The sequence below is a fragment of the Neomonachus schauinslandi genome, chromosome 10, assembly GCF_002201575.2.
Source record: "Neomonachus schauinslandi chromosome 10, ASM220157v2, whole genome shotgun sequence".
Taxonomy (NCBI): domain Eukaryota; kingdom Metazoa; phylum Chordata; class Mammalia; order Carnivora; family Phocidae; genus Neomonachus; species Neomonachus schauinslandi.
The window spans coordinates 21,118,617-21,188,856 of record NC_058412.1 but is presented as its reverse complement, the minus strand read 5'-3'; the positions used below and the strand labels follow the sequence as shown (position 1 = coordinate 21,188,856).

The window sequence follows — 70,240 nt, the reverse complement described above, 5'->3', positions numbered from 1 at the left end:
ATTTAAATGGGGAGCCAGAGGTCTCAATGACCGGAAAATCCTAAAAAATATCATCAAAATCATTCAGTCATTCTTTCAATATTATTGAATGCTTACTCTGAGCAAAATTTCGTGATGGAAGCTACATGGACCAAAAACAGGTCCAAATACTATTTGAAACAAGGCGAGGAGAACCATTTTGTAATGGAATAGCCCATGGCTAAATTCTTTTGTTTACTGTAAACTCTACACCCACCAGGTAAGGTTCTTAGCTTGGAGTAGTATTCAAAAGCGTAGACTCTGTGATAGTTGGTTTTTTATGTCCACTTGGCTAGGCTATAGTACCTGGCTATTCAATCAAACACTCATCTATAGATGTTGCCGGGAAGGTATTTTGTAGATGTGGTTAACATCTGTCATCAGTTGACTTTAAGTAAAGGAGATTTTCCTCACTAATATGGGTGGGCCTGATACAATCAGTTGAAAGACCTTGAGAGAAAAACTGAGGTTTCCCTGAAGAAGAAGAAATTCTGCCTTAAGATCTCAACATCAGGGGCACCTACGTAGCTCAGTCAGTGAAGTGTCCGACTCTTGATTTCAGCTCAGGTCATGATCTTAGGATCGTGAGATAGAGCCCCACGTCAGGCTCCACGTTGAGTGTGGAACCTACTTAAGAGTCTCTCTCTTCCTCCTTCCCTCCCCTACCCCTCTCTCCCTCTCTCTAAAAAAAAAGAGCTTAACATCAGCTCCTGGCTGAGAGTTTCCAGCCTGTTGGCCTACCGTATACATATCAGATTTGCCAGACTCCCAATCACATAGGCCAATCCTTATTGGTTCTGTTCTCTGGAGACCCCCGACTTACACAGACTCTAAGCAGACTCCTTGGGTTTGAAATTTGGTTCTGCCGCTTCACTAGCTGGGTCATTTCTGTAGCTCTGTTATTTCAACTGTAAACTGGGGATAATATTACTTAACTCATAGGAACTAGAACAACCCCTAGCACAGAGTAAATGCTTTGAAAGGGTTTGTTAAATAAGTCATTCTGTGGTGTCGAGTTTATTTCTTAGCGGAAAGACCTGAGATATTTTTATTCCCAACAAACTGTCAACAACCAAACATGAGTGCTCTTTCCCACACCAGAAAACCAGAACAAGCTTGGAGCAGCAGCCCCTCACCGGTTACAGGTGTCTGGTGGTTCTTTTAGATGGTGAAGGAGCAGGTGAGATGCCAGGTTAGCTCCACACATGGTGATGATTTGGCAAGGCTGGTATCAGAGCACTTCTGGAACATTCTTCACTGCAAGTTCTCAGCTGCTGACAACAGCTGTGCTTAAAGAGGCTCAGACTCAGAACAGAGCTATTCCTACTATTTGCAAGGGTGGGAGTTCATAAAGGGGTCCTAATCATTCTTTCTGTTGCAATTAAAGATTAAATGGAGAAAAAAATTAACAAAAAAAGGGGCGCCTGGCTGGCTCAGTCACTAGAGCATGCAACTCTTGATCTTAGGGTTGCGAGTTGAGCCCCATGTTGGGCACAGAGATTACTTAGAAAAAAAAAAAGTCAGAAAAAAGATTAAATGGGGAATCCAAATGTTGTTTTTGTGGGCATATTCTGGGGGGAGATTGTAACATGGTGATAACTAACATTTGCTGAGCGCTTAGTAGGGGCCAGGCACTACTCTCAATGCTATATAAACAGTAACTCATATAATCCTCATTGTATAAATGGAGAAACTGAGTCCCCAAGAGAAAAGTAATTTGCCCAAGGATAGACAGACAGAAAGTGGCAGAGTGGGGATTTGACCCCTGGTTTTCTGGCTCAGGCCCAGGCTCTCCCTCTTGTGCACATTGCCTCTGAGTCTGGACTGTGAGGAAAGGGTCCAGGAACAAGCACTAGGCTGATTGATGGGAGGGCATGAGGGGGGCACCTGGGTGGTCCAGTTGGTTAAGCGTCTGACTTCTGTTCAGGTCATGATCTCAGGGTCCTGGGATCGAGCCTGGCTTCGGGGATCCATGCTCAGTGGGGAGTCTGCTTGTCCCTCCCCCGCTCCTCCCCGCTCCTATGAATGTACACGCTCTTTCTCTCAAATAAATAAATACAATCTTTTTTAAAAATGGGAGGGCATGAGGGCTCAGGGGATTCTACAGTTAAATTTATTTCTTTTAAGTTGAATGAGTTTCAAAGACTGAAATAAAAGAAATCATAAACAATATTCCTTCATGAATTTCTCTTGTTAAAGTATATAATGTGCCCGCTTTATACACAAATATCAAATTTCATTAAAGATTCCTACCACAGTATTTGAACCTTTCTTTAATCTTTATATAAAAAATTTAAGGCAGGGGCGCCTGGGTGGCTCAGTCGGTTGAGTGTCCAACTCTTGGTTTTGGCTCAGGTCATGAATTCAGGGTTGTGAGATCTGCCCGGCCTGGGGCTCCGCGCTCAGCACAGAATCTGCTTGAGATTCTCTCCCTCTGCCCCTCCCCCCACTCAAGCTCAAGCTCTCTCTCTGAAATAAATTAATTAAAAAAAAACTTAAAGCAAAGAGACCCCGAAACTATTTTTCATTTATTCACTAGCAGTGCAATAAAATCAAACACCTTACTTGTTATTCTCATTTGATTTCACAGTACGCCAACTTCTTCCTATAGTTTTTCACACTGACAAAGATTTTCTGTATTATTGTTCTCCTATACGATCCTGTGAACTAAGTCTTAGAAGACTTTTCTGAAAGTTCTTAAAGTTCAGAAAACAAAAAAGAACAGGATCAGATTCTATCAGAATTTGGTTAATTTTTACACCAAAAAGATAGAATCTTAGATTTTTTTAAAATGTAATCTCTACACCCAAAACTCATCACCCCAAGATCAAGAGTCACATGCTCTACTGACTGAGCCAGCCAGACACCCTGGGGTCTTAGATATTGTTTTCTAATCATACCGACTTCTCTGGCTCTGTATAATTATCTAAATCCTAATTTACCCCAGAGAGGTGTCCAGTTGTGATAGCCTTTGGCCTATAGTTCCCTGGAGCTAATGTAGGATTATGCTGACTCCTGGGTCAGAGGAGCTGTTATGAAGGAGGGAAAATTCCCAGATATCCATGGTAGAAGAACAGAGAGAGGTGGACGTACCACAGATGAAGCCTACACCAAGTCCCCAAACTTAACTGTGGCCAATCATGTACACTTGCTTTGCTGCATGTCTTGCTGTTCCCATTGGTGGAAATACCTGTGCATTCAGCATATTGAAACTATCCTGGCTTATATCTCTATCTTGGAGAGGCTATGCTGAAAACAGCCAGGTCTTCATGTCCTATGAGCATCTTTTTTTTTTTTTTAAGATTTTATTTATTTATTTTAAAGAGAGAGAGAGCATGCACGCACAAGCAGGGAGATGGAGCAGAGGGGTCGGAAGAGGTTAGGGAAAAGAATCTCAAGCAGACTCATGCTGAGCATGGAGCCCAATGCTGGGCTCGATCCCATGATGGACTGGAGATCACGACCTGAGCAAAACCCGAAGTCGGATGCTCAACCAACTGAGCCATCCAGGTGCCCCTATGAACATCTTATATATACCTAGCTGAGGTCCCCAAGGTCAGGGAGATGGGAGTTAACAATGGCACTCCAGAATTCTGGGGTCACCTGCCCCTCCCTTCTGGGCGCTGTCTCCCAGACATTTTCATAAGAGGTAGGAGGGGGATGCTGCTTTCTCTCCATCTTCCCTGTAGAAATGGGCTGGTCATACTGGCATTCCTCATCTATGGACTCCCCAGGAGGAAAATATTGGGTTGGATGTTCACACAGTGCTTGACAGGATTACAACCTTAAACAAATCCATAAAATTCTTTCAAAAAGAATAAACCAACAAAACATTCCCTCCTGAAACTTTCCCCCTTGGGTAATGACAGAAAAACATTTCCTACTGGAGCTTTTTCATAAGAAAAAACCTTCATGTCAGATTTTAGGTTTTCTAATATTGAGATTCCTGGTTTGCATCTACTGTAGAGATAGATAGGTCTAGTCTATTAACTTAGCTTAAAACATCCAATGAACATTCCAGCTAATCCTCTCAGACAAGTTTTGTAAATTCTGAGAGGCACCGCCTCAAAACACCATCCTTGAAAACCAGCAAGATATAGTCTACTTGCTTTCCTATGACCACTCGGTATAGCCCAGATAGAAGGCCTTCAGGTTGGCAACTATCGAACGTTCTGGGCAAGAGCCAACAGTGACATCACAGCCTTATGCATCAACCTGGTTAAGAAAGAAAATCCTGGGTTTCAAGACTAGACAGAGCCAAAGGCTCATCGGTTAACTTAATGGCAAATATAAGTCACAGTGATTAGGCCTGTGATGCTCTGTCTTTTATCCACGCTTCCTTTGCTCTTGGAATAAAAATGCTTCTGCCTTGCCTTCCCTCCCCACTTTTTTGTTAAATGAACGGCAATTTAAAAGTATAAACCTTATGCTAAAGAGTCACCTTTAATATAAACTAAACAATGATCAAAGAAAACCTCTAAACCAGAATTTTAGGATTGGGCAGTCCTTTCACATGTCAAGATGCTGCAGCCCAACATGAAAGATGCTTACACAGCCAGCAAGACTAGGAGTGCATGGAAAGCTCTGCTGAATCCCTGTTTTGTGCTTCCATTTCTGTTCATCTGCTTTCCCATGGGCAAGCAGCCACCTCCTATCACAGAGCCATCCCCGTCTTAGGTCAGCAGACAATATGGGCAAAATCTGCAAAGGATGGACACACTGGCTTGGGTGTGGTCACTGGCAATGGGAAGCTTTGGACCCCGGCTGCAGGCTCAAAAAGTCAGGAGCCGCACCCTTGGCGGGTAATCTCCAAAACCACTTCTCTGGATTTTAGCACACAATCCACACCAACCCTGACTGCTCCCTCTATGAACACACAGCAGACCTTAGACGTGGCCAGTCTCGGCAGACAAAGCCGACTGCTCAGGGGGCTCACTCTGCACCGAAGCAACCTCCAGGTCGCCGCCAGGCCACCACGCCACGTCTGGGCTACTGGTCAACCAGCAAGGGGGCAGGCGGCCGGCGCCAAGGCCAGCAGGCACCAAAGCCGGTGGTGGGGCTTTCTGCCCGACCCCCAGTCTGGGGGGTCCTGAGACTCACACCAGGGAATTAACAGCGGGGCTTGATGCCCCAACACAAACCCCAAAAGACGAGAGCATGCCCTGAGATTTCTACGGGAGCATTTTCTGCACCAGAAAACTGCACACTTGAGTTCTGGGGGGGGGGGGGGGGGGGAGAGGCCCTAGTTCGGGGTCGGGTGGATACCAGTGCCGGCTATTGTTCTCCCGGTCTCTCCGGCGGGAGACGTTCCCCATCCCGCCTCCCAGCCAGCATCTGCCACTGGACCAAGCCTTTCAGCTCCGAGAAGAAAGGGGTGTGGCCTGCGGCGCTGCGGATTATCGCAAAACCTGAAGCGAGTCCCTACGGGCTGTGTCAGGCTGGGAGACAAAGCTCCTGGTGGGGACGGCTCAGCCCAGTCTCCGATCCGCCATCCCGGGTCTGTCGTCTGTCCAAGGGCCACGCCCAGCTGACCACCTGGACCGCCAGGCTCCACGTCGCGAGCCGAGGGTCTTCAGGCCCGAGACCTGCCTCCCAGACGCCCGCCCCTCCCTGCACCGGAGACCATCCTCCCCTGGGAGCCCTCCCTCCCCAGAGAGTCCCTCCCCCGGCCCGCGCGGGTCTCCTCCTCCCAGGCGTCTACCCTCCTCAAACCCCGGCGGTCTCCACCCTCCAGCATCTCTCCTCCCATCCTCATTCTTCATCAGCCCCAGACTCGCCCCGCCTCGCGCCACCTGCACCGCACTCCTTCCCTCCCTCCTCAGGCCCGCCCCCCGCCCCCTCTCTTTCCTCCCCGAACCCTGGTCTCCACTTCCCCCTCCACCCAGACCCCCAGTCCACCTGTCCCCACCCAGATTCCCCATCTCCCCATCTTTGCTCAGACGGAGGCCTCGTGTCCGCCTCTCCCCATCCCAGCTTCTCTCTGGCTCGGGCTCTCGCCCCTCCCCAGGCCTGGGGCGTCGGTGTCTGTCGCCCGCCAAGATCGATGCTGCGGGAAGAGCTCCCGCACTGGGCTCCAGCGAAGGGATCCAGCTCGGCGTTCGCTCTGAGCCGGGCAGCCACAGGCGGCCTTTGTGGTTCAGGCAGGTGCCTCGGAGGCGGCAGGCGAGTCGTCCTTAGGCGACCGCTGCGTTAGCCAGACGGGTGGAACGGGCCGTCGGGTCCGGTCCAGGCTGGGCAAGCCCCAGCCCGGAGGCGAGATGGACGCAGGGTGTGTGTACGGGTGGTAGTGGGGGGCCAGAGGCAGCGACGACCTAGGGACTCGGGCAGGACGGGCCCGTAGCCAGAGAAGCCCCCGCCCAGCCTTCCAGCCATTCACTGCACCTCGACGAGCCAGGTTGGGCGCCTACTGTGTGCCAAGAGTGAACCCCCTTCGACGAAGCCGTCTCCTCACCCCAGTTCTTTGCAATCCCACGAGCACACACGAAACGCCTACTATGAGCAAGGCACTGCACGGCGCTCTGTGGGCGTACAAAGAGCACCCGATTCGGGCCCCAGTTTAGCCCCGATGGCCGCCCCGATCCCAAACCACACCTCCCGCCGCGTCCCCTGCAGCCGGGCCCCTGGGCGCACCCCTATCCCTGCCCTTTTGTGCGCCTCCCAGAGAAACAGAGGCCGTGAGAAGGATGTCTCAGCCCGGAGAGAATAAGCCCACCGCCCGCCCCGCCATCACGCACTCCTCCGGGATGCTGCGGCTGCGAGGGTCCGTCGGTCGGTCCGTCTCTCCTCGGTCTCGCCGCGGCGCGGGAGCTGCGGGTGCTCGGGGCGGCGGCGGCTGCACGCGCGCTCGCTCGATCGCCGCCTTGGCGCGCGGGGCTCTGGAGTCGGAAGCCGGGAGCTGGGGAGGGGACGTGGGTGGGGGCTGGAGGCGGCCTCGGCCAATCACCGACCCGACGCCTCCTCCCCAGTGCTCCCCACCTCGCGCTAGCAGGTTAGGGGGAGGCGGGGACGGGCGGCGCCCCGCATCTTCACCGCCGCGCGCGGCCGCCGCCTTGGGACTACAACTCCCGACAGGCCCTGCTGCAGGGCCGGGGTCCGAGAGGGGAAGGAGAGTGAGGCCCGAGAACCCGCCGACCCCCTAGCGCCCCTCTCCGCGTTCCTTTGGGTTTCCATGGTGACTGACGACACTTCACAAAGCCCCAGCGCTGGGACGCGCTGATGCACGAGTCCCCTGGGAGGGCTACGGGGCGGGTCCCGAGGACACACCACCTCCCCTCCCCCTGCAGGACCCCACCCGAGGAGCTGAAACAATGCCCCGGCCGCCTCACCCGGCTGCTGCCGGGCCTGCCCTTTGCCGCCTGGTTCCTTCCGAGACCCCCAGTACGACGCCTTCGAAGTGGACGCTCGGCGGGACCGCAGGATGGAGAGGGCGGGGTGGTCGTTGTAGCAAAATGTTCTGACGTACAGTACATAGTGGACGGCCGCTCAGGGCCAACTAAGTTCGCATCTGTTCCCTCCTGGAGCTCGAACTCGGAGTTCATTCTCTGGGCTGCTCTGAGCTAGAGCTTCTCCATCCCGAGCTCTCAGATCCAGCTGCCTGTCCTATTTCTGACACCACCTTTCAGGACATGGCGAAGTCTCTGGAAACGTTTTATAACTCAACTTACACTCACCTGTTTTTCTTCACGTTTTAAACACAAAATTTAACTGAATCAACAAATCTAAAAAAAGAGAGGGAGGATCATCCGGCCTTTGTACCACGTACCTAAACCCTTCTCAAGTCTTTAATCTTTTATTTTATGTAGTGGTAATAATAGCTCAGATACGGTTTAGTAGTTTGCCTCTTTTCACTAAATGTCACTTCAAAGGCGTTCCTATTGATTAAAATGCACCAGTGGATCCTCACCTCCAACCCCATCCCAAGGGTCCCTCCAGGAAACCCTAATGGGTTACTGCAGAAACCCCTCTCTTCCCAGCTTGAGAGAAGGGGTGAAGGTGAGGGAGTTCCCAGCCTCCTTGGGAGAGGGCCAGAGAGGTAGTTCACACCTCTCTACAAGTTATTTTCAACCAAAATGGTGCTTCACTACTCCCCAGGGTGCCCCCCTCCTCCTCTCAGCAAAACCTACAGGGGTTGGCAGGCCCGCAGAGTCTGCCAAAGTGAGGTGTCCATGGACCACTTTCATGGCCATCCTTTGCAGTGGGCTCAGGGTCTGGAGCAGGTCAGGCCGGCAGTTGGGGAATGCACTGCTGGATTCCCCACGTACAGTCTCTGCTTCTCCAGGGAGGTAGGTTTACTATTCTGCCCCCTGCCCCACACATCCTGAGCTTATGCAAGGAGCCCCCAAATGAGCCTGGGGCCTGTACCAAAGTATCCCTGATCCAGGGAGCCCAGGATGTAGCTGTGAAAACTTGGGAGGGGGAGGGGCTTGTCCCTCCCACTGCTTCAGCTTGCGGCATTGCCCTAGGGATTCACAGGCTGGCCGGGCTCTGCAGGGACCCAGGGATTTAGGCAAAATGGATTGAGCCTCAGGGAGGTGGAGTGAAGTCCCCTACAGGCTGGCAATAGCTGGATCCCTGGCTACCACCTTCCTTGGAAGCTGCACTTTTTGTCTAAGGGGGAGGGAGTCCTCTAGTGGAGGAAACGTTTTCTGCAGCATTTAGTGGATCTCAAATTTGGACTCTGCTTTCCTGGGCCTGCGTCCCGTGGTAAGAGAAAGAGCAGCTTTGAGGTCATCTGTCTGCCTGGGACATTGATGAAAACCGCACCCAAACCTGATACTGCAAATGTCCCCAGTACATGATTTTAGCTTTATTCATTTACGTTCAATCTAGGTTATCTCTCCTGGGAAGTAGAAAGGGCATAGGGCATGGAGTCATACATCCCTACGTTGGAATCATTGCTCTACTTTCTGGATAATTGATGTTGGGAATGCCACCTGAGCCTTAGCTCCCTACAGAACACGAGGATCATAGTGCATTTTTAAAAAACTTTGCCTTGATGATTACATAAGGAAATACCTATAAAGGGCATAGCACACACTCAACAAATGGAGCTGTGATGGTTCATTTATTCAACAAATGGTTATGGAACAGCATGAGGGGATATAAGAATATGACATTGCTGGGACACCTAGGTGGCTCAGTCAGTTAAGTGTCCAAATCTTGATTTCTGCTCAGGTCATGATCTCAGAGTCGTGAGAAGGAGCCCAACCTCCGGCTCTGCGCTGGGCATGGAACCTGCCTAAGATTCTCTCTCTCCCTCTGCTTCCCTCCACCCCAACCCCCGTCACGTGTGTGCATGCGCTGTCTCTAAAAAAAAAAAAAAATGATGTTCTCATTATAACAGCTATAAAAAACAGTTTGTTGTGATTTTTATAAAGTTCATATGACCAGCTTAGATGAAGTAGAAAAGGAATTCAGATGAGAGAGAAGTCAGTTCTAAAACAGATTATCAGGGAACAGAGGAGCTTGATTTGGATTTCACCTAGATATTGATTTGCTGGATGATTCTTTTTTTTTTTTAAGATTTTTATTTATTTATTTGACAGAGAGAGACAGCGAGAGAGGGAACACAAGCAGGGGGAGTGGGAGAGGGAGAAGCAGGCTTCCCGCAGAGCAGGGAGCCCGATGCGGGGCTCGATCCCAGAACCCTGGGATCATGACCTGAGCTGAAGGCAGATGCTCAACTGACTGAGCCACCCAGGCGCCCTGCTGGATTCTAGGATGAAGCAGTAAAAGTTGGTGGGTAGGGAAGCTGGGAAGTGTTTGGAAGGCAGCAAAGGAACCCATCATGACTTGAAAGTCAAGTCCATGAATGGGGGTGGTGGGAAGAGAAAGAGGATAGTAGATAGGCTGGTGTTGGGGCCAGACTTCTTAAAGCTGAAGGCTACTGGCATTTTTTTTTTTTTTTTTTTTTAAAGATTTTATCTATTTATTTGAGAGAGAGAATGAGATAGAGAGCATGAGAGGGAGGAGGGTCAGAGGGAGAAGCAGACTCCCCGCTGAGCAGGGAGCCCGATGTGGGACTCGATCCTGGGACTCCAGGATCATCATCTGAGCCGAAGGCAGTCGCTTAACGAATAAGCCACCCAGGCGCCCCCAATTTTTTTTTTTTTTAAAGATTTTATTTATTTATTTGAGAGAGAGAGAATGAGGGCGAGAGAGCATGAGAGGGCGGAGGGTCAGAGGGAGAAGCAGACTCCCCGCTGAGCAGGGAGCCCGATGCAGACTCGATCCCGGGACTCCAGAATCATGACCCGAGCCGAAGGCAGTCGCTCAACCAACTGAGCCACCCAGGCACCCAAGGCTACTGGCTTTTATCAGTAAATGTGTTTGGGGTTCCAAATTGCCTTAACAACAAGCTTCTAAATAATGGGCAAGTGAAGGGGTATCATAAGGGGGGAAAGGGTGTAGGACTAGTAGGTGTTTCGGGAACACATTGGATCCTTACAACACCACACGGCAGATAGCCTTGCTCATTTCTAATAGATGAGGAGGTCCAGACTTAGAGAGGTCAAGTGTCTTGCCCAGAAAGTCACCCCGCTACAGTGGTATTACCAGGGCTCCAGACCACATCTACCTGATGCAGAGCAGAGCCCTTCCTGCCCCAGCATGGCCTACCCTACAAGTCTTCCAGAAGGCTGACTTTCCAGTGCAGGGGCTGTTGTGCCCATGAATGACTCTCAAGGAGTCATGTTCCTTCCTCTGTAGTTTCAGCCTGTTACTCCTCAAGGTGTCCTCAGAGAAAGGGTGTTCTCCAACATTCCCGAGGTGGTTTGTATTAGATTTCTTCCTCGGCCTTCTGTTTTCGCCCTCCCCATAAGTCAATGACAACCCTAGCGTGGAGAACATATTGTGAAGTCTACTTAGCCGTTAAAACAATTGTGAGCCAGCAGTCAAACTTCTCTATTCAGGTCAGTGCCACGGGGCAGGAACCAAAAAGGAGTCAGGGAGATGGACAAATGGACATTGAGAGAAAGACAAGAGAGGAGGCCTGTAGAAGATCTAAAGGCATAGAGCTAGGGGCGCCTGGCTGGCTTAGTTGGTAGAGCGTGAGATTCTCGATCTCAGGGTTGTGTGTTTGAGCCCCATGTTGGGCACAGAGATCACTTAAAAATGAAATCTTAAAAAAATAAAGGCATAGAGCTAAACAGATACACAAACAAGGGCAGTGGGGAATAAGACTAAGAGATTGTCAGATTCCAGAGCTGTGGCCACCCAGCCCAACACTGAGACACAGGGGAGGGGACCCTGGGAGGCTGGGGTGGCTGTGCTTGAGCGGAAAACATCAAAGTAAATTCCAGTGGCTTATCACTGCTCTTGAAATGCTGATGAGTGCTCCAAAAATTTAAATCATTCCTTTTGGCCTAGGAAACTTTTTTTTTCTGCTTTTATTTTTAAATTTCAAAGTTTAATTTTAAAATACAAGCATAACTTGTCTTGGAACTAGAATAGCACAAGCCAACATAAAGCAAGAATCCCTGGAAACTCCAGCTACCCTAGCCCCATAGCAGAAATCTACAATGTGAAATTTACATTTATTTCACACCCACATACAGAGAGTCTTCAAGCCCAAAGGAACCTATGAACTGCATGGTCTCACAATGTTTTGTTTTAAGCCATATTCTCCCTTAACAAATCAACTTCATCTGGGCATTAGCAAGAATAATAGTGGCAACAAGGAACAACTTAAATATATAGAACCACCTTCAGAGAACAAAACAGTTACTCTAAGAACCAGATCTTTAATCATCTTTTTGTTCCCCACCTGTCACACTCCACAGCACAATGCTTTATTAAATCCCTGATGAGTGTCTAAGAGCTGAGAATATTGGAAAGAATCCCCTCACCCTGCTACCAAGTTGGATTTTCATTTATAAAATGAGTCCAAAGAAATACAACACGAAAAAAGACCCATCACTGCCTTTACCTGATTTTTTCTGATGTTATTTTATGAAGCCAGCCCTACTGTTCAGCTAATTTTTTTCCTTTAGTTGCATTAGTCGGAACTTATCTCAAGAATTAAAACAAGTATTTATTAAGCATTTCCTGCATACTTTATGTAAATGATTCATTTAATCCCTGTAGCAGACCTGTGAGAAAGGTATCATGATACCTGCTTTATGAAAGAGGGGAACAGGATCTCAAAGGTAACTAACTTGCCGAAGGTCAATCAACTCCAAGGGGCAGAGCCACATCAAAACCCAGGTCTGACTCCGGGATCCATATTTGTTCATTTAGACCACACTGCCTGTTATTGAACATTATTCTATTTACATTTGCCCTTTTCTCAACTCTATAGTGGGTTTTGGGGATTCATAGTGTAATTTTCAGACTGGCGGGGTGATTCCCATCCAGCTTGGTGATTCTGTAGACTTCGATGAATTTGCCTCCTTACCTTCCCAATGAAAAGCCCCACGTGGGTGTGCTATGAGGGACCCAGAGAGCCATGTGTCCTGCTGTTCAAAGTTACAGAGTCTTAGAGCACTTGAATTGTCCCACATGCTTGCATATTCTGTTTTGTTTTTTCTTTTTTTTCTCTTTGCATTTAGTTTGAGAAATTGCTATTGGCATATTTTCAAGCACACTGATTTTTCCTCAGCTGTGTTAGGTCTGCTGATGAGCCCATCAAAGATATTCTTCACTTCTGTTACACTTTTTCTTCCTACTACTTCTTTTTGATTCTTAGAGTTTCCATCTCTCTGCTTGCAGTACCCATCTGTTCTTGCATGTTGTCTACTTTTTCCATTAGAGTCTTAACATAACAATCATTGTTATTTTAAATTCCCTATCTCATCATTCCACGTCTATGTCATAGCTGAGTGTGGTTCTGATAACTTGCTTTGTTTCCTCAGATGATATTCTTTCATGCTTTTTAAAAAAAGTTTTATTTATTTAAGTAATCTCTACACCCAATGTGGGGCTCCAGCTCACAACCCCGAGATCAAGAGTCACATGCTCCAACTGAGCCAGCCAGGCACCCCTCTTTCATGCTTTTTTAACAAGCCTTGTAAATTTTTGTTGAAAGCCAGACATGATGATTTGGGTAAGAGAAACTGAGGTAAGTAGGTTTTTAGTATAAGGCTTTGTGTTAATCTGGGCAGGAGCTGGGCTATATTTAATAATTGCTATGGCTGTGAGTACCATAGGCTTGTTTCCTCTAATTTCCTTGTTTTTATTTCCTCTGTTATCTTTGGGTTTCCCCAAGAACTTCTTCCTAAATAGACTCTGTGATTTGCAGCTTTTCCAGTTATAATCCACTTATTATCCTGGAGTGTTGATATAGTGGAAAGGTGTTGGAAAGGGAAGTGTTCCATAATCTTATGATTAAATCTCATTTTTTTAGCAGCCCCATGTCCCTGGGCTATGACCTTTAGAAGCATTTCTCAGCCTTTTTTCTCCCTTCTCTTACATCAGACACGGAGGCTAGACAGGGTCAGGTTTGGCTAATTGTTCTTCCTTCAGGGGCGCCTGGGTGGCTCAGTGGTTAAGCATCTGCCTTCGGCTCAGGTCATGATCCCAGGGTCCTGGGATCGAGCCCCGCAACGGGCTCCCTGCTCCGCGGGAAGCCTGCTTCTCTCACTCCCACTCCCCCTGCTTGTGTTCCTTCTCTCGCTGTGTCTCTCTCTCTGTCAAATAAATAAATAAAATCTTAAAAAAAAAATTGTTCTTCCTTCAGGCTCTGAAGAGAAGGCTCTAAGACAAGGCTCTGATAAGGTTCCCCCTTGAGGGCCCTTATTATGGAGAACCCTCTGGACTTATTTCAAAGTGGTTACCATGCCAGGACCATAAAGGGGATCTTCTCTAGTCTTTACCATGAGAAGCTGGTGGGGTTCCTGGAGATAAAACCCATGAAAGGGTGAGGGCCCTTCTAAGACTGGGCTCTGCTATAGGCTGAATGTTCATCCCAAATTCATATTTTGAAATCCTAATGCCCAATGTGATGGTGTTAGGAGGTGTGGTCTTTGGGAGGTGATTAGGCCATAAGGTCAGAGCCTTCATGAATGAGATAAGTACCTTATAAAAGAGGCCTAGAAGAGCTGGAAGCAGGCCCTCACCAGACCATGACCATACTGGCACACTGATCTTGGATTTCCCGTCTCCAGAACAGTGAGAAATAGGAACTTTGCAGATTTAGTCAAATTAAGATGAGGCCATTAGGGTGGGCTTTAATCCAATAAGGCTGGTGTCCTCGTAAGAAAGAAGAAATTTAGACCCAGAGACACAGAGAGAATGCCATGTGACAATGGAGGCTGAGTGATGTCTACAAACCAATGACCACCAAGGCTTGCCAGGAACCATAAGAAGCTGGAAGAGGCAAGGAAGGATTCTTTGCTGGCAACCTTAGAGAGAGCATAGCCCTGCAGACACCTTGATCTGGACCTTTAGCTTCCAAAACTGGGAGGATATCCATTTCCATTGTTTTATAATACCCATTTAGTGTTGTGGTACTCAACCCTAGGAAATTAATACAGTACTCTTTCTGTGGAAAGCCAGGCTTGGAACTTTCTGGGCTTACCTGATTCTCTTGTGTCTGTGCCTTTCATTATCTTTAATCATTTTGTAACTCTCTAGAATAAAATGTAATGTGGAGAATTGATGGTAATTGTAAATGATTCCTGTTTACAGACTTATAAATACATTTTCTCCAGTAAAGATGCAATTAATTTCATCCAGTGAAAGAGACCAGTCTTGCCTCTATGATTAGCAAATTCATCTCGGCATCCTGAGTGTTCGTATACGCATTTGTTATTTGGATTCTCCTTGTTAATAATTTTTATATCTTACTAGTTCTCTTGGTAATAAATGCGTTAAATAAAACTTTTTTTTAAAAGACTTTGTTCATTTATTTGACAGAGAGAGACACAGCGAGAGAGGGAACACAAGCAGGGGGAGTGGGAGAGGGAGAAGCAGGCTTCCTGCGGATCAGGGAGCCCGATGTAGGGCTCGGTCCCAGGACCGCTGGGATCATGACCCGAGCCGAAGGCAGACACTTAACCACTGAGCCACCCAGACACCCCAAGTTAAATAAAACTTTTAACATGTCTTCATTTTATTTACTATGTGTCATGATTTTACCTTCTTTTTTAAAATCATATTTTATTTTCAATACTTTGGTTACTTATTTTTATTTATTTATTTTTAAGATCTTATTTTTAAGATTTCTTCCCCCAACATGGGGCTTGAACTTAAAACCCCGAGATCAAGAGTCATATGCTCCACCGACTGAACCAGCCAGGCACCCCTGACTTTATCTTTCTGAAAAAGATACCACTCAGGTACAGAGTGTGAAGGGATAATATTTTGAAATGTCTACTGAGGGATATTTCTCTATTTTTCCTTGGTTCTTTCTCCATTCAGTCAGCTAGGGTATTCATCATTCACTGCCTCCAGAGAGGCAGAAAGCAGAGAAAAAAAGGAGTTAATTCCTGTCTTTAGTGTCTCCAAAGCCTAGCCCTCAGGGAGAGCAGAAGGAACTCAGGCGTAATCCATAGACTTGGAAGAATATAGGAGTCTGAGCAAGTCTTGTTCACGCTCTGGAGGTCAGATTAATATTTCCAGACTTGGGCCGAGTAGAGCGACAGGGAGGGTGAGAAAGGCCGAGCACAGCTGTTTGTGGACACCAAAGAGAGAGTGTCCAGTCCCCCCACCCTGAGCCAAACTGTGGTGGGGGGGACAACAGACTGTCCAAACGGCATAGGAAATCTAGAGCAGAGAGTGTTTGCTGTTACTCAGGTAAGCCCCCTGGAATTTAGATACACCCCACAGGAGGGGAACCACAAATTCTCTGAGATTAATTCACCCCTGCTTCTCCTACCCCCAGTGAATGGGCACTTGTGATAAGAATCAAGTTCAGCTAGGGAAATCAAGTTCATAGATTTAGATTCAGCCCCCTTACAGTAGCATCCCACTTCTATTCAGGTATCATTTATTTTATCTATTTCCTAATCCGGTGCACATTTGTCAATCTTTCTGGCCTCTCAGCATCCAAATTCCTTTCCAGCACAAGGCGAAGCAGAGCCAGCCTCCCTCTACAGAAACCAAGAGTCCCAACTGGTTCCCAGGCTCCCTTGATGGTGGAGCACAGGCACGGGATCCAGAGTCTGCCCATCGCGTGCATCCGCCCCTCATATCCAGGCCAGAGGCTTACTGGTTGGCCACAGTCAGCAGTAGTAAATTCAGGTGAGAGGGAGGGAGGCTGGGCAGGGCTGGGCCCCTGAAAGCACCAGGGTGGAGAAATGTCCAGCGTCTCCCATGGGAGGCAGTACCTGCCGCCCCCCTCCCACCCCCAAACTCTTCCCATAACCTGTGTCTCACCTGGACAGGCCAGCCCAGGTTCAGCCAGCACCACAGCCCTGGGGAGAAAGGGGCTGTTCTCTGCTCCTAAAATTGAGGCTTTTCTGCTTCTCCTGTTGCCTGGTATTGCCTCCCATGCAAGTAGTACTCAATCTCCCCTTGACATTAAAGCTGTTTTCTGTCACATGCTCTCCCCTTGCTGACGACTCCTGAGGAGCCATGTCTGCCCTTCCTGCAGCAGAGGAGTCTCCAAGGCTGAGGCATGGGGTGTAAGGGCTGGTGGATGGGGCTGGGGTGTATTTGGGTCTCCAGTAAAGACAGTGGCCACCACTTCCTGAGTGAGGTCCCAGGAAGTATGCTAAGGGCTTTATACATATTACCCCATTTAATCCTTTCAATAACTTGATTAAATTTTCAGATGAGAGAATTGAAACTCAGGAGAAGTCAGCTCAGGAAGGGGTTTAAGTTCTATACACTGTCAGAGTGTTTGGGTTTGGGAGAAGATTAAGGGTCTGAGCAGATGTGAGGCCAACATTTTGCTTTTTGGCTTGTGCTGGGAAGTTCGGGAGCTCCCAAGATACCATAGATTCCGGTTTTCCCTGGCCTTTTCCTGGATTGACCTCATTATGTATACTGGCATGATTTTCATTTTTTTTAAAGATTTATTTATTTATTTTAGAGAGAGAGAGAGAGAGAGAGAGAGAGAGAGAGAGAGTGCAAGGTGGGGGAGGGGCAGAAGGAGAGGGAGAGAAGCAGACTTCCCGCTGAGCAGGGAGCCCGATGTGGGGCTCGATCCCAAGATCCTGGGATTGTGACCTGAGCTGAAGGCAGACGCTTCACCAACTGAGCCACCCAGGTGACCCTTGGATGATTTTTAAAAACCAGGGCATGCACAGGAGACTTGAGCTCAGGGCAGAGTGTCTCCCAGGCGTAGGCAAGGCCAAGGGAAAGGTGATGGTAGATCAGCTCTAAGGAGATGAAGTAAGGAAGGAAGCAGTGGTTTGGGGAGCTACAAGGAGAAAGATATGTGACTGGCCAGGCCGTGGAAAGGCCCGCCTTGTATGAAAGCCCAAGATGACCGAGAATTCCCGCATCGCTGGCAGAAGTGGAGAAGCCGCGAGGTGGAGACAGCTTTGAGGGGAAGAGGAGGAATCCCGGTTTAGAGAATTTATATTGTGAGATCTCAGGAGGTTGAGTGGCCAAGAAGCTGTGTCCTCATGGTTTTGGAAATAGGAGGTGCTAGGCGCCAGAGGGAGGATTCGGAGGCCATCTGCAGAGAGGCTTCAGCTTGATGAGGAGAACAAAATGTAGCTTAAATTAAATCTCCTTAGAACTACCCTACGACCCCGCAATTGCACTACTAGGTATTTATCCAAGGGATACAAACATAGTGATTCGAGAGGGCACATGCACCCCAATGTTTATAGCAGCAATGTCCACAATAGCCAAACTATGGAAAGAGCCCAATGTCCATCGACAGATGAATGGATAAAGAAGGTGTCATACACACACACCCCCCCCCCCCACACACACACAGGAATACTACTCAGCCATCAAAAAGAATGAAATCTTGCCATTTCCAATGATGCAGATGGAACCAGAGGGTATTATGCTAAGCGAAATAAGTCAGTCAGAGAAAGACAAATACCATATGATTTGTGGAATTTAAGAAACAAAACAGAAGAACATAGGCAAAAGGAAGGAAAAATAAGAGGAAGACAAAGAGGGAGGCAAACCATAAGGGACACTGAACTCTATGAAACAGACTGAGGGTTGCTGGAGGGGAGGTGGGTGGGGGGATGCGTTAACTGGGTGATGGACATTGGGGAGGGCACTTGATGTAATCAGCACTGGGTGTTGTATGCAATTGATGTATCACTAAATTCTACCCCTGAAACTAATAATACAGTATATGTTAACTAAATTGAATTTAAATAAAAAAATTAAAAAAAAATCTCCTTACAACTTGCAGCCCACTGATAAATACCTGAGACATGCTGAGTGTGGCATTCCTCATCGCTGCCTTAAGGTTGGTGTTCTATTAGAGACTGAAAGCAACCTTATCTGGCCAAGAGCCACACTTCCACGGTCCTGCAGACCCTGCTTTCAGCATACAGAAATTCCTTAGAAATTAAGTTATCTCTGCCTTCCCTCCCTCCACAAACTCAAAAGTATATAATCAGTCACTCCGAACAATCACAAGTGCAGCTCCTTCTGCCTACGGGTCCTGTCTCTGTGCTTTAATAAAATCACCTTTTTTGCACCAAAGGCGTCTCAAGAATTCTTTCTTGGCCATCGGCTCCGGACCTCACCAACATTCCAAAACTACATCTTTGGGCGCCCTAACGTGGAGCTTTGAGTCTTTTCATCTGGACCCTGAGCTTCGGTGCAAACTTGGTGAGTACTTTCTCTCCTCTTCCTTTACTCTCATTCCAGGGGCTCTTCACGGAGTGCAGTCTTATTGGAACACTTTCATGATGATTGCTCAGGCTGTAATCCTCTAGCCTGTGGCTACTCTATGGGGAGGAGAAAGCCTGCCTTTTGGCTGGAAGTTAGTACCCTGGCCGGAATGGTAATAAGACCCAGAAACTTGATGCCCTCACTTTATTCCTGTCCTTATACAAAGTTGTCTGTCTTGGGCGTGGGACGGCCACCTAAGCCATCAGGATGGCCACCTAAGCCACCAGGATGGCTGCCAATCTTAAGACTCCGTGTGAGGTTTCCTTCTCATTGGTCTAATGTGATCCCCTCCACATCCCTGGTCTAGCTTCTACATGGGACCTCCACTGGGAGCCAGCCAAAACCAGTACCCGATTGAATTAAAACCCAACTAGGGATGTTTCCTAGGGAAGTTGGCTGTTTATATGCGTTGGAATGTCACTTAGGTCATGATGGATTTCTATCTTTACTGTTTCCTGTCAATGTCCTCTACTTACTACTTAAGTTACAAAATTGGGTAATTTCCTTTTGTACAACTTTTCTAGGGTGTTCCATGGGTTAAAAATGGCAGGTTCTATGTGGTCTTCATGGCAGGGCCTTCATGGCAAGACAAGCCAAGGCACAATGGGGCCTTCACAGCAAGACAAAGGCGGTCCATCTGCCGGCACACGTCATAGCCTAGTATGTGATGGGGAAGTGGGGGGAGGGAACGCCTCCCTCCTACAGGGCTTTTATGGCAGGTGGTGATCATAGAGATTTTGTTCGAGGGACGCCTCAGGTCGCCTTGACTCCAGGAACCTCTGACATATCCTGCATGTGGGACACCACCCAGGAGTCAGGGTGGAAGGATTTTCTTGGTAATGGACCGTCTCTCCTTTTCTAGGAGCATGGGAGATTCTTCTTCAGTCCCCAAGGACTCTCCCTCAGGATGGCCTTTTAACCCACTGGAAATAATTAGGATTGTAAGATTTTTTTTTTAAAGATTTTTTATTTATTTGAACAGAGAGAGACACAGCGAGAGAGGGAACACAAGCAGGGGGAGTGGGAGAGGGAGAAGCAGGCTCCCTGCTGAGCAGGGAGCCCTACATGGGGCTCCATCCCAAGACCCTGGGATAAGGACCTGAACCGAAGGTAGATGCTTAACGACTGAGCCACCCAGGAGCCCCTGGATTGTAAGATTTAAGAAAAAAGAAACTAATCTTCTTCTGTAACACTGCATGGCCTCAGTACTCCTTAGGAGACCAGGAAAAATGGCCCATTAACGGGACATTAAGCTTCCATATGATCTATCAGTTAGATCTCTATTGCAAGAAACAGGGCAAATGGACAGAGATACCCTATGTTTAGGCTTTCTTGGCTCTAGATCAGAACCCCCACCTAAGGGCTTCTTGCAGAATATGTTTGGCCACTAATCAGACCAACAAACCCCCTCCTGATATATTGGATGATGATTGTCTAAACAGGCCTCCTCCTATTAAATCTAAGTTGTTGGAGGAAGCACAGGCCTCTCCAAATGAAGAAGACATTGGTCCTGTCACTTCTCCTCCTTATGAGCCTGAAGGCCCTTCTATACCCAGCCCAGCTAAGCACATTAGGAGAGGGACTCCTTATCTCCCCGGAGCTCCCCCCAGATCAGGATTATATCCTCTTAGGGAGGTTGCTAATGGAGAAATGCACACTATTCGAGTCCATGTCCCGTTCTCCAGGGCAGACTTGGGTCAAATAAAAAATTAGGATGATATTCTGAAAACCCTTCTCCATTTATTGAGGGTTTTCAATATCCATTATGTTTGATTTGACCTGGCAAGATATATATATCATACTAACTCGCTGCTGTACCCCTGAGGGGGGGAGGGGCGAAACATATCTGGGGTAGGCATCCGAGAGTTTGCTGATGAACTGGAAACAAGGGACAGAGAGCATTATCCGGTAGGGGGTACTGCTGTCCCAAATACTGAACCACATTGGAACTATCAAGAGGATAGTCAGGGAAGAGAGGAACGAGATCATAGGATCACCTGCCTGATAGAAGGAATGAAAAAAGACTTTACTAAACGTATAAATTTTAACAAAACTCAGGAAGTCACTCAAAGAGCTGCTGAAAATCCTGCTCTGTTTCAGGGTCACTTAGTAGGAGCAATCCGCAAGTATGCAAACCTGGACCCAAGGACACCTGAGGGAATGACTATTTTAAACAGGCATTTTATCAACCAGTTGGAGCCTGACATCTACTGGAAGTTAACTAAAATGGCTTTAGGCCCTCAAACACCCACTCAACACCTCTTGGCGGTGGCCATGGGAGTTTTTAATAATAGGGACATGATATTAAAACAGGAAAAGGACCAGAGGGTTAAGTTACAGGGTGAGATATAGGTTTGACTATTGGCTGCCGCTACGGCGAACTCACGACACTTGGCTAACCAGGAGCAAGACAAGGGCCGATTCCGGGGAAAAGATCAAATTAGACCCCATGCTTCCGACGCAGCCAGAATGGACGTTGTGAGAAAGGGGCAGGCGGGGCTAGGTAGGGAGAGATAGGTAAGGGGGCTACACCATCAGGCTCACAGAAATCCCCCAAAATGTGGAGGTGTAAGGAAACCAGAGACGAGGGAACACTCTAGACCATCCTACCCTAGGTGTCCGAGGGGGGAGTCTTATTTATGACAATCTCCTGTGGTCAACAGAAAATAACCAGACCCCAAAAAGAAGTAAGCCATTAAAGATGTTATTGCTACTCCTTAATCCATGGTGTTGCAGGGAGAAAAGTCAAAAAGATGTAAGTTCCCTGGTTAAGTTTTAATAAAAGAACAACCCTAAAAGTGCGCAGTGGCCACCCTGTCAGGACCCCTCTCACTCCTGAGAGCTTTTCTTTCTGTACCCTTGCTTGATAAAAACTCTATCGCTTTACTCACTCTCCTGTGTCCACGGGATTCATTCTTCGACTCCGTGAGATAAGAACCTAGCTCTCCCGCTTCAGTTGGAGGAGTAAATGCCCCAAGAAGGGCTCTCCACCTTGGGCCATGTCCTGCTTGGAAAAAAGAAGGACGTTGCAAGAGAGACTGTCCTCGTCCCAGAGAGAGAGGAGGTCAGACACTCACGTCCCCGAGGGAGAGGAAGCAGCACGGGAAGATCTGACATGACGGGACCCCTGAGGCTGGTTGGTCTGGCTCCTTTGACATCAAGATGACTGAGCCCCCTCTGCTCAGCGGGAAGCCTGCTTCTCCCTCTCCCGCTCACCCTGCTTGTGTTCCCTCTCTCGCTGTGTCTCTCTGTCAAATAAATAAATAAAAAATCTAAAAAAAAAAAAAAAAAAAGATGACTGAGCCCCGGTTACCCTGGATGTGGGAGGTGAGTTTATCAATTTTCTTGTTGATACAGGAGCCACTTACTCCTTGTTCAGCCCTCTGGCCCTACTTGTCTTTCTAGCCATAGAATTGTTGGTATAGAAGGGGAGACGAAAACGTGCCATCAGACCAAGCCTCTAATTTGTCAATACAAGAGCCAATCGTTACTCATGTTTTTCTGGACCTTCTGTCTTGTCCCATGCCATTACTTGGGCGAGGCTTGATGTATAAACTGGGAAGCAGGTTTGCTCTTAGGAAAGAAGACGACGGTGTGTTCTCTTTAACACTTGGAGAACAAAACCTTTACCCTGATATCCCTTTTGATATTTGGAAGGAAGTTAACCCACGGGTCTGGGATTGTGATGTCCCAGGATGGGCTCTTAAAGCACAACCACTTAAAGTAACCTTAAAAGACCCAACTGCTAGACCTTATAAAAGACAATATGTCTCAAAGCCTGAGGCAAAGGCTAGATTACACCCACTTATTGATAAGTTTCTCAAACATATTTTAAAACCATGTCAATCTCTTTATAACACTCCAATTTTACCAGTAAAAAAAGCCAAATGGAGAATATTGAATGGTGTAAGATCTAAGGGCCATAAATGAAGCAGTCATACCTATTTGTCCCATAGTGCTAAATCCATATACTATTCTCATCCTGGTCCCTGGGGATGCCAACTGGTTTACAGTACTTGATTTAAAAGACGCCTTCATTTGCATCCCTCTAAGTGAAGAAACACAGCCCCTATTTGCCTTCGAGTGGGCCTCCCCTTCAGACCTGCTCAATGAGCTTGGACAGTCTTGCCACAGGGATTTACAGATAGTCCTCACTTACTCCAGGCTGCACTTAGCAAAGACCTCCATGGTAACACTTTGCCTCAAGGGACTGTAATTCAATACGTGGGTGATATTTTAATCTGTAGTCCTACAAAGGAAATCTGACAAAAATTCTATAACCTTACTTAACTTCTTGGCAGACAGAGGGTACATGTCTCCCCTAAAAAGGCACAAATATCTAAGCAGAAAGTACAGTATTTGGGATATGAACTAACACCACGTCACGGTACTCAACTGATAGAAAAAAGGCTATCTTAGATCTTGAGCCCCCAACTACTAAGAAAAAACTCCGAACTTTCCCAGGCATGGCAGGCTTTTGCCACCTATGGATCCCTGGATTGGGGCTCGTAGCCAAGCCATTGTATGATTCAGTTTAAGGTCCTGATGAAGAACGTTTACTCTGGACTAAAGCCCTGCAGACAGCCTTCAGAATGTTAAAAACTAAACTCCTATCAGCCCCAGCCTTGGCTCTACCAAATTTAGAAAAACCTTTCACTTTATATGTGGCAGAGAAATAGGGCCAAGCTATGGGAGTTCTCACCCAAAAATCCAGAAATGAAACCAGACCAGTGGGCTCTTTTTCGAAGCCATCCGACAGGGTAGCACAGGGGTGGCTGGCTCACCTCTGAGCAGTGGCTACGACTGCCCTCCTGGTAGAGGAAGCCTCAAAACTTACTGCGGGGCAGTCCCTAACTGTGATGACCTCAGACCAGGTCCAGAGTGCTTTAGAAACTAAAGGCCAGGGGCGCCTGGGTGGCTCAGTCATTAGGCGTCTGCCTTCGGCGCAGGTCATGATCCCGGGGTCCTGGGATCGAGCCCCGAACAGGCTCCCTGCTCTGTGGGGAAGCCTGCTTCTCCCTCTCCCACTCCCCCTGCTTGTGTTTCCTCTCTCACTGTCTCTCTCTCTGTCAAATAAGTAAATACAATCTTAAAAAAAAAAAAACCAAAACAAAACCTGTCATTATACCTGGACCTGACCATTGTATTTCTATAGAACATAACTGTTCAGAGGTTATTAATCTTGTTTAGTGTAGCTAATCAGGCAAAAGATTCTCCTATTGATAACGCAGATGACAGTTGGTTTACTGGTGGCAGTGGTTTCATGGAAAAGGGGATAAGAAAATCTGGGTATACAATCGTCAGTCTAACTCAGACTGTTGAAGCCAAAGCTCTCCCAGCAAATACATCTGCCCCAAAAGCAGAGTTCATAGCGCTCACTCGTGATCTGCAATTGGCAAGGGGCCTCAGAATCAATATCTACACTGACTGTAAATATGCCTTCCTAGTCCTACAGGCTCATGGGGCAATCTGGAAAGAGAGCGGGCTATTATGAAGTCATAACTCTCCCATTAAATATGGACTTAAAAAACCAGATCTCTTAGAGGCTGTGCACGAACCCAAAGAGGTGGCTGTAATTCATCTCAGGAGACATCAGAAGGACGGAGCCCATGGAATCTAAAGGGAATAACACAGTGGACCGTGTAGCCAAGCAGGCTGCTCAAAGCCTGCAAATCCCGAGTCTCATGCCAGTCCCGACCCCAACAAAAGAGATATCCCCAGTCTAGTCACATCAAGAAACCTGAGTAGCCCAGGAACGGGAATTTTAAAAAAATGCACAGGACTGGTTTATAAATGATAGAGGAAAAGTCTTTATACCCAAAGGCAACCAATGGAAATTAATGCAGGGTATACATCAGACTACTCATTTGGGTAAAAAAGCCCTGGAACAAATGGTTAAAACCACCTTTGATGGGATTCACTTAATCATTACCATTAAACAGGTTTGTCAGTCCTGTGCTGTTTGCGTACAAGCAAATCCGGAGGGTGCTCTTCGCGCCCCCAACGCCCCCCCACCAAACTTTTAAGGCCAGTCCAAAGGTGGGGGCCAAATCCTAGGGAGGACTGGCAATTAAGTTTTACACAAATGCCATCATGTAAAGGATAGAAATACTTACTGGTTTAGGTAGACACCTTTACTGGATGGATAGAGGCCTTTCCTTGTAGAAAAGAAAAGGCCACTGAGGTAACAAAAACTTTGCTAAGGCAAATTGTCCCTAGATTTAGACTCCCTTGGTCCCTATAAAGTGACAACGGACCATCTTTTATCTCACAAATAACTCAGAAAATAGCTTGGGCCTTAAAGATTAATTACTATTGGGAGACAAACCATGAGAGACTCCTAACTCAAGGAAATAGACTGAGAGTTGTTGGAGGGGCGATGGGTGGGGGGATGGGGTACCTGGGTGATGGGCATTAAGGAGGGCACTTGATGTGATGAGCACTGGGTGTTACATGCAACCAATGACTCACTAAACTCTACCTCTGAAACCAACAATATACTATATGCTAATTAATTGATTTTAAATTTTTAAAAATTAATTACTATTTACATTCAGCCTGGCATCCACAATCCTCTGGAAAGGTGGGAAAGGCTAACCACAACTTAAAGCAGCATTTTACCAACTGAACATTGAGACTCAAGAAAACTGGATTACTCTTACTGGTAGGGTTTCTCAAAACGAGGATTGCCCCGAAACAACAAACAGGGTTAAGTCCCTTTGAGTTACTATATGGAAAACCTTTTCTCACTGCAGACCTATTAATAGATGGAGACTATAATGCTCTGTTAAATTATTCACTTGAGGCCGGCTTAATACATAAATCTCTAAATGAATATGCAAACCATATCCTCCCTAAACCTGATCTGACTGTCACTAGCAACCCACCCCATATAAACCCAGGAGACATGGTTTATTTAAAGGATTGGAAGTCTAATACAGCAGGGGATTTAACTCCAAAATGGAAGGGCCCCTAAGGGGTCATATTATGGACTCCCACTGCGGTAAAATTAGAGGGACGCTCTTCTTGGGCCCATATATCTAGAATAAAACCCGGATCTCCTTCACAGGAAACCAATGAGCAAACTAATGTGCCTTCTTATTCCTGTGAACCCATGGAAAATCTCAAATATATTTTCAAAGGACAATACAGGACTGGAGGAAAATTTTAGTTAACTACCAAAGGTCTTTTTTATTCAGAGGTCTTGATCTTATTATAATATTAAGCTTCTTCTGTTGTCTTTTCCGATGTCTCCCAGGCTGGTGCCAAGACTCCTTCACTGTCATAACTTCCAGCTGACAGATGATCCTTTCTACTCAAGGAGGTTCATCTATGTTGTCTACCTTGGATTGGCTGCCTCCACCTTTGGTAACTCCTATATATAAATTCCCATACTGACCAATGTTGACCCAGAGGTCTACACTCTACGCCCCTATTCAGCAGAAAGAAGTTACAGAAGATGAGACCTCGCACCCTCAACAACCTTAAAGATTTAAGGGTCAAAACTGTTCAGGGGGGAATGAGGTGGGAAACAAAAGCAGAAGGAAATGAAGATAAAATTAAATGTCCTTATCACCTGCAGCCCATTGAAAAATACTTGAGATAGGCCGATTATAACATCCCTCCAGGAACCTGAATCTTCTCTAGCATATCAAAGTCCTTTCGGAACTTCCCTTATCTTTACGTCCCCTGACCCAAGGTATATAATCAGTGGCTCCTACAATCTTGAGGCAGCAGCTGCAGAAGCTCTTTCTGTCCATGGTCCTGTCCCTGTGCTTTCATAAAACCACCTTTTTGCACCAAAGACATTTCCGGACCCACCAACACACCAACAACATTCAAAAAACTACATCAAAAGATCACATCAAGCTGAAGCCTGGGGGACTGTCGGAATGAGGGCAGAGGGGCAAAGGAGGGACCTTGGGACACTTGAGGCGGGTGGGGGGGACAGGAGAGGGGAAGCTGCTGAGGGTGGGGGATCCCACACAGAGCCCCGGCTTCAGAGTCCCGCTCTTGGGAGCTCCAACCCCGACGACGCTGAGTGAATCTGGCTACTTCGCCTGTAACCGGGCTAACAGGACCCTTCCCTGGAGGTGAGTTTAAGGGTGGCTGGCAGGGTGCCTGCAGCGGGAGACACCCCCCTCCCCCCCGCCCCGGAGAGGGTGGTTATGACACAGGAGGAGAACGGTGTGTGGTGAGCAGTTGCAGTCAAGGGGGAAGGTGGAGGTCCGCTGGTGGGCTCAGGAGGAGGTGGTGAGACGTGAAAGCTCTCACGGGCTCCAGGCCGGGGGAAATCTGTCAGGGAGAGGAAGGGGCCCGGGTGGGGTGGACAGTGGCTAAGAGGAGGGCCAGCAGGACCAGGGAAGGTTTTTTTCCAGCTTCAGGACACGGCCCCGGCCAAGTTGGTGGGTGAGGAGAAATGTCCCATGAAGAGCAAGAAGCCGAAAGCAGATGGGACAGGATTGAGAATACAGGAGGAATTTGGGGCACCCTGGGAAGGAGAAAATAACAGACGTGGCAATGCATGGAATGGCTGGGGTCCCAGAGCCCTGCGGCCAGGACAGCCCAGGCCCTCCACCCCCACCTGCCCTGCAGAGGGCTGCTTCCGTGGTATTCAGCACTGGCTCCTTGGGATTCAGAGAGCAGGGGGTTATGGCATTGGCATGAGCTGCTTGATTCAAAGGCCTTCTGGGGACCTGGCCCTGCTTCGGATCTGTGTGGAACTTAATACCAACGTGCAATGACATGTGCACTGCTGCCCTCACTTTGGAGAGGCACTCAAGCTTCCTGGGCTCCCATTTACCCTAACCTGTAAAATGGGGTCAATCTCACCTGTCTGCTTCCCAGAGCGCCATTGGGGATCTATGCAAAAGCCTTTTGTAAATCATAAAAAATTATAAAATTTCAGAGATTATGACTGATGTCCAGCATAGCTCATAGGTGAAATGGGGATTTTCCCACTGGCTTCTTTTTCAGAAAAGTTTGGCGGAAACTATTTGAAGTGCTTTGATCTCCTTGGCAGAAAAGCACCGAATAAATTCAAGATGTCACGGCAGATTCATCTCTCTGCTGTGGAACTGAGGGTGACCAATTTTATTCAATAGCTGGTGACAACCTTTCAGAATTGCTTAAAACCCCTGAGCCCCACCAAGTCCTACCGCGCCCCGCCCCCCCCCCGCCCCCCCTGCAAGACTGCTGTCCTCTGAGCTATCCTCACATAGCCATCCTGAAATAGGGCCCAGGGCTACCTGGGAAGACCTTTCCAAGGCCAACACCTGGTTGCTTGGTGATGTGGAGAACAAAGGCAAAAGGAAACGTAGACAAAATTAAATTTCCTTTCAACTTGCAGCCCATTGACAAATACTTGAGACAGGTAGCGTCTGACGTTCCTCCAGGAACTCCCAACTGTCTTAATGCTGATGCTTTGCTAGAGGGAAAAAACCTTAGCTTGACAATAGCCAGGGCTCCAGCATCCTGTAAGTCTTCTTTAACATATGAAATCCTTTTGGAAACTTTCTTTGCCTCAACCCAGGCCCCCCCCCCTCCACCACCCAACTTAAAAGTATAAAACCAATGGCTCCTCACAATCCTGGTGCAGCTCGTTCCCACAGGTCCTGTCCCTGTGCTTTAACAAAACCATCTTTTTTGCACCAAAAAAGAATTCTCAAGAATTCTTTCTGTACTGTTCACTCCCGGGCCCCACATCACATCACCTGGAACCAGGGGGTCCGTTCCTGGAGGTTGTCCGGTGACTTGGGTCTGCCCACTGCTCAGGCCCCGCTTCTGCCTCGGCGCCTCACCGGGAACGGTGACTGTGGAAACATAATGATAATAGCAGCTACCATTGTTTGGGTGGCAGGTGCTTCCCCCACATCAGTGTGTTCAACCCTCACAAGAGCCCAGTGAGAAGGTTCTCCCATCCCCACCTGCTGACCCTGTGGCTTAGAGGGAATGGGCAACTTGCCTGGGTCAGAGTCGGGGTTCAAACCTGGGACTGTCCCGTGCCAAGCTTAGGTTCCTTTCTACTGCTTACAGACTACCTCGTATGGGAGATGGAGAACCTGACCGTCACCTCTCAGACCTGTCAGGAGGAACAGGTGCAGATCCCCTCACGTGAAAGCCCTTGGGACATAGAAGGTTCTTTATGTATGATCTTTCTTGTTACAATCATTTTCTTTTCTTTTTTTTTAATTTCTTTTTCTTTTCTTTTTTTTAAAGATTTATTTATTTGAGAGAGAGAGAATGAGAGTACATGAGAGGGGGGAAGGTCAGAGGGAGAAGCAGGCTCCTCGCTGAGCAGGGAGCCCGATGTGGGACTCGATCCCGGGACTCCAGGATCATGACCTGAGCCGAAGGCAGCCGCTCAACCAACTGAGCCACCCAGGCGCCCTAAATTTCTTTTTTAAAAAGTTTTATTTATTTGAGAGAGAGAGAGAGAGAGAGGGAGAGCTCGAGCACAAGCAGGGGGAGGGGCAGAGGCAGAGGGAGAGAGAACCCCAAGCAGATTTCCTGCGAGTGTGGAGCCTGATGCGGGGCTTGATCCCACAACCTCGGGCTCATAGCCTGAGCTGAAACCAAGAGTCGGACGCCCAACCGACTGAGCCATCCAGGCGCCCTTTTACAATCATTTTCTAATTTAAATGTCTGCACAGGTGTTGCTCATGTAATGGTCTAATCAGGTTTATTTTCCTTCAGATTTCCTCCTGGGCCTGTGGCCTGCTGTTCTTGCCACCTGAGAAGGTGGACGTGAGCTGGGGGGGGTTGCAGGCCTCTCTTCCTACCATGGATTCTACAGTTCTTCCTACTCAAGATTCTCTGCCTGGGGGTTCCAGTGGAAAAGGCGTCAAATGAGTCCGGGACTCCCACCCAAGCACGTAGGGACCCATTCCTTCTACTTAGGACACACTGCTTGTACCGTCTGCCATGGCGACGGTTGGCCTCCTCGCCCCACAGCCTCCACGCACGCTCTCTGTGGTGGGCCCACTGCCCCCTTCCGTTGTCACACCTGGCTTGTCTTCTTGTGCTTGACCTTCCTGTAACAGCAAGACCCCTGAGGGCTGGATTCGTGTGCCAGGGCTGACATACGAAATACCACAGACTGGGGGCGCCTGGCTGGCTCGGTCGGTGGAGCATGTGGCTCTTGATCTCGGGGTTGTGAGTGCAAGCCCACATTGGGTGTAGAGATTACTTGAAAAAGAAATTACTTTTAAAAAACAACAATAACAAAGTACCACAGACTGAGGTACAACAGAAATTTATTCTCTCACAGTCTGGAGGCTGGAAGTCCAAGATCAAGGTGCTGGCAGGGCTGTTTCTTCTGAGGCCTCTCTCTCCTAGGCTTGCAGATGGCTGTCTTCTCCCTATTCCGCCACATGACCTTTCCTCTGTACCCATCTGTGTCCAAATGTTTTCTTCTTAGGAGGAGACCAGTCGGATTGCCCTGGGGCCCACCCTAATGACCTCATTTTACCTGAACTGCCTCTCTGAAGGCCCTATCTCCCAGTACAGGCACATTTGGAGGTGCTGGGGTTAGGACTTGAACCAACGAATGGGGGCGGGGGGCATAACTTAGCCCATAACAAGGGCCAGAGGGATATTTTAGAGGGATCTCCAAAGTCAGGATCCTGCACGAGTGAGGGCAGTGTAGCACGAGTGAGGTTTCAGCTCAGGCCATGAGCCAGTGTAGCAGGGAGGGAAGGGGGACAGGAAAGGTCCCCTGACTCCTGCCTTGTGCTGCGGTACCTGGCTCGGGTGGTCACTAGGGCTTCAGCCCTTTCTCTCCTCACAGAAAGGCAGGGGCTGGAGTGCTCCCTGGGGCCCCAGGAGGGTCGGACTCTGCTTTTGGTGGGAATAGGTTTGGAGAGCACAAGGATGTGGGGACCTGGGGCCTCCCTGGATCTTGGGGGTGACTCGGGGCTGACTCATGTCACAGTCTAATGCTGTGTCTTTCTTTTCTCTGTCACTTTTCTCCCCTCCCTGTCTCCCTGGCCGGTCATCCCCATTGCTACGGCAGGACTAAGTAAGAACCACCCCCCTTCTTGCCCTGTCTCACCTCAGGCCTGCAAAGTCTTCTTGACCTCAGGCAGGGGAGCCTCTCTGCCCAAGAATTCACTTACCCTCCCTGGGCTTCCGTTTCCTTGGCTGTGGAACGGGGCTGGGAGGGACCCCAGGGGGAGAGCCCAGAGAGCCCCAGGCCAATATGAGCCCCTGGAAATCTCTTGGGGCTTCTTCTTCTTCTTTTTTTTTTTCTCTCTTGGGCGTTCTTGCAGGACTGTCCTCTCCTGGTCGGTCTAGGTTCTGGGAGAGACTGAGAGGCACTGGTTACCACTAACGGCCCCTGGGGCTGGGTGTGCAGACCACCGAGCTGCTTCTCCTTCCCCAGTACACCCTCCGGGGTGGGTGACCTTGGGTATGGTGTCCTAATCCTGGTGCATCTGTTAGCAAGGGAGTCACCCACGTATGGCCTGCTCATCACCACACCGTATCGCCAGGCCGTCTCTTGACTGTCACACGTATTTCTAATGTGCGTGGTACACCTCCGTGTAAGTTTTAGTTGAATTGTTTTTCTATACTCAGTCTTCCAAGTCTGCAGTTTACATAGTGAATTCATCTGCTCACAACTTTACACATTTAGTGAAAAAAACAGTGCTTCAGTCTTAGGGAAGACAAGAGGACATGGGGCAGGGGAAGAACTGAGGTGGTTGTCAGAGCATCTTGGTGCTGGGCGTGGGAGAGCCCAGAGAGAAGCTGAACGCACAGCAGGGCAGGGAATGAAGGTATGGCTGCCTTGGCTGGGGCAAGCCTCTTCCTTGAGACCTTACACAGCCTGGCTTTAGGAGTCGATTGTGAACAGCTCTGCTCATATCACACTCCTCAGAGAACTAGAAGGTCCAGGGTGGTCCTGGGAAGCCGGCTCCCCCCACCCCCACTGCGGTCCCTATCCTACCCCTCCCCCAGGAGCCTGGGCACAAGAAGCTCCCCTGGGGGAGAGGGGAGTCCCTCTGAGAGAGGGGCTGCGTGTCCACCTGAAACCTTCTTTTCCTTCCCTGATTTGAATGGCGTAATCAAATTTAAATGTCCTCCAAACCAAGGAGCTGGAATCTCTGATAAAATAGTCAAGACAGATAACCTAGTGGTGACATTGGAACTGGTCACATGGCTGTCTCTTCACAGGAAATCCTGTCCTGTTGGGGAGGGGCAGGGTCTGACCTGTATGGCCCCAATAGGGGAAATTTAGAAATAGTTGGTGGAAATTACAGACTTTTCTGGAGTGAGAGGTGTCAGGGATGGAATAGGCTTCCTTGGGAGGTAACGAGCTCCTGGTCAATAGAGGAGTCCAAGGAGAAGCACGGAGCTAGCAGGGAGGGGGTTGTTGGAGAGAAGATTCAGGCACAGGAGTGTGGATAGGTTGACTGAACATTACAGATAGGTGCATCTGATGCTGGCTGTCTCCTGTTCCTTGCTGCTTTTCCTGTGGGAAAGTTTCAGGGGAGTGTCATGCATTATTATTATTATTATTATTATTATTTTTAAGTAAGTTTTATGCCCAGTGTAGGGCTTGAACTCACAACCCTGAGATCAAGCGTCACATGCTCTACTGACTAAGCCAGCCAGGTACACCAAGTGTCATGCTATTATTTTTATTTTTGAAAAGATTTTATTTATTTTGACACACAGAGAGAGAGAGACAGTGAGAGAGGGAACACAAGCAGGGGGAGTGGGAGAGGGAGAAGCAGGCTTCCCACTGAGCAGGGAGCCCGATGCGGGGCTTGATCCCAGAACCCTGGGATCATGACCTGAGCCGAAGGCAGACGCTTAACGACTGAGCCACCCAGGTGCCCCTAATCTTTTTTAGTTTTAAAAAATACAAAAATGTATTTTTCATAATAAAAGTAATGCATATATAGGAGAAATTTAGAAAACATGGGTAAACCAAAAGAAACCATGGAAATCACCAAAGAGTCCACTTCTTTGAGATACCTCTGTTTACACTTGAATGTCTTTCCTGTCTTTATACATGCATGTTTATTTCTAAATCCTGTGATCATACTACATATACTTCTTCAACATTATTTTTCACTTCACTATAGACTGTATTATGTTTTGCTTAAAAATAACATTTCAGCTCAGGCAATTTTCATTATCTTAGAAGTTCACCTCCAAATTTGTGAAAAAATACTCTTCTTATCAGTGGTGAGTGTCATGCCATTATTAACAGCAGAGTTGGGTTTTCAGTTCTATGGGTGTCTAAGCGTGATCTGATAAAATGTAGTGTGCACCGTCTGTGTGTACTTGTACACTGGGGAAACTGAGGCAGCTTGAAAGGCTGAAGAGACTTGGAGAGACCCTTCTTACTGGCAGGGATGGTTTTGTATGACGGGAGGCCTGAATTGCGTTCTCTCCACAGCCTTGGCGGGCATCTCAGTATATGGTTCATTGCCTTCCACTCTGCTGAGCCCTGCCTCCATGCAGGCTGATGGCAAGACTAGAGAGGGTGTCCACATGGACACCTGGGGCTGGGGTGGCGTGGGGACTGTCCAGAACGCAGTGGATATACAGTGACAGCCACCTTGTGAGTTCTCTTCAGCTCAGCTGGAGACTCTGAAATGAAAGTCTCTTGTTTCTCTGCTGCGTTGAGCTGCATTTGCTTCTCTCTGGATGCCTCTGCAGGCTGGGGATTTGGAATCAGTTGTATATTCTCATCAGTGAGAACAATAGCTATTATCAGCAGGGATTCAAACATATAAATATTGAGGCCTGAGTCTGTTTTTTTTTTTTCCAGGGGACAGATGTAGAACTACAGAATTTGAAAAACTATTTCATTGAATGTTTATTAAGACAAAACTAACATTCTCTTTGCAAAATATTCAACGATATAGAGGTGCACGAAGGAAATGATCTCTCCTTCCTTTCCCAATCCCACCTGCATATGGACAGCTCAGGTTGGATCTTCCTACACTTCTCTCTATACCCTTGTAAACATGCACACACACAAATTTAAGGTTATTTTAAAAAATAACAGCTTTTTTGAGATATAATTCACATGCCGTGCAATTCACCCTGTTAAAGTGCAGAGAATTCAGTGGATTTTAGTATATTCACAGAGTTATGTACCCACATATGATAGTTTTATTCCTTCTTAAAAAAAATACCATGCTTCACACATCTATCCATGTTACTTCCCAATTTTCCTTTTTAATTAAATTTTTTTTTAATTTAGAGAGAGAGAGTGCAGGGGAGGGGGAGAGGGAGAGGGAGAGGGAGAGAGAAACCCAAGCAGACTCTGCACTGAGCATGGAGCCTGAGGCAGGGCTTGATCTGATGACCCTAAGATCAGACCTGAGCCAAAACCAAGAGTCAGATGCTCAACTGACTGCATCACTGAGGTGCCCCACAATTTTCCTTTTTCCTTATTATATCATGAAAATCCCTCCAGACCAATAGATATAGATTTTATTTTATATATTATTTTTTTAGATGGGGAGGGGCAGAGGGAGAGGGAGAGAATCTTAAGCAAGCTCCGTACCTAGTGTGAAGCTTGAGGGAGGGGCTCGATCTCAGGACCCTGAGATCACAACTGGAGTCAGATGCTTCACCGACTGAGCCACCCAGGTGCCCAGATATAGGTTTTATTTATTACTTTTAATAGCTATGTAATTTAATATGGATATACTATATTTCATTGTATGGATATACCATAGTCTATTTAACCATTCAGGTAATTTCCCATTTTTTGTTATAACTAACAGAAGAATAGGGAGTGAGCAGAAATAGATACAAGTGTCAATGGGAACTTCATATATAGTAAAGCAGATCTTTTCATCCTATAGAGGAAAATTCAATAGGCACTTTACTTAAATGATGCAGGCATATTTTGCTGGCCATCTGGAAGAAAATAAAATTAGATGCCTCTTACCATATATATGAATACATTCCACCCAGAAATCAAAAAATATTTGCAATTGGGGCGCCTGGGTGGCTCAGTCGGTTAAGTGGCTGCCTTCGGCTCAGGTCATGATCCTGGGGTCCTGGGATCGAGCCCCGCATCAGGCTCCCTGCTCTGCGGGAAGCCTGCTTCTCCCTCTCCCTCTGCCTGCCACTCTGCCTGCTTGTGCTCTCTCTCTCTGTGTCAAATAAATAAATAAAATCTTAAAAAAAAACATTTGCAATATATTTGATTTAATAAGGGTTAATATCCCTAATATATAAAAGTTTCTAGGGGCGCCTGGGTGGCTCAGTCAGTTAAATGTCTGACTCCTAATTTCAGCTCAGGTCAAGATCTCAGGGTTGTGTGATTGAGCCCCACGTTGAGCTCCTTGTCAGGCTCCGTGCTCAGTGGGGTGTCTGCTTCATTCTGTCCTTCTCCCTCTGCCCCTCCCCCCACTCACGCACTGTCTCTTTCTCTCTCTAAAATAAATAAAGAAATCTTTTTAAAAAGTTTCTACAAATTGATAAAGAAAAGTAGGTAAAGAATATGTAGGGCTTATAAGGAGGGAAGGTAAATGGCTAATAAACACACATTCAGCCTCTCTGCTGGTTAAGGAAAATATGAATAAAAACAACAAGGTACCATTTTTTTCATACCCATATCTATGGCTCAGGTGTCTTCCCTTTCCAGTTGGGAGCCTGAGGGTCTACCACCCAGAGCCACAAGCCACAGTCTACGGGGGACTCTCTATGAGCTGGTGTATGGTCCAGCCAGATAGTTACAGTGGCTAACAGTGGAGGCAGGTCTTGAGTGAGGTGGTACATGAGTGAGGGGAGGGTACTAGTCTGATGAAGATGATGAGAGATATCTCTCAAACTACTCAAAGAACAGTATCAAAGTAGATCTACAAGTATGGGCAAACTCACGGAACTGCACGGGGATGTACCTGGTGGTGGTATGGAGATGCGTGGGGACAGAGAAACTTCATGGAGGCTGTTAGTGGGAAGTGAGTGGGGAGAGGAAGAACTGACTGTGGGCTTCCTTTCGGATATCCAGCCTACTTTCACCGTTGATTGTTGCTATTCCCAACAAGGAACACTCAACAGTATTTCTTCCAAGCTATGATCTGGCTCCCTCTGCTTATGGTTTTCTGTAATGGATGACTTGCTCGACCATAGAAGCAAGAAGTAAGTATGGTTGTCTACACCCATCTCTTCAGTGCCCTCTTGATTACTTTGGGTTCTAGATACAATTGTCATAATTAATTAATTAGCTAATTAATTAATTAATTTAGAGAGGTAAGAGAGGGAGAGGGAAAGAGAAAATTTTAAGCAGGCTCCATGCCCATCGGGGAGCCCAACGTGGGGCTCAGTCCCACAACCTTGAGATCATGACCTGAGCCAAAATCAAGAGATGGACGCTTAACTGACTGAGCCACCCAGGTACCTCTGTAATTATCATACTTTAGAAACAAAGCTGCCTAGTTTGTTTTCAATTTTTTAAAGATTTTATTTTTTAATGTAATTTCTACACCCAACATGGGGCTCAAACTCAGAATCCTGAGGTCAAGAGTTGCATGCTCCCCCAACTGAGCCAGCCAGGCACCCAAAAATCTACCTATTATAAACCTCTTGGACTTTGAAGAAGTTTCCAGAGGCTGACAGATGATGCCCACATGTAGTACCTCAAAATCTCTAACATGTGTAGTTTTCTATGGGTTCCAGCCACAACTCATTCCTTCACCCACTCATTCATTTTTTCACTTGAAAAGTAGTTATTCTAAGCTGAGAACTGGGCTCAGAAGTGGAGACATGGAGACAAGGATGACACAGCCTCTGCTCTCCAGGCGCTCAGAGTCTAGCTGGCTGTTCACCAGCCAGCTCTGTGAGTGAAGAAAAGCCCTTTCTTCTTTCTGTGGCTCAGTTTCTGAATTTTAAGAGAGAGGCTGTGCAGGATTGCTTCTCAGGTCCAATTATGAAGATTCTAAAATTTTGCATTTACTGATTTTAGAGTTTCCGGGGCACAGTTGTTACCTAACTCTTTGGGTGAAGAGAGTGGCAAATGTAGTCTCTGCCCTGTAACTGTGACTGTCTCCAGCTTAGGACCATGAAAATGGGGTGGCATTCTGCTGACATCCCTGAGCCATGACTCCATCGCTGCAGACAGCTGACAATTGGCATTTGCCCAGTGGAGCCCCAGACACACCTCAATCTGTCAGCAGCAGGTCTCCTCAGGTGCTTGGCACCCTCTGCTAGATGGAGGCTGCAGATTTATGTTTACAATATAAGCTGGCTTATGGATATTAAACAAACTTTTTTTTCATTGTGTCAAAATACACAAAACATAAAATTTCCTATTTTAATCATTTTTGAGTGTACAGATCAGTGCTATTAAGTACATTCAGATTATTGTGCAACCCCCGCCATCCATCTCCAGAACTCTTTTCATCTTACAAAACGTAAACTCTGTACCCATTAAATATTAATTCCCTTATCCTTCTCCCTGCCAGCCCTAGCCCCTGCCAAACACCATTGTCCCTATGATTCTGAGTGTTCTAGGTACCTCATATAAGTGGAATCATATAGTATGTCTCATTGTGACTGGCTTATTTTGTTTAACATGGTATCCTCAAGTTCTATCCATGTTGGAATTTCCTTCCCTTTTAAGGCATATTACACTGTATGTATATGCCACATTTTACTTATCCATTCATCTGTTGATGGACACAAGTTGCTTCACGTTTTAGCTACTGTGAATACCGTCACAATGAGCATGGGTGTACAAATCTCTTTGAGATCTTGCTTTCAAATCTTTTGGGTACTGCTGGATCATATGGTAGATCTATTTTTAATTTTTTTAGGAGCCACTATACTGTTTTCCATGGCAGCTGCACCATTTTGCCTTCCTACCAGCAGTGCACAAGTGTTTCAATTTCTCCACATCCAACCAACGCTTGCTATTTTCTGTTTTTGTTTTGTTTTGTTTTACTAGTAGGCCTCCTAACAGACATGAGGTGGTATCTCATTGTGGGTTTTGTTGGCATTTCCCTAATGATTAGTGATGTAGAACATCTTTTCATGGGCTTATTGGCCATTTGTAATATCCCCTTTGGAGAAATGTTTACCCAAGTCTTTTGCCCATTTTTGAATTAAGTTATTTTTTTTGTTTTGTTTTTGAGTTTTGGTTCCCTTTATGTTCTGATACAAATCCATTATCAAATATGATCTGCAAATATTTTCTCTTTCTGGGGGCTGCCTTCTTACTCTGTTGATAGTGCCCTTTGATGCACAAAAGTTCTGAATTTCCATGAAGTCCAATTTGTCTATATTTTTCTTTTGTTGCCTGTGCCTCTGATGTCATATTCAAGAAATCACTGCCAAATCCAATGTTGTGAAGGTTTTATCCGATGTTTTCTTCTAAGAATTTTATAATTGTTGCTCTTATGTTTAGATCTTCAGTCCATTTTGAGTTGATTTTTCTATATGGTGTGAGGTAAGGGTTCAACTTCATTTCTTTGCATGGGGACATCCAGTTTTCCCAGCAACACTTCTTGAAGAGACTGTCTTCCCCCACTGTCAAAAATCATCTGGCCATAAATGCAAGGGTTTATTTCTGGGCTCCCTATTTTATCCTGTTCCATTGGTCTGCCTGTCTTTATGCCGGTGGTTATTTGGACCACTCTCCTACTGAAGACAACTGAAAAAGCTGGACAAATATATGTTTTTTTTTTTTTTTTTTTAATATTTTATTTATTATTTATTTGAGACAGAGAGAATGAGAGACAGAGAGCATGAGAGGGAGGAGGGTCAGAGGGAGAAGCAGACTCCCTGCCGAGCAGGGAGCCCGATGCGGGACTCGATCCCGGGACTCCAGGATCATGACCTGAGCCGAAGGCAGTCGCTTAACCAACTGAGCCACCCAGGCGCCCCAAATATATGTTTTTTTCTTAAAAGTATTAAAATGCTAATAAGATCATGATTAATTATTAGTAATTACCAATCCAAGATCAGAGAGAGGATGGAAATCCAGAGACGAACGTAACAGCAGATCCAACCTAACACTTCCTCGTGGGAATGTTTGCCAATCCTAAAAAAGTAGCCAAGAAATGGGCCATGTTTTTGGCAGCCTTGTGGGGTTAGGGAGAAAAAGGTTGAAGTACAAGCCCTCCAAGGTAAGCAGGATAAGCAGATTAGCTGTACTTTAGGAATAAGGCGAATGAGAATAAATTCAGACCTGAGACGGGCCTTGGCTTAGAATCATCTGGATGCCTCAGAAAATCTCAAGCTCTGAAATTGCATTAAGGTGTTTCTAAATGTTTAGTGCCTCCAGGACCTAATAGGAAAAAAACAAACAAACAATGCTCTCTAGAGAAAGATATCATTCTAGGTTTCAAATTATTTCCGCATATAGATGTGTCAGGCATAATATCAAATGTAATCAAGCACCAAAGAGAAAAGAAATCGAGGAGTGAGAATCAACAGAAAACATGAATAGAAACAGATCCACAGGGACTCTAAATATAAGACTTATCAGACACAGCCTGCAAAGCACTGTGCTTACTATGCTAAATGATATAAAAACCAAGCTCAACATTTTCAGCAGGAAACTGGGAACTATAAAAAGTGACATGACAGGGGTGCCTGGCTGGCTCAATCAGTAGAGCGTGGGACTCTTGATCTTGGGGTTGTGGGTTCAAGCCCCACATTGGGTGTAGAGAATACTTAAAAAGAAAAAAAGTGACATGACAATTTTGAAAACAACCAAACAGAAATTCTAGAACAAAAAAATACAATAACTGAAATTAAGATATCACTCAGGTTTTTCTTTTAAAGATTTATTTATTTGAGAGGGAGAGCCTGTGCACACATGTGGGGGAGAGGCAGAGGGAGAGGGAGAGAGAGAATCTCAAGCAGACTCTGTGCTGAGCGCCAAGCCTGACTAGGAGCTCGTTTTCATGATCCTGAGATCATGACCAGATTGGAAATCCAGAGTCGGATGCTTAACTGACTGAACCAGCCAGGTGCCCCTCAGTCAGGTTTAAAAGTGGATTAGATGTTGCTGAAAGAAAATCAATGAATTCCAAGGCAGGGCAGAAGAAACAGTTAGGTGGGCAGCAAGGGAGAGACAAAAGGATGGAACACAGAAGAAGGAAAGAAACATCATCGAGGATTCAGTAGTAAGAAAACCGGCAACCCAGAAAGAGGAGAGAGATGGGGAGAGGCATTATTTGAAGAGATAATGATTGAGAATTTTCCAAAATTGATGAAAAGACATCACCCCCTATCCAGGAAGCCCAATGAATGCTGTTAAGATAAATAAAAATAAATCCACACACATGACGGGTCATAATGACATTGCAGAATACCAAAAATGAAGAAAAATCTTTTAAGGAGAGATCACCAGAAAAATGACACTAGCTTCAAAGGGGCAACTGTTGGACTGACGGCTGACTTCTCAGCAGCAAACTTAGAACCCAGAAAATAGTGGAATCACCTTTCTCTTGTGAAGAAAGCTAACAGCTGCCAATCTGCAATTCTCTACAGTCAGAGGCTCAGCATGAATCCACAGGGATGGGGAGATGGGGAGAGGAGCCAACAGTACCGAAGTCCTAAAAGCTGGCAGGCAGATGGATGATAGGAACAGCCCCCACAGACCCACAAGAGTGGGATCCTCAGCTAGCAGGCGGAAAGGGAGGACCACCACAACCCACACGGCAAAATCTTTACAAGGCTCAGGTACTGGGAGCGCCGAGTCCCTCTGCAACTAGGTGTGCGTGAGCCGGGCTAATGGAGGGAGGACCGGTTGCACTGTTGAGGAGGCAGCTCCCCCGGTGCTCCTCTCCCAGCCCTCACTCACCGGGTGACTCTCTTCCCCATCCCAGCACAAGTCTGGATGCTTGGGGTTCGGGGCTCTGGTGTGGGATGGGGAGAAGCCAAGGAGAGTAAGGATGCAGTGGATTTTATTTTTATTTTTATTTTATTTATTTTTTTTTTTTAAAAGATTTTATTTATTTATTTGACCGAGAGAGACACAGCGAGAGAGGGAACACAAGCAGGGGGAGCGGGAGAGGGAGAAGCAGGCTTCCCGCCGAGCAGGGAGCCGGATGCGGGGCTCGATCCCAGGACCCTGGGACCATGACCCGAGCCGAAGGCAGATGCTTAACGACTGAGCCACTCAGGCGCCCCTGCAGTGGATTTTAAATACGGATTGCCTCAGCTCTCTTCCAGCCAGCAACTAGACCCAGCTAGGCCTCTCTCCTCCCTGCAGGCTGATGACTCTCCCCAGGGCAGCCGGCTAGCAGAGAGAACGGGGCTCCCCAGCAAAGGGCCCAGGAGGCACTCCCCAGCTAGGCTCCCAGGCAAGTCCCATCATGAGTGAGAGACCTGTCTGTACAGGAAAAGTATCAACTTGGAAAACACAGAGACCGTGTGGCAAAAACAAAAACCAGTAACAAAAAAATCCTAATAAATATCCTTAAAATGGCATTACACCCATGAGACTGGGGACGTGTGCAGATGATGTTTCTGTAGGCTCCAAGCTCCTTTCTCACCCTACAAGTTCTCTGTAACACAAGGGGGTTAGAAGGCGGCCAATCGTTTTCCCAGACTCTCCTGCAGCTGCTTCTGGTTAAGTTCTGCCAGTGGAAAATACTGGTGGGGCCTGGAAAGTGGGAAGAAAAAAGAGACATTTTCCTTTTGCAGTCTGGCAGGGCCTGTGGCAGCAGAAGCTGCAGAGGAGGGCCAGGGCATCCTTGGGGTCAGTGGTGGCGTCAGCAGGACTGGTTGGAGCAGGGCTGCCTGAGTTCCCGCTCAGTAGCAAGTGCGGCTCTAACAGAGTCCTGGCGGGGGTGGGGTGGGGGGGGTGGCACGCTTCCAGCAGAGCGGCCGTGGTGTGGGCTGCAGGCGCCGGAGGCTTCCTGATCTCTGGGTAGCATCCTCTCCCGTTTGCTCTTCCAGTCCTCCTGATATTAATTAAACAATCCCTTCCATTAAATTCTTTGTTTGAAATACCTAGGCTGGTTTCCGGTTTTTTTGAGTAAACACTGACGGACTGGGATACTGTGATAAAGAAACATTCCAAAGCTAAGAGTTCTTAGATATTAAAAAGGTGAAAGCAGAAATAAAAGATCAAATGGAAAGATAATGTGGATGGAATCATCCAGAAAAACAAGTGAGTTACTTATTCTCATGCTACCCTGTAAATTCCACCTGGTGGATCCTGCCTGGCATGTGGTATGTGTTGCATGTGTCCTGGGTAGTACAATTTAATTTACTAAAAAAAAATTTTTTTTAAAAAGTAGTCTCCCTGCCTGACTTGGGCCTTGAAGTCACAACCCCGAGGTCAAGAGCTGCATACTGTAGTGACTGAGCCAGCCAGGAGCCAGTGGTTAGTACAATTTTAAGAGAGCAGAGGTGTCAATTTAAAGAAAACTAAAGGCAGACTATAATTTTTTTTTTAAGATTTTATTTATTTGAGAGAGAGAGAGAAAGCACAAGCAGGGGGGTGGGGGTGGGGAAAGGGAGGAGGCTCCCTGCTGAGCAGGGAGCCCGATGTGGGGCTCGATCCCAGGAACCTGAGATCATGACCTGAGCTGAAGGCAGACACTTAACCAACTGAAACACCAAGGCGCCCCAAGGCAGACTATAATCTTCTAATTAATAATACTGACAAGAACTTTAAATATATTCATCAGTAGATACACTTTATTCGAATGTCTGTATAAATAGGACTTGATGTTGAACAAGAAGAGGTTTTCCCAAAGGGTTAAAATTTATTCAACAACAGAACTTGGTCCTTCCCTTCATTCGTCTTGGAACTTGGTCACCTGACACATCACTGTCAGAGGTCCACCCTCACTAATCATTTCCATCACATGCAAAGTCTAAAAGTCTTCCAGTGGCCCTTTCCATTTCTCTGGAAATCTCTTCAACTGCTTTCGGTTGCAACAGAAGGGCAAGGTTTTTATCCGCTCACACTCTCCTCCACTGGAGCCCAAAACACATCCCTCCATTCTCTTGTTTAAATGGTGGCTGCTTGCAACACGGCGTATAAATGGAGAACTGAACATGAACACACCAAAAATGTAGCATGTCTACGTGCAGTAACTAACTTTGCTTTACAGTTTTTTCATCAAAGAAATATTCTTATTTTTTATTATCTCTCCACAAAGAAGTTATAAAAACACCTGTAAAAACTTTGAAAAGGCACTTTAAAATCCCGGGATGAAAAATTCTAAAGTATAAATCATGATGTCGTCTATGATTTACAAATTTCTGAATGAGTTTGACAGGAATTTACTCAAAGGAACGAGAACATCAGGACTTAAAGATTTTCTATTTTAACCCCAATTGAGTTTTTTAAAAAGCTACACAGTTGTTGGCAGGCACGGTCCATGCCTCACTTGCTGCTGCTGCTCAGGTGAGCTTAACCGAAGGACAGATTTGTGGGCAGATGTTCCAGGCTCTTCTGTGCAACTGAACGAAGTGGTCGCCTTTTATTTTTTTCCCTTATGTTTCAAAGAAAAGTAAATATACGTATGGCAAAAAATGTAAGTGGTACAGGAAGATCTAAAATAATAAGCAAATATCCATTTTTTCCATAGCCCAGAAAGTCTGATGTCTTCAAAATCATTCAGCGGTCATGTGAATCATTTGCAAACTGAAGCGAACCTTGGAGTCTCATTATCTAAAAAGAATTCTCAGTCCTTTGGAATGCTGTTGATTTTCTCATATATTACCTCTGTTACAGAGGAAAGCCACACAGTTTTCTCCTTGAAAGAACCAATTACAAAAGCTGCATGCACCCTGCTCAGGGACAGTGAGTCCAGACGCCTCCTTACCCTCCACGGATCTGTTCCTGGCTCCAGACAGAGGCTCTGGTGTCATCCCTGAAAGTCAGGTATCACATTTACTACCAAGGCATTTTCAAAAGCAAAACTTCTCTTAATCACAATGAGTCATCTGGTCCTTGTAAAACAGAGGCTGAACTTAACAGACTCATGTCGTCTGGACATTAGTACATAGATAAATACTTTTATTTAACATTGTACAAAAGGTCAGGAGCCATAGAACCCCAAGCGTTCAAGCTAAAACCAAGTCAGACCTTTCCTAGAGAACAAAGGGAAGGTGAGACAGCAAGGGACCACGGATGGAAATTCCTTCAGAGGAACTCCCATCGCAGGGATGAGAGGCTGGGGGCTTCTTTCCCAAAGGGCGCTCTCTCTGCGGCGGGCAGGAAAGGCTTACAGAGATGGGGGCAGGGGCTCAGCCAAGCCCTTCCTGAATGCCTCGGATCCTCCTGGCAAGCTGCACATCCTTCGGGAAGAGAGTAACGCGGCCAGCATGTAAGGACAGAAGATAGGCGTCCTCAAAGAGATGAACTAGAAATGCTTCTGCGGCCTGGGGGCAGAGAGACAAGTCCAAAGACTGACATACGACGGGGCATGGGCTGCTTTGTTCTCGGAGCCCCGCTGCCCTTGGTCTCTGAGGGCTCCCAGCACTGTCTGAAACGCTGCCCACAGAATGAGGGTGGACTGTGCCTGGGAATTCTGCTACCACCACACAAGGATCCGGCCTCCAAACCCCGGGTGTTCCTTGATGCTGTCTTTAAAGAGGCAAGAGTCAGTGTGTGGCACGCCTCAGTCAGCCCTGTGGAATTCCAGAATGCCTTTCCCTTGTCCCCACCCAACCGTACCTGGGCCCCCTTCTTACCTCTTGTAGGGCCAACAGGGCCTGGGCTTGCCAAGAGAAGTCCACACCGCGAGTGAATGTAACGCATATCTCTCTTGCCTGTGAAGGAGGGGCATGGGGAGCAAGGGAGGAGGGGAGTGGGGAGGAGTAGACAGTAAAAGAAGAGAGATTCAAGGGGAAGATTCTCTCCATGAGTTTCTATGAATCATTTCCGTGATACCTTTGTGGCCCTTAATCTTAGGACCTAACTAGTAGCTGGTGTCAACTCCTGGGAGCTGTGGAATTGGCATCAGTCCTATTAGTGGTGGGGAGAGGAGGAAGGGTATCTCCCAGGGTAGGACGGGAGCTCAAAGCATGGATGGATGAGAGAGTTCCTATTTATCTAATCAAAGGGCACAGTTTCAGAGGTGGTGGGGGTTAGAAATTAATTCCATAAAGAACCAGAGGTGCCTTCAGTGGGCTCATGGTTTCCAAAGATGAAGAGTCCTCTTCCAGGTTAGAGAAGAGGTTCCCTTAGCCATTCAGGCAAGAGATGAATGGGTCCCCACTACCTGGGAGATTTAAAGAAAGGAGGCAGCATGGGGGTTGGTGGAGCTCACCAGGCGGCTGAAGGGGCTCTTCCTTATCAACAGGGCTGTGCTCTTCTGAAGCGTTCGGATCTCCTTCAGAACCCGGGATCTCCGGGGACCACGCTGACGGGAGGGAGTGCCTGGGCAAAAGAGTTGTGTCAGCAAGGGTCGCGGTCAGTAGTGGTGCCTCTCAGCATGGCTGCGACAGGCAGACTGTCAGATCACTAGTCTACCATTTACTCTGATTATCTTCAGCAACTGGAGAACAGTGGATAGATGCTACATAAATATTTGTTAAATGAATGAGTGATCCTCTGAGGATCTTATCCTCAATAAAAATCCTTTGAGGGTATTATCTTAAATGCCAACTCTTCCATGAAGCCTTTCCTGATTCCCATCCCTCCTCTGAGCCCCGCAGTACTTTGGTCATTTCTTCTATCTTTCCCATCTAGATTGGAAACTCAGTTATTTTACGTTGTCTTTTTTTTTTTTTTTTAAGAGCTAGAAGGAATCTGAGAGGTTCTCTAGCACAATTCCCTGTCTCAGTTATCCTGAGGCCCAAAGAGGTGAAGACAATTGGCCAGAGCTTATTTGTGGCCAAGAAGGGACCTCAGACGTGGCATAACTCGGTCCCTGTGTTGGGCCATTGGGCTATGGAGCCAGAGCCTTTGGCTCAAAGACCAGTTCCAACAACAACAAAAAAGGAAAAAAAATCTTAAAAATATTCCCAAAAGTAGAGGTCAAAAAAGCCAAACTCTCTGATTTGAAATTAAAAACACAAGAATCCAAAAAAAAAAAACCCAACCAACCAACCAAACAAAAAACTTCTAACTCTTGTGTTGAAGAGGAAACTTAATTGACATTAGACTATTTAGAAGTGAATCAAAAGTCTACATCTCAAAACTTATGAGCTACAGCTAAATAGTACTAGAAGAAAACGCACAGGCTCAAGATTGAAAAGGCAGCTGAGCTCAGTATTCAACTCAAGTGTTAGGAAGAGAATTATTAAAATACACCAAAAGAAGATAACCAAATGTTCAAGATAGTAAAATAAATTAATGGAAAAGAGAGTAAAACAAAACAAAACAAAAAACAGTACGATCGTTAGATAAATAAAACCAAGGAACAACAAAAATCAGTAAACCGCTCAGCTGAACAAAGAATAAAAAGAGAACAAACCTCCATGAAAACTAACACTTTTTTAAATAGGATTATTTATTTATTTATTTGACAGAGAGAGAGAGAGAGCACAAGCAGGGGGAGCAGCAGGCAGAGGGAGAGGGAGAAGCAGGCTCCCCACGGAGCAGGGAGCCCGACGCGGGGCTCGATCCCAGGACCCTGAGATCATGACCTGAGCCGAAGGCAGACGCCTAACCGGCTGAGTCACCCAGGTGCCCCAAAAACTAACATTTTGAAGGGGAAAATTAGCTTCAGAAATTTCACTCAAGGTCCAACCGAGGAAAGAGAAGCCACACCAAGTAGTAAATCCACAGGAGGGATTTAATAGTGACCTAATTACAAAGTGTTAGAAGAGCTGCATGAGCAAATGGGGACAGTGAGGCAATCCAGAGCTGCCCGTGCCACGCAGCGGGCACTGGAGATGTTATCTCTGGGTGGGGAACGCGGGCCAGAGATCAGGGGACCGGTGACATTTAGGAGGGAAGCCCCACACTCAGGAGTCAGGCTCCTGGCATCTGCCTCCCCTGCCACTGGTCCACAATCCACACTCACTTGGAGGCAGCCTTTAATAGACAGACACAGCAGTCACAGACAATGGAAAGATGAACACAACCAAATCTCACCAATGTGAGAAGGACAACACTATGAAAGGAAGGAACCAAACTCAACAAACAAAATAATCAATACTGGAGGAATCTGAGTTAACAGAGAAAAAAGAGACTTGGAGAGAAATATGCCTAATGGCCTCAGAGGTGTAAGAGAAGACCTGAAATCCGGCCCCGGAACAAGTGGTTATGAAAAGTAACCAAGTAGAGAGATCATGGGAAAGAACTGGGGTTAGATACTCAATTGTTGGGTCTTGCAGTGCCAACATTTGGAGTTGGGATTTAATCCCAAAGTAATGGGAAGCTATGGGAGAGTTTTCTTTTCTTTTTTTTTAAAAAGATTTTATTTATTTATTTGGCAGAGAGAGACACAGCGAGAGAGGGAACACAAGCAGGGGGAGTGGGAGAGGGAGAAGCAGGCTTCCCGCGGAGCAGGGAGCCCGATGTGGGGCTCGATCCCAGGACTCTGGGATCATGACCTGAGCCGAAGGCAGACGCTTAACGACTGAGCCACCCAGGCACCCCTATGGGAGAGTTTTAAGCAAGACAGAGAGGTGATCCACTTACATTTTATTTATTAATTTTTTAAAGATTTACTTATTGGGGCACCTGGGTGGCTCATTCGGTTAAGAGTCTGACTTTAGCTCAGGTCATGATCTCAGGGTCCTGAGAATCTGCTTGTCCCTCTTCCTCTCTCTCTGCTCCTCTCCCTGCTCATGCTCTCTCTATTTATTTGAGAGAGAGAGGAGAGCATGAGCAGGGGGAGGGGCAGAGGGAGAGAGAACCTCAAGCCGACTCCACGCTGAGCGCAGAGCCCACCCACCATGGTGCTTGCTCTCACAAGCTTGAGATCAAGACCTGAGTGGAAACCAAGAGTCAGACGCTCAACCAACTGTGCCACCCAGGCGCCCCGATCTATTGACATTTTATTTTATTTATTTATTTTTATTTATTTATTTTTAAAGATTTTATTTATTTACCTGACAGAAACACAAAAAGATTTTATTTATTTATTTGAGAGAGAGAGAACGAGAGAGAGAGAGCAGGAAGGGGGGAGGGTCAGAGGGAGAAGCAGGCTCCCTGCTGAGCACGGAGCCCGACACGGGACTCGATCCTGCGACTCCAGGATCATGACCTGAGCCGAGGGCAGTCGCTTAACCGACTGCGCCACTCAGGCCCCCTCTATTGACATTTTAATGATGAGTCCAGCTGCGGCGAGGGACGAGAGTGCAAGAAGAGTAGCAGCCAGGTTAGGGCACTGGTGGCTGGGACTAGCAGGTGGGAGTAGAGCTGACAAGTGGTGTGATGAAGGATGTGACTTGGAGGTAGAACGGCCCGAAGGTACTTGTGTTTGGGGATAAGAGCAGGTCTCCCAGGTTTCTGGCTTACACAACTAGGGGATGCTTGTGCCATTTCCTGAAATGGGGAAAACTGCAGCTGACAAGACTGGAAGGGAGTAATCAAGAGTTTGGTTTTAGACATGTTCCACTGACAAACCCAGGGCCTGCATGTGGAAAGGCAGCTGGATATGGGGATCTGGAGTCAGAGGAGAGATCTGGGCTAGAGATATAAACATGAACGTGGTCAATGTAGGAGTGGTATGCAGAGCCCTGGGAGTGGATGGGACCACTTGGGGAAGGAAAGAAAGGAGAAGGACAGCAAGGAGTCCAACATCAAGTTGTTATGGAGAGGTGGCACAGGCAGTAAGGAACACTAAGCAGGAACGGCAGAGTGTGTGCCAAGGGGATAGTGTTTCTAGGAGAAAGTGGCCCCCTGTGTCAAATGCTTCTCAGAGCAAGAGAAGGACACACACGTGTCTATTGGATTTAGCAACACTAAAGTAGCTGGTGACCTTGACAAGAGTACCTCACGTGCACCAGAAGGAGGGGAAGCAGTTGTGGGGAGGCAGACTGGAATGGGTTCCAGGGTGCCTGGGAAGAGGGGAAACACACACGTGCGAAGTCTTAAGTCATCTTAAGTCTGGCCGTCTACAAAAAGGTGGCTATGAAAGGCACTAGATAGAAATGGGGACTAGGAGAGACAGAGGTGTGGGGACAGGAAACACTCCTGCTCTTTTTCTTTAGATCAGAAAGAGCAGAGCACATTTGTGGAATGCCAATGTAAGGAGTATGAATTTAATTCTAAGTGCAGGTGGAAAGGCTAACAGAAAGCCCAGCAAAGGTGAGAGAAAAATATGACCAAGAGCCCATGTAGCAGGAGTGGCTTTTGATACAAAGGGGAGACCGGGGTTCTCTGTTGTGAGAAGATAAGGGGAATGCAGTCTGGAGGCTTGTTTCCTCAGTGAAGCAGACATGCAACAAGGTCATCATCAGCTGAGAGTGAGTTGGGGGGCTGGAGTTGTAGGAATTTGAAGAAAAAGGTATGGAATAGTCAATGGGGAGAATGGAAAACAGGGCTGCCAGGACCTGCTGAGTGTCCATTTGAGATAAAACGTTTAATTTAACCAGGAGCACAAGCAAAAGCAAAGCAACAGCAAACAACATACTTAACAGTATTTGTGTTAAAAATAGAAATGTGGGGGGGGGCACCTGGGTGGCTCAGTCGGTCAAGCGTGGGACTCTTGATTTCAGCTCAAGTCTTGATCTCAGGGTCGTGAGTTCAAGCCCCAGGCTGGGCTCCACTCTGGGCGTGGAGCCTACTTAAAAAAAAAAGAAAAAGAAAAGAAAAGAAAGAAAGAAACGAAACAGGACAAGGATGGCCAAAACACTGCTCTTATTTCAATACTAATCTCAGGACCTCATTAATAAAATACACTAGGAAATAAAATATATAAAAGTGAAAAAGAAGATTCAAAGATCCTTATTTGCAGGGGCGCCTTGATGGCTCAGTCGGGTAAGCGTCTTGTCTGCCTTTGGCTCAGGTCATGATCTAGGGATCCTCGGATGAAGCCTGCTCAGTGGGGAGTCTGCTCCCTCTCTGCTCCCTCTCCCTCTGCCGCTCCCCCTGCTTGTGCTCTCTCTCTGTGTCAAATAAATAAATCTTAAAAAAAAAAAAAAAAAAGTCCTTATTTGCAGACAATAACCTACTCAATCATTTCAATCAAAGCAACTGAACAATAGAATTAACAAGAGAATTCAGCAAGTTGGCTGGATGCAAAGGTTATTAAGGTTCAGGAAAGGGGCGCCTGGGTGGCTCAGTCGGTTGAGCATCTGCCTTCAGCTCAGGTCATGATCCTGGGGTCTTGGGATCGAGCCCCAGGTCGGGCTCCCTGCTCAGCAGGGAGTCTGCTTCTCCCTCTCCCTCTGCTGCTCCCCCTGCTTGTGTTCTCTCTGTGTCTCTCTGTCAAATAAATAAATAAAATCTTAAAAAAAAAAAAAATTTAAGGTTCAGGAAAGAAAATAACCCATAATACGCTTTCTTCACCCTGCTCTTAACTACGGAGCAGGAGACAAGTAAAACAGCTGCTGCCCCAAGGAACAGTTCTTGCTCCGTGGGTCTCCCATCCACCAGACCACAGGACCACAGACCTGTCTTCTTTCACGGCCCAAAACCTCAGGAAGGGAACAAGGTGAGAGCACTCTACTTAATGCCCAACAACGCCACTACTGAAGAAACACACACACGCATAAGGACACCTGGAAGGGCACCTTCCAGAAGTAGAATTGTTTGAAATTGTCCCAAAAAGCAGCCGATAATTTTGCAACTTAGAAAAAGCACAAACACTTAAAAATCCTGACTGCTGGAGCAAGCTGTGTGACCTTGTTCAAGTTACCGGGCCTGTCTGTGCATCAGTTTCCTCATCTGTAAAATGGGCACAATGTAAAGTTGGGATAATTCACGCAAGGAGTTGAACACAGTGCCTGGTTAGTGGCAATTACTCAAATGCCAGCTGTAGCAAGAATTAGTATTAGGAGCCAGGCCGCCTGGGCCATCCTTTCTCCTCCTCCGAACTGCTTTCCCCAGGCCCTTGTGGGGCCTGGAACTTGGGCCGGGCCCGAGCAGGTGCACCCGCAGCAGGGCTCTGCCCGCCCGCAGGGGAGCGCCAGCCGGAAGTCGGGAGATTCGGACCCGGGCTCCGCAAGCGAGCTCGGTTTTCTGGTCTGTGAAATGGGCAAGCGGATCACAGCCAGGCTGCAAGGCGGCCGGCTCGAGGGCAAGGGGCCGCGGCCGGTTACCTAAGGGGCCCCGCCGGGGGGGGCCGGGGGCCGGGCTCACGGTGCGCCTCCTCGGGACTTCGGGCTTGCGGGTCCGGCGGCGCGGGCCCATGCCGGGCGCGGAGGGTGGCGGCCCCGCGGCTTCTTCTCGGCCTTCGGGGTCCGGGGACAGAAGCTGGCGTCCGGGGAGAAGCCCGGGAACGTCCCGGCCGCGTGCCCCGACCAGGTGAGTGCTCCGGCCACCCCCCGCGCCGCCGCGGTTCCAGGGCCCGCGCTGCCACTTCACTGGCGGCGTTTTTTAAACGAATTCAGCAACTCCCAGTGGCTGCCTCTGGAACGCCCCTGGCGCAGAGCGACTGCGGGGAGGGCCAATGAGAGCACAGGCCGGAAGGCTAGCGGCGCGCGGCGATAGGAGGAGAGAGCGGGGACGTGACGGATCGACGGTAGGAATCAGCCAATGGGAACCTGGAGAAGTTAAAGGAGGCGGGAACTGCTGCCCTCTGCTTGCTGGGGCGGGTGCTCAGTTCTAAGAGATCGGACCCTCGTCCTCGGGCGCCCTGTGGCTGGCAATAGAAAGCTCTACCCTGGGTGCCTGGGTGGCTCAGTTGGTTAAGCGACTGCCTTCAGCTCAGGTCATGATCCTGGAGTCCCGGGATCGAGTCCCGCATCGGGCTCCCTGCTCAGCAGGGAGCCTGCTTCTCCCTCTGACCCTTCCCCCTCTCATGTGCTCTCTGTCTCTCTCATTCTCTCTGTCTCAAATAAATAAATAAAATCTTTAAAAAAAAAAAAAAAAAAAAAGAAAGCTCTACCCTGAAGATGTAGTTAGTGCGTTTGCAGAACGCGTTTCTCAAGAGAAATCACTTTATTCAAACATTTTGTGTTTTGGCCTATTAACCTGAAAGTGGTTTTTAAAGATGAGGAGACAGACCCACAGAGAATGGGACAACCCCTTGTCGCCCCTGTGACCCCCCCAGGAACACCCCACGAATATGGCTCAGAAGCCAGTTTACCTGCATGAACGTTATTGATGACTGGGGTCGTGGGACAGCCAGGATATGACCATGTCTTGGATCACACTCTCCAGCACTGCAATAGAATCCTCCTAGGGAAACGACCCCATCCCTTCATGTTGGAGATAATACGCCTTCCGGCCAAATGTACATCTGGATAGTTAGAATAAAGGAGATTTTATTTTCTACACTTTGTTTTCTTGCATTTTCTAAATGTTCTCCAGTTAACATGTATTGTAATCAGGGAAAATGTCATTATGAAATCAGTGATTTCATGGAACCCTTGTTCACTGGTGCAGCCAGAGTGGAAAATAGTATGTTGATCAGCCAAAAAAGTTAAATGTAGAATTACCATATGATCCAGCAATTCCACTTCTGGGTATACACTCAAAAGAATTAAAAGCAGGGACTTGAACGGGTATTTGCTCACAGCAATGTTACTCACAATAGCCCAATATGTCCAAATGGATGAATAAACAAAATGTAGTGCATACATACAATGAGATAGTATTCAGCCTTAAAAAGAAAGTAAATTCTGACATATGTTACAACATGAATAAACCTTGAAGGCATTGTGGTAAGCAAAACACAAGAGACACAAAAGGAGAACTATTGCATGATTCCACTTACATTAGGTACCTAGAGTAGTCAAATTCATAGAAAGTAGGATAGTGGTTGTCAGGGCCTCACGGGAAAGGAGGAATGGGGAGTAGTGTTGAATGGGTACAGAGTTGCAGTTTGGGAAGATAAAAAAGTTCTAGGGTTGGATGGTGGGGACCGCTGCACAACAAGGAGAATTTAATGCCACTGAACACTTCATAATGGTCAAAATGATGTTTTGTTGTGTGTATTTTACGAGTTTTAAAATGAGGGAAAAAAGGGCAAAGGAAGGCAGGAAAGAAAAGGGAAGCAGCTGTAGTTGGGGACACTCCGTGGGTCCACTGTGATGGAAGGTGGGGTGAGCAGTCTGGTCCAGAAGACCCACTCTTTGGTGATGGCTTATGCAATAGAAGATCCGACAGCCAAGGGCTCTAAAATTAAGTCCACTCCTTGAATGGCTCTTGCATTCATTCACCATTTCTCTAGTTCAGACTCTAATTAATAATCGGTTGTTTCACTGGTCTCTGCCTTTAGTGATCTTTCCAAACAGCAATTTGGATCACATCACTCCCTTGCTTAAAACTCCCCCAGGGTACTCTACTGTCTACAGACAGAGTTCTCATGCCTCAGCAAAATCTAAAAGGTACAGCACCACCTGGGCGCCTGTCCACCTCTCTGACCTTGTCTCTGGCCACTTTTAGCATTGCATGCTTATTGGCATACCTGTCTACTTCCCTGCAGTTCTTGAAGACATCACTTACATGTTTCCGTGCTTTTTTACAAGCTGCTCCTTCCTCCTGGAGGAAGTCTCCCCGGGGACTCTTGCCCAGTCTTTAACACCCAGCTCGAGTGGAGCTCTCTGGTTCTAGGCTGAGTTAGCTGATCGCTCCGGTACAGCTTCCTTTGTATCTCATACAAAGGCCTCTTGTGCACATCACACTGTGCTGGCATTCTTTCTTTACACATTTGTCTCCTGTTTTTCTTTCACAGATCCACAGCCCTTGGAGCACATCCATTCCCAATACGGTTGGCTAAATTCTGAGATAGCAATCCTTTACTGAAGATTTTTTGACAAGGGTTCCTAATGAAGATGGGTGATTTATAAACTTTTATAGCTAGGGGAAATTCTCTGCTGACCTTAAGTTTAGAAAGGATGTAGTCAACAAAAGGCCAAAGGGGCTTTTAACCAAGGCAAATATGAAAGCATGAGGTTAATCTGTAAGCGGGTCAGGAAGGTATACATATTTAGTAACGCTGAGAACCTCTTAGGTAGCTAAGGTCTTGAGAGGTAACGTGACTTGTCCAAGGTCACCCAAAGTCGAAGCGGGGCTGCGAACACAGCTGACTTCTGGTTCTACTTCTTTCCTCTACACCAGGAGGCCCTTTGCTCCACTCCTCCTACTGTCCTCAGCAGGGGTCAGAGATCTGACCTCTTTGAGTGCTGTTTCTTAAACTAGCAGAGACCTTTGGACAAAGTGAAGCCAAATGGAACCACTTGGTATGGTGCTAAATCTCTGCCTTGCGGGCAGATTCCTGGTGGCGGAGCCCAAGGGCCACCCCAGGTGCTGCATGGCGGTCCTGCCGGTAGCCCCTGCCCTAGGCTTCCCTCCAAGACCACTTTGCAAGGGGCAGGGATTGAGCAGTCTGCTACGATGCACATGGTTTAAATTACAGTCTTCGAACTGATGTTTACAGAAGCCCAGTATCAGTCAGTTCTGATTTTGGTGTTCGGAACCTCCACACCAAACTTCCACCATTCCGAACCCCCTTACTCCACTCAGCGAGAGAGAGTGGTGGTCCTTACCCTCCCGCCCACACGACCAGCAAGACCTCTCGAACTCACCCTCCAGAGCACCCCTGAGCGACAGGAGAGTGAACCCATCTCCGGGGGCTTGGGAGGGTATCTACCGAAGGCATAAAGTGTTCTTGAGGCATCTTGTTTTGTCTTAAGATAGATGGGAATTTTGTATTCTCCTCAATGATGGTGTACTTTTTTCCATGATGGTGTATTTTAAAACATTTCTTCCCCTCTGAGCAAAAGCTGATGCTCCGCGCTGGGCCTCTGCTGGGACTTCGTGCCCCCGGCAGACCACGCTGGTGGGCAGTGCGGCCTGACACGACAGTCCACCGTGCGCTGGCATTTACAGGCACCTTCGGTTTATTATCTCATGTGATTTTCGTGTTCATCCGGCAAGATGGAGGGCCGGCTTTCCTGTTTTAGAGATGTGAAGATCCAAAGCTCCAGACGTAAAGTGATTTGCCCGATTTGGTGGCAGGCCCGATGTTTAACCCTTGCGCTCCTTCCCTCCCATTAAAGAGAAAAAAAAAAAAAAGCCACACCGCCAATTTCCCTTTTGTTTTTAAAAATAGAGCCTAAAACGACATTGTACGGCCCCAGTTCTTTTGGACAGGGCGGCTGGAGTCCCCCCCACACTCGCCCTCCATTTCCTTCTTTCGTGGCACACACTGTGACCCACAGAAGCTCCGGGGCCCCTGGGACTCGGAGCTGGTGGCATGGAGAGGCCCTCCTCTCCCAATAAACTGTAATAACCTGCTGATTTCCACACAGCCTGAGGGCTTTGCTTGTCAAAGATCCCTTCCCCCAGAACCTATTTTAAGGAAGGCATTCGGTGTTTTGTTTTGATTGAGCTGCCCAGAAAAATGGTCTGAGGTTCCAGAAACTGCCACGGAATGAGGAACTCCATAAGGAAGGGCTGCTCCGCTCCTTGGGGTCCCCAATGCCAGTCCCCTCCCTTCGGGGTGGGGAGGACAAAAGCACATGAAGCTTTTATTCTGGCCATGGGAACTTTACCCCAAAGACCCCAGAGACCTGTCCGGTGGGTGGAGCTGTAGGTTTGGAATCAGGCAGACCTAGCTTGGACTGCTGGCTCCGTTGAGGAAGCCAGTTAACCACCTCTGGGCCACGGCTTCCTCATCTGCACGCACCTGAGCAGGTTGTTAAGCCAGAGGATTACTGCTGAGCATTTAACACATGCCTAGGATACCAGAATTACTCTAAATGGTGCAGTGCTGGTAAATTCATCACCCTGGAGGGATATTTAGGGAGTCAGGTTGCTGGGGGTGGGGCTGAGGTCCAGATGTGCTCTGGATCCCAAGTGCATGGCCAGAGTCCACAGCAGGAGAGCCTTCTTACAAAACCACTTACGTCTCTGGGCCTCAGTCTTTTCATCTTTAAAATGGAAGGTGAAGAGTTCATAAAAGCTGCTATTAAGGGCTGCTTGGAATTCCCCCTGACATCTCCCCCAGGCAGGGAGGCCTTGAGAGCGTGGGAGCAAGGACCAACACTGGCATGGGGAGGAGGCACTGTGGGCAAAGGGGCATTTCCAAAGAATGGGCTCCTCCCTTCCCACAGGATGGGCCCGGCTGAGGCTGGAAGGTACGGAAGCCACAGCATCTGCACCTTCTGCTTACAGACGGGACCCCAAGGCCCAGGGCCAGTAGGTAATGGGCTGGGGGACATATGCTGAGTTTGTGGCAGAGTCCAGCTAAAACTTAGGTCTCCAAGACAGGGTTAGCGAAGAGTCTACAAGTTCTAGAAAATACGGCGCTTAGTTCTGGTTTGAATTTGTTCACTGGCCCCTCTTCTCTGGAGAACCAAATTTAGCTTATGATTTAGGAGGAAATCTTAGGGTTGTTAGTTCCTGCAGTACCACTTCATGATTTAGTGCTAGCGCTGCAGGAGGGCCTTGGCGGGTGTGGGGTGGGAACCTGGCAGGGGGTAGGTCACCGCACTCAGGCCTGTGGGGGCTGTAGGGGGTGATGACAAAGGAGCACCCGGGTGTCTGGTCATCTCCTGTGGCAGCAGCTGCTCTGGGGGGGGTCGGGGGTCTGAGAGGAGGGGCAGGGAGAGGCCTTGGGGACAGCACACTGTCCACTGTGTGCCCTCGGCCTCAGGGTGGACAAGGTGCATCCAGGTAGCAGCAGAGAACCCACCAGAGGCTCAGCTGGCATCATTGATGGGAGTCCGAGGACCAGCGAGCAGTCTTTCATGCTCGCCCTCGTCTGCTGAGGGCCGGCCCCTGGCCAGGCGGGTCAGCAGCGGGCGGTGCAGCCCATTGTAGAGGGCGGTGCCCATCAGGAGGATGAAGAAGCCCAGGATCTGCAGAGGGTGGAAGGCCTCCCAGCCCAGCGCCAGGCTCAGTGCCCAGATGACAATGGTGCGCAGGCTGTCCAGCACCATGCGGGTGGTGGCGCTCAGTTCCTTGGTGACGCTGATGCCCGCAAAGTTGAAGAAGGCGATGCTGCTGATGTTGCCCAGCAGCGCCAGGGCGATGAGCGGCTGTCGGGCCACCTGGCAGAAGGCGTCCAGCGTGTCCTCCAGCGTCCCTCGGGGGTTTCCACTGAAGGAGCCGGCGGGGATATAGTACATGGGCACCAGCAGCAGGGACAGGATCACGAAGCCAAAGAGGCCTGTGGGGGTGGAGGAAGCACGCTGCACTCTCTGCTCAGCTCCCGCCCCACCCCTCCCCATCCCCAGCTCAGCCCACCCAGCAGGGGCTGCGCTGGTCTCCCTCCCTCCGGGCCACCCCTCCTGGCGGCCTCACACCAGCTCCTTCCTGTTCATCCAGAGTGCAGAGCGGCCTACTGAGGGGGCTCTAGCTGCCCTTCTCCACTTTAATCACGTTTTCTGACTGGACCAAGAATAATAAATACATTTTATATCGTGACCGGTATAAGTATGCACAGGCGCGTACCCACGTGCGCACTTCCACAAAATAATAGCTACCCTGCCAATGTTCTCTGGCATTCTTAAATTCTGTTGTGTGCATTCACAAAAGAATGGCAGCTGCGACCAGGACATTGCTCTCACAAGCGTGGAAAAACAAGAGTTCTCTAATTCAGGGTCACTGGTCTGTGACCAGGAGTGGACCAGAATGTGAATCAACGCACTGCTCCATTCAGAAAGCCTCACTGGGGAAAAAACCGAGTGGATACAACAATGTGCTTGATGACGTGGTGGATCGAGATGATTAACGTTGTGCCAGGAGCCCGTGGTGCACGCACAGCTCCCTGCCGGGTCCACAGGCCACACGTGGCCTGTGCTGAGCTCATCTGCCCTGCTGGCCTCGTATTTTTAAAGCTTAAACGTTTTGGTAGTTACTTCCCTGCTCAAAAACTTTTGGTGGTTCCACCCTGTCTGTCACTTAAAGTCTGGATTAAATCCACTTGCCTGACATTCAAGGTTCTCCATAATAAGACCCTGACCTATTCAATTCCCGATCAGGGTCCCAACATCAAACCTGTATCTCACCAACCACTCCTTACTTGTTTCGACACTCGTGGCCAGCTCCCCACGTCTTTGCTCTGTCTGGAGCTTTCCCTCCTTCCCACTCTTGTAGCTCGACCACCACCTTCCCCATTCTGAAGACACTCAGATGTGCTTGTCAAGTGAAACAGCACTTGAGCACAAGTGGTCTGAGCTCAAAAGCACTGTCTGGTCCTTCCCTGTTGGCCAACTCCTCTAGAGTGGGGCGTGCATCCCCTTCATCCTCGACCTCGTCCCCGCCCCCAGCTCTGGGGTCAGTCTCTGTCAGCACACACGTCGGGAAGGGAGGGAGGATTGGGGGTGGGGGCTCATCCCCTCCCCGTGGACCCCGGCACCTTGCCCTGCGCTCCTGCTTGTGCATCCACTCCACATGCCACCGTCCAGGGTGCCCCCACAGCAGCAACCCCTCTCAGCCCCTGTGCTCACACACCCTCAGTGCCAACCGCCCGCAGCGGGTGCACATTATGCCTGTAGACGAACTTCTCCTCGAGCACCATCTGGATGGAGACGATGATCTGGGCCATGATGATCAACAGGTCCCCTGTGGGGAAGCGAGCCAGGGTAAGGCTGGGCTGCATGGGGTGGGGGTGGGGGGCGAGGACGGAGCACGGCCACGATAACCCCCGATTTGGCAGGGTAGCATGTAGTTCGTGAGGCAGTCATGACAGCCCCATGCCTGGTCTCCTGGCCCCTGAGGGGTGGGGCAGGCCAGCAGGGCAGGCACTGTTACCACTCTGGGCCGAGGCTCCAGAAGATCCAGAGGCCCGCCTGGGCCTGTGAGGGGCACAGTAAGGTAATAAGCAGGTCTTCTGAGATGCACAAGGCTTGGTGATAGACGTTTCTGGTTTAGTCCATCCTCTGAGGACCAGAGGGGTCCCGTCATTGTTGAAGAGGCTGCCGGGCTGGGTACTTGGTAAACACTCAATAGACACTCGGTCCCTCACCGTCCCAGACCCAGCAATTTGTGTGTGTGTGTGTGTCACAGCACGAACCTTCTCCCTCCTCTGACCTCCCGCTCCTTATCTACCCCCTCTCATGCTGCTTGTGCTTTTCTGCATTCTGTCACCTCAAGAGCAGATGCAGGCCCACGTCCCCCATGCACCCACACCCAGGGCTGGGCATAGAGAAGAGCTTGCAGAAGTCTGTTGACTGACTGTGCTGGGCTCCCAGGGAGGACAGGACAAGATGGGCAGCCCCTGGGTCCCCGACCCTCACCGCACCTGTGATCACTTCGCTGAGCTTGTGCTGATCATCGTGCTTGCTCAGGAGGTCGGCCAGGCCCACAACCACCAGCCCCACGATGGTGGCAAGGATGCCCAGCCACTGGCTCAGCGCCAGCCTCCGCCCCAGGAAGGCCACTGAGAATAGGCCTGTGAATATGATCACTGCGCCCCGGAGCATCTGGAAGCTGGAGGCACTCGTCATGTTCAGGGCTGGGAGAAGAGAGACACACGATGTTAGCTCCTGAGGGCCAAGGCTATCTAGTCTCTGAGGTGCCCTCAGGGCTGAAGACACACCTTGCACATAGTATGTGCTCAGTAAATCTTGCTCGCACGCATGCACACGCGTGTGTAAGTATGGGAGGAGGCAGGGGTGAGGTGAGCTGGGGTAGGGGTGGCTGTTTCACCAGTGCCCCCTTGGGCCCTTCTCAGCCTGGCCTGGCTACTCACCCACATACATGATGCTGGTCCCTGTCATGTCGCACAGGGCAGGGGGCAGGAAAAGAAGGGGGTTGAAGGGCTGCTGGGGATCCATGCTGGCATCTGGGTGCCTCGCAGCTCTGCAGCGGAGCAGGAAGAAGGCCACCAGGCAGGACAACTCCCCCAGGAACATGCCCACTGCCTGCAGGGACGGAACCCTACAAGTTCACAGCTGGAAGGAGAATCACCTTTGACAAAATTTTAACACAGCCCGTCTTCACATGAAAGCTTACCTATGACTTGACACGTAAACCAGACAAAAGCAGAGCTGCTGTGTGTGGAAGACCAGAGACTACCTCCTAGGCCTAAGCCCTAACCCCTAGAAACATCTCGATGGAAACCCTAAGGCTGCACAGGGCCTGGTCTGAAAACCACTGATCTAGGCCAAACTCTGGTCAAGTTCCAGATGGAGAAACAGAGGCCCAGAGAGGCTCAGGAACTTACTTAGGGTCACAGAGCAAATTGCTGGGAGAGCAGGGGCTGAAATATGAGCCTCTGCTTCCCAGTCTGGCCGTATGGTGCCTTCCATTTATGTTGTCTGCCCCATCCCAGTGGAGTCTGGGCTTCCCATGAATGACGAGCCGGTTTTGCTACTGGGGTTGATGTGTTCCAAATGGGTCCTGACGTGGACATGCGAGGGCTGGCCTTGCAGCGTCCAGGGCATGACTGCTTCCCGGGACTCATGCAGCCCTCCCAGAGAGGGCTGTGCCCTCTGCCCCCTTCCGTGGGCACTCACACCCTGGCCTCTGTTCTGGCGAGGGAGGGAGGGAGTGTTGGCTCTTCTGGGAGTACAGGCAGGCTCCACCCCAGGTCAGGAAGCAGTAGGGCCTCACGGGGGACACCTGACCTGAGGCCCGGGCGATAGGAGGTGGGGAGGGATGGGGCGGATACCTGGAGAAAGGGATGCTGGAAGCTGTGCTCCTTGCTCCCTCTGCAGCCCTGGGCCACGAAGTTGTCTGCCCACCTGCAGCGGAGAGACAGAGAAGGTCAAACCCTTGGCAGCGTGCCAGCTCTGCAACCCTGGCCCCCGTATCTGTGGACAAGCTCGCTCCTCTCAACACCGAGGCCAGACTTCGGGGACCTGGCCCAGCGTGAGACTCCCTCTCCAAGAGGCCAGTTCCCGCAGCAGGAAGTCTTCATCTGGGATCGTGGACAGCAAAAGTGGGGGGGGGGTTGGGGGTGGGGGCAGAAACCTTTAGCTGAAATGTAGCACTTCCTCACATTGTGAATGTAGCCCCACAGTACCTGTGACTTTGTCACACACACAAGTCACGGCTGCTCTTCTCGGCACATCAGAGTCCTTGCAGGAACCGGGAAGTGGCATTTACAATCATCGCTACTACAAAATCACAGTAATTAGACCCACTGCTTATAATATTCTGTGTCAAGAAGTGTATACACACACATATTACTATAGCACAAATTGGCTTTTTCAATGTTTTGATAACTTTACTTCAACATAAGTGACTTTTTCTGTAATCCAAACCTTTAATTGCACTTTTTTTTTTTTTTAAAGATTTTACCCATTCATTTGAGAGAGAGAGACAGAGAGACAGAGAGAGCACAAGCATGGGGGAGGCAGAGAAAGAGGGAGAAGCAGACTCCCCGCTGAGCAGGGAGTCCGATGCGGGGCTCGATCCCAGGACCCTGGGATCATGACCTGAGCCGAAGGCAGACGCTTAACCATCTGAGCCACCCAGGCGCCCCTAAATGCACATTTAAAAACAATATTCTAGGCTTTACCAGACTGTCAAATGGGCCGATGGCACAAAAAATATCAGGAGCCTGTGGTCTGCAAGGGCATTCGGGCCCTTGGGAAATGACTGCCTGACACACCTGGTCACCTTCCTGTAACCTGCAGCGTTCGGAGGGTCTTTCTAGCACTAACTGGGAAGCAGGTGGCAAGTACATGGCACTAGTGGAGCGGCTTCCTGGCCAGCACCCTGCCAGATGGCATCACTGAGTCTGGCATGCTTCCCTAGCAAACCCAGACGCAAGCCCAGAATCCTCTGCGGCAGAGCGCCGTGGGCAGCTACCACCAATCATTCTGCACCGTCTGCCGCCCTTGCACTAAAGCTCCTGCCCCCCAATTTCACTCTTGCTGGGCTTCGTTGGGTCCCTGGAGTCTCATCTAATCTCTTTCATTTAAAAGTCCTTTGGGGCGCCTGGGTGACTCAGTCAGTTAAGCGTCTGCCTTTGGCTCAGGTCATGATCCCAGGGTCCTGGGATCAGGCCCCGCGCTTCTCCCTCTCCCCCTGCTTGTGCTCTCTCTCTCTCTGACAAATAAGTAAATAAAACCTTTAAAAAAAAAAATGTCCTTTAGATATTTGGAGACTTTCTTACCTTCTTTTGAATCTTCTCATCTTGTGGCTAAACAGCCCCAGCCCTTCCTAACCTTTAACTCCCGTGGCTGCTGACTTCTGGAAGCACTCAGGTGGGCCCAGGCCCCGAGGTAAGTGCATGGCATCTGGCCAGGACCGAGCCTGGCAAGACAGCCGCCCCTCCTTCATGTTACACATCCTGTCATTCGCTGCCACAGCTCTAACGGAGTCTGTCACATCACACAGCTGACTCGAGTCAATGCGGACCCAGGGCAGTGTCCTGTGGGCCCTGGACCCTTTCTTTCTGCAGCGCCCCACGCCTAGGCGGTGGCTGTCTCTAAACTACAAGACTCAGGACTTCTTTTTCTCAAATGTCTTTCCTTACAATGTCTGTCAAAAGCAGCCACATGGTAGTCCCCAGCCCTACTCCGCTGGCTCATTTTGGCCACCAGCCTGAGGTTTCAAAAGGCAGGGGGAAGCCTTTTGTTTCTGTGCCCCCCACAGGACTGCAAGCCTGGGACACTGGTTAGGGCTGGGTTTGACAAAGATCCGGGCCAGCCATGGCTTCCCTGTGCCCTGAGTTTGGGGAGGGGACAGGAGACGCCTGGAAGCTGGGAGCAGGAAGGGCGGGCTGAATGGCTGTAGAATTCCCCATTGGCCCTGAGGGCGAGACCACATCTACTCATTGATCTGAACACACTCCAGGGCCAGTGAACAAAACAGGGCTAGGGCAAACTTAGCTCATAGTGAGTGAGCTCTCAGCGGGAGACCCCACCCACCCCAGAGATGCCAGGAGGGGCATTTAGGAGGGCTTGTGGTTCTTGGGAATGGTGGGGGTCAAAGGAGAGCTGAAGGGTGGCGAGAAGGTCTCACAGGACCCTTTGGAAACGTGGAGAGAAATCTGGGTCAGGGGACTAGGCTGTAACCAGTCCCAGTACCAATGGGGCAAAGAAAGCTATAACTAAAGAAACCATCTGCTCTGTGGGGTCTCATTTCTGCCCCATCTGCTGCAAGTTCTGGCTCTTGGATCCCCAGGCAGGACAGGACATGGGATGCAGGTGGGGGCCACAGACAATGGTGTGGCCCCCCCGCCAAGGCAGGTCTGCTCTCCAACTCAGGCTTGCTTTTGCAGAAAGAGCACTCTGGGAGGGCCTGGCTGAGGCAACTGAGTGTAACAGAGGAGAAGCGAGGAAGAGTAAAGAGGTCCTGCTTTACCAAAGTGCAGAGCCAGCTGCCCCAAAGCACGTCGGAGATGGAAATTCCTGCAGCTGGAGCCAGGGCTCCTCCAGGAGGAACAAGGGAGGTTCTGCCAAGCCCATGAAGGTCAACTACAAGTTTAAGGCGAGGGCACGTGTGGAAGCCCCTTCCTCATCACGCTGGTGTACCCAGAGTGCATGGCAGGCTCCAGAAGAACCCCTGATTTACTGGTAGAGCTGCCTCCCCCCGGGCTACTGCCTACGCAGCTTACCGTAACGACCACTCACACATCGATCCCTGTGTGTGTTCGAGTCACTACCACTTGAGAGGGTGGAAGCTCAGCACGCAGCAACTTCTCTATCTCTGGATCCCCAGCTCCTGGCATACAGGAGCTCCATTTTGTTGTTGTTGAATAATGGCATTTTCAGGCTCCACCTGGCGAACAGGCAGGTACTACAGTCCAGAGGTAGCGTATGCTTGCCTCCTAATTTCCCACCGGGGGAGGTGCCGCCTGCTGGTGGGACCCGCTGGGCTTGTCCCCCAGGAGTAGGCACCAAGTGCAAAGAGCTGGCTGTAAGGCCGATGCTGAGCTCCCTCTCCCGCCCCTGGGGCCTTCTTTGCTTTCCCCAAGGGGTGGATCTGCCTCAACAAGCTGGGGCTGGCAGTGTTCCCAGCCTGGGAAATGGAGTCTTTTTGTATCTGGATGCCTGGGGCGGGCTTGCAGTCCAAGGGATTGGGTGTCGCAAGGACAGGCGGCCCTGCCCAGCCTTTCTTCAGAGAGAGAGGAGTTCAGACCTGCAGATTTGGGGCTAGGGTCAGGCTTCACCTCCTGGTCGTGAGACAGGCTTCAGCTCATTGCATAGGCACAGATGGACCCCAGATAGCACAGAACGAGAGCCAAGATCCAGGCTCTGTTGATCGGGGGGTGACAGCAAGGGGCCCTAAGGTGGGACAGCTGTTTGCAAAACACTTCACTGCATGTTTTTATAAATGTACAATTCGCCGGGTACTGACTTCGTGCCAGGCCTGTGCTGGACGCTTCATGTTCTTCATTTTACAGATGGGGACTTCATGGTTTGGGGCGGAGGGGTGGAGAGAGCTGGGTGCAAACCCACACAGTTAACAACAGGCGGGTCTAGGGCCAAATCCATCTGCTTCAATTTGCATTCAGAAAAGGCAGCAGAATATATGGAAAGCTCATGACTTTTGAGTCTCACAGGCTGGACAAGTTAATAGTCTTCTCATCTATAAAATGGGGATAATAAGGCCAGCACTGATAAACTGTCAAAAGTATAAATAAGATATATAAGAGCCGGCACATGGGGCGGCCTGGGTGGCTCAGACCTTAAGTGTCTGCCTTCAGCTCAGGTCATGATTCCAGGGTCCTGGGATCGAGCCCTGCATCGGGCTCCCTGCTCTGTGGGAAGCCTGCTTCTCCCTCTCCCACTGCCCCTGCTTGTGTTCCTTCTCTCACTGTATGTCTCTCTGTCAAATAAATAAATAAAATCTTAAAAAAACAAAACAAAACAAAAAACAAGAGCTGGCACATGGCAGGGAGTCAGTGAAAGTCCTTTTCTGCCCCTTCTCCCTCTTTCGCCTCTATTAAGCAGGAGTCTGTCCCCTTGTGTTGGGTCAATATGGCCCACTCTGCTCCAGCCCGAGAGTGCACATCCATTCTCTGGGACCCACCTGGCCAGCTGAAGCAGAGGAGGCCGGAGGGCCACAGAGCCACAAAGTGCCGACAGAAAAGAAACTCAACCATCATCTCAGAAAGCTCCTTATTTGACAGACAAAAAAACCCAGGGATCAGAGAGCGCTTGAGGGACAGAGGGCTCATCTGGTGCCAAGAAAGGCTAGTCCCCAGGGGTCTCCACTTCCAGTTCCATGAATTTCTCCCATCACCTTCTTATTCCAGATTTTTCCCACTCCCCTGGCTGAGGTGGAGAGAGGCCAGCTCTGCAGATGGGCCCTCCCTTCTCTCTAGATAGAAGGCCATGGTCGCGTGGGCAGGAGGGGAAGCCTGTGGGGACCCCCAAGAGTCAGGCTGACGCTACATGAGGAGCTGCCTTCTGCTGGCAGAGACCGGCTTCTTTTATAATTTTTTCTTTAAATTAAAAAAAATTTTTTTAAAGTAATCTCCGCACCCAACATGGGGCTCGAACTCACAATCCTGAGATCAAGAGTCGCACACTCTACTGACTGAGCCAGGAGACCGGCTTCTTTTAGGAGGGGCCTCGGCAGGCCGGGGGTGGGGTCCCCTGGCTGGGGGTGAGTCACCCCGGCCTGGCCAAACTCAGAGCTCAGCATTCTGAGAGGTGTGCGTGGCCACGTGAGGGCAGCGGGTGCCGACAGACTGAGGAAGTGGCCAATGTGGCTAGCTCAGACTGACGGTCGGGTGTCCAGTCCCCCGCAGAATCTCTGCCACTTCCTTTGGTGCCCCCAGCTTGTTAAGCCCAGTGAGTCAGCGCCTTTCTCCTGCCTGGGATCTCCAGCAAGGACGCAGGGCTGCTCCACTCTTTGGTGTCACAGCAGCTGGTGATAAACGATCACGCGACCTCTCATCTAAGTATTACCCAATCTTCCTCAGTAGAGCCTACCCTGCATCTGGGAAGAAGGGAGGGAAGTCAAGCCCATTTTACAGATGAACCTGAGGCTTGGAGAGGCCCAGTGACTCATGTAATCCCATAAACTCCCATGCCTTGCACTCTTTTCACTCTACATACTGCCTTCCTGGTTTAAGGCGTTCTGTGGCTGGTGCAGGAACCCTTTGAAGCAATTATCCCAGGCCAGCTCCTCAGATTTAAGGGTGGAGTCAGCCACCAAGGCAGAAGTTAGAGCTGGCACAGGAAGGACAGAGAGAGTCCTTCCCTATTAGAGACCCAGGGGTCCCAGGCCTCCTGCCACTTTCGTGGCGGGGTCCCCACACCAGGGGCCTGACTGTTGGGAGGGGAAGTCACCCCCTGGCCCCTCTCTGGCTGGGTGGGCTTCACAGCCTGCAGCATTTAGGAGGGCACCTGAGCCTTACTTAGTGAGCGTCTGCTTGACCCTGGCTCTTGACATGCAGAACCCCAGATGGATTCAGGAGAACAGGGCTCCGAAATGGGGAGGACCCCACAGACAGGCACTAGTTCAGGCACAGCCCTAAGCAGTGCTGGGGGGTGGGGACCGTCTGCTGTGCAGGAGATGCATCAGCAGAAGGCCCTGGTGAGCGGGGCGGCAGAAAGCAGCCACGGAAAGCAGAAGCAACCACTTGACTGGAAGGGCCCTTTGCCGAGGCCCAGGGACAGGGCCAAAGGGCCAGGCCGATGGGTGGCTTTCTGCTGTGGGTATGTGACCCCCATCGCAGCAAGGGCAGGCCTGTCTCCTGCAGCCTACCCAGACCTGCTGAGCAGGCAGAGTGGCCTCCTCCGGGGGACAGACGCCCTCTGGTCCCAGCACAACACGCGGCAGGTGTTCACCCACTTCCTCCGCCGCAAGTTTCGTCTTCCCTGGACATTTTACAGGTCAAGGAACTGAAAGAGGCTACTGGAGACACTAAATAAGAACCGTGAGTGGCCCCCTGTCTCCAGGGGGAAATGAAGTAGGATGACGGCAGGATCCCCTGGGCTGGGACAGAGCTTTGCTGCCCAGTCCCAGAGGGAGGGCACTCTGGTGGCAGGGAGGGGAGCTGTCGCTTGCGGGACTACAACTTCCGTGGGCCAGGCTTGGCTGCTCTCCCTGGGGAGATGCGAGAGGCGATCCCCAAGGAAGCGGAACTTTGGGGTACTGCCACTGTAGAAGGACTGGACTAAAATGCTGAGACCCAGCTTCTGGTCCCCACTCTGATGCCAGCCAGCTAGTCACAAAAAGAAACTTCTCATGGGACCAAGACTATAAATTGTGGGGATTAGGATGGGTGATTTCTATGTTTCTAACAGCTTTAAATGCCCTGAAAAATGACTTGAGAGGTCCCTAGCCTCATCCCATAGTGATAGTTAAGAGCCTGGAGTCTCAAGCCAGATTACTTTGGCTCAATATAAACTCTGCCACTGACCAGCTGAGTTGAACTCAGGCAAGCGATTCCATCTCTCCATAGCTCAGTTTCCTGATCTCGGGACAGGGAGTTTATCCCCTTCATAGGCCGGTTACGAGAGTTCATTAAACGAACACATGAAAGGCGGCCGCAGCAGGGCCAGGCCCTGGTTAGAGCGGCTGCTTAGCACTCGCTGTGGTCATACTGTAGTCTGTCTGTCCTGCCAGAAACTGCAGGTCAGAGTGTGATTGCAAATTGGTAATTCCCATCAGGATGTACACAGCCGCTCTCTCACATTTTCTCTCTGAGGGCGTCCTTCTCAAAGTCTGGCCTCAGAACACTGTTTAGGGCCCAATTCTGGGGCCCATTTGAGGTAGGGAGGTTCCTGAGAGGCCCCACATCAGGTGACCTGGCAGGGGACGGGGCCAAAGGCTGGGTCCCCACGTGGGAGTCTCTTTCCTGCCTCTCAGGCAGCCTCCAAGGGCAAGGCCTCCTGAGGCCAAGGATCCCAGGGCCTCCTACCTGGCCGGGAAGGAGCTGAATCAGTTTACCCCAGTAATAACTGGCCATCTCGACTCTCCGTGGGGACAGAAGCCCTGGCAGACCTATAGCCACTCCCTAAACACTTGACTGAGGCCTTGGAGGGTACGACAGATGGACAGACAGACGACTTGTTCTGCTGCATTCAGATCCCAAGATGGGAGCTCTCATGTTGAGTCTCCTTTACAGTTAAGGAGGCCACAGGGCTCAGGAGACCAGCTCAAAACATAGACACAGACAAACCAGAGACTGGGGGGGGAGGGGGGGTCTACCCAGAGCTGCACTTCCTTTGGAGAAGGGAGGACACTGGTTGTCAAGTGTGTATGCTCTGTCCCCTTCACCTCTGATTCTAAGCTTCTCAAACCTTCTGAGTTTGAGTCCAGACAGTGCTTCACACCCTGTAGGTACCTTATACAAGGCTGACGAATTGAACTGGATACCTCCCTCCCAGGTCTCTCCTCTGGAGCATTTGAACGAACACTTCAACACTGAATAAGAGATGACTAGCCCCCTACCGCCCAGGGGGCCTCGAGCACAGCCCAGAGGGTGACTGGTGTGACTCTGCATTGCTGTGGAGCCTGGCAGGGCCCAGCTGGAAATGAGGTCTGGCTGGGACAGGGCCACTGTCTACTCTTCTCCAAATGCCTTTTGGAATCGGTTCAGAAAAAGGCCAGGATCCAGGTACTGGGGGTTCTGAAATGGTAAACTGAGGGGGCAGGAGGGCCCTGCCTTGAGGTGGGGGCAGAGCAAGCGACAAAGCGCTGCCAAGAGAAGGGGCTGCCTTCTGGGTCTCCTGTACATTACAGAGGAGGCTATGCTCAACCCCTCGGCCTCGTGACAGCCCCGGGTCCTCAATCCCTAACCTCCTGGGGTCTGTCTTCCCGGTCCCACAAGCACCTCACCCTCATGCATCACAGCTGAACTGTGCACCTGCCCTCCCTGTCTGGGTTCATGACACTTGTGTTCTCCCAGGCAGAAACCCTGGAGGGTTCACTGTCTCTCTCTCTCTCTCGATCCTGTGGGTCAGGCCTTATGGCTTCATTCTGCACCTGGTCTCTCCTACCTGTCCCCTCCTTGCCTGCCTCACTGCCCCCTCTTCCCTCCCTCATCTGCTCTGCAGCAGCCTCCGAGTGGTTTCCCCTGCACCAAACTACTCTTCATCTTGACCACCCGGTTCATCATATCACCTTTAACATGTCACTCCCTGCTCAAAAGCCCTTCTTTGATTGTGGGATAAAATGCGGCCTGGGCATTTGGTGCTAGTTACAATACACTTCGATGTGGCTTTGCTGTTCCCTGCAACCGCGTCTGGCCACATGTAGAAATTCCACCAAAATGTCAAGGCCCAGCTTTGACCTCTCCTCAATGAGAAACCCATGGGGTACCCCCATCTCTGTCGCGACAGCCTTCCACGCTCACTGGTCACTCGGCCCTCATGGCTTCTATTGTAGCCGGTGTGCACAAGTGCGGGAGTCCCCCTTCACCTCACCCCTGCCCAAAGCTCCTGAAGGGCCCGGCCTCCAGCCAGCGTTGGAAGGGGCCGGAGAGGAACTGGTCCAACCCTTCCGTTTAAAGATGAGGAAACTGAGGCATGGAGTCGGGAGGTGACTCGCCGGGATCAAGCACACAGCGATCAAAGCCGGGGCTCGGATCCTCCAGCCGGCGACAAGGCCTCAGTCCATATTTCCCCGGGGCCTCGCGCCCCTTGGGGGCCCCAAAACCGCGTGAACAGACCGGAGAAACGAGGCGAGCCGGTGAAGCCGGGAAAGGAGAGCCGAGAAGGAGGAGGACGAGGAAGGTGCGCGGGGTGGCCGGCGCCCTCGAGGGCCGCGGCAGGTCCGGCTGAGCCCCCTCCCCTCCCGGCCGGGCCCGGACTCACTTGGCCGAGAGCGTGTTGATGGAGCCGGTGACGAGCATGAGCCCGGCCAGGAACAGCTGGTACTTGGTCCAGGCCATGGCGGCGGATGCGGGGAGCGGGAAACTGCAGGGACCCCCGCGACCTCCCCGCTCGCTCCAGGCGGCAGCTCCCGACCCCGTCACCCGGGGGTCTCGAGAGCGAGCGCTTCCGGGCCCGGCGTCACGTGACCCGAGCCGGCCCCGCCCCGCCCCGCGCCGTGGCCCCGCCCACGGGCGGGCGCCGGGCAGCGCTGCGGTGTCAGTGCGGAGCAGATCCCCGGCGCTCTGGTCTCCGCAGGGTGACAGTGGCCAGTTACGGGCCCAGGTCTTCCTGTTTGTAAAAGCGGCTGATGGGACCGTGCAACGGGAATGCATTGTGAATGTCAGAGCGTTCTGTAAACCGCTTAAAGAGATCGTGTCACAAAGTGGACACGTCCTCATGGGCATCTCTTCTGTACAGGGAACCCCCCGGGAAGCCTGGAACGTGTCTCTGGATGACTTGTTCACATCTTCCAGAAAAGTGGCTCAGGAATCTAGTTCCAATTCCCCAGGAGACCATTTCATAGCTGAGGAAACTAAATTGAGAGAAGCCAAGCTTATGATCTTGCTAGTGAGTGATAGAATGGGGGTGTGCATGTAGGTTCTTCAATCTCACCCAGATCCGTACCTTGGGCACAGTCCCTTCACCAGTGCTTCTTCGCGGATTCCCAGGATGCTGCTCTGAGGCATCTGTGGCAGAAAGACCTAGTGGTCTTGTTTGCTGAGGATTCACGGCTTTTAAAATCCTAGTTCTCAGCTCCCCAGCTGTCCTCTGTCCTCAT

General features: G+C 49.3%; 2 protein-coding genes and 1 non-coding gene across 4 annotated transcripts; 1 reads left to right on the top strand and 2 right to left on the bottom strand.

Moving 5' to 3' along the window:
- Positions 1–11,041: 11,041 nt before the first annotated feature.
- On the top strand, positions 11,042–11,114 carry TRNAE-CUC. The gene has a single exon. It is a non-coding gene; the product is annotated as a tRNA-Glu (tRNA).
- A 31,282-nt stretch (positions 11,115–42,396) lies between these two features.
- On the bottom strand, positions 42,397–51,021 carry CENPA (centromere protein A). Of its 2 annotated transcripts, XM_021697601.1 has the most exons (5): positions 50,878–51,021; positions 44,988–45,097; positions 44,410–44,487; positions 43,945–44,097; positions 42,397–43,586 (listed from the first exon to the last, which is right to left on the bottom strand). In XM_021697601.1, exons 1-4 carry the CDS (start codon positions 50,966–50,968, stop codon positions 43,963–43,965), a joined length of 414 nt encoding a protein of 137 aa, XP_021553276.1. In that variant the 5' UTR covers positions 50,969–51,021; the 3' UTR covers positions 42,397–43,586; positions 43,945–43,962. The 2 variants fall into 2 exon arrangements, with proteins under 2 accessions (XP_021553276.1, XP_021553275.1); XM_021697600.1 differs by lacking the exon at positions 42,397–43,586 and having other exon boundaries at positions 43,702–44,097.
- A 1,044-nt stretch (positions 51,022–52,065) lies between these two features.
- On the bottom strand, positions 52,066–69,599 carry SLC35F6 (solute carrier family 35 member F6). Its single transcript, XM_021697392.1, has 6 exons — positions 69,403–69,599; positions 60,345–60,417; positions 59,424–59,595; positions 58,974–59,186; positions 58,184–58,294; positions 52,066–56,897 (listed from the first exon to the last, which is right to left on the bottom strand). The coding sequence occupies exons 1-6, from the start codon at positions 69,477–69,479 to the stop codon at positions 56,428–56,430; spliced, it is 1,116 nt and encodes a 371-aa protein (XP_021553067.1). The 5' UTR covers positions 69,480–69,599; the 3' UTR covers positions 52,066–56,427.
- Between the last annotated feature and the right edge of the window lie 641 nt (positions 69,600–70,240).

What these genes read in the sequence shown, in the direction of transcription:
- CENPA (XM_021697601.1), bottom strand. Translation starts at nt 50,968, where the DNA reads ATGGGCCCGCGCCGCCGGACCCGCAAGCCCGAAGTCCCGAGGAGGCGC. An exon ending in CCCCCGGCGGGGCCCCTTAG is followed by an intron (nt 45,098 to 50,877) that starts GTAACCGGCCGC and finishes TCTTTTGCCCAG; the next exon opens with GCACTCCCTCCCGTCAGCGT. An exon ending in AGAGCCCCTTCAGCCGCCTG is followed by an intron (nt 44,488 to 44,987) that starts GTGAGCTCCACC and finishes CCTCCTTCACAG; the next exon opens with GCAAGAGAGATATGCGTTAC.
- SLC35F6 (XM_021697392.1), bottom strand. Translation starts at nt 69,479, where the DNA reads ATGGCCTGGACCAAGTACCAGCTGTTCCTGGCCGGGCTCATGCTCGTC. An exon ending in TCCAGCATCCCTTTCTCCAG is followed by an intron (nt 59,596 to 60,344) that starts GTATCCGCCCCA and finishes CCGTCCCTGCAG; the next exon opens with GCAGTGGGCATGTTCCTGGG. An exon ending in GCGGGCGGTTGGCACTGAGG is followed by an intron (nt 56,898 to 58,183) that starts GTGTGTGAGCAC and finishes CCACCCCCACAG; the next exon opens with GCCTCTTTGGCTTCGTGATC.